We start from the raw sequence: 72,089 nt of genomic DNA, 5'->3' as shown, positions 1-72,089 counted from the left end.
TGCGAGCGAGGAGACTGGGCAGCTGACATGTCTTTTCAGTGTGTCGCATTGAAGCCGAAGCGATCCCTCATCGCAGATACCACTCTGCCTTGGGATTCAATGAACACATCGCTGACCATGGCAAAAGAGGCGTGTTGTTTGCCTCTGACACTAGACCATACAGAGTTTACCGATTGCCACAGCGAAGCAGATATACCCCACATCGGAATCTTACCGGAAAAGCTCTTGCAGAGGGATTCCTTGCCTTGGGACAATCGCAATGGTCTGAGCCTCCTTGTCAAGCTGCGGGACATAACCCAACTGCACCAGCTTGTTCTGGGACCCCGATTCTCACTATGTGTGAGTCAGTTTGTCGCCTCTGGAGTGGGCTGAGGAAATACTGTTGATCCTTGGGTACTATCTCAGCCATGCAATCTTTTACAAGCTCAAACGCAGTGACAGATCCAATGGCTATGAGACCATCAATAGTACTTGTTAACTTATGCTCCATAGTTTGATATATCTGGACATCCTCCCTCTTTTTCCCCATGTTTACAATAGTTTGCTATAACACTACAGATCTCCCATAAGGACTAACGGTTCTTTGTCACTGTTGTGCAATTCTGAAATCTTAACCAGTGTTCTGTTATACTATGCTGTTTTGTTGTTTTCCGTTTGTATTAGTTGACTTCTCTAATAGGCCGAGCTATTGCTTATAGTTATGACAGGTATGTTCTGTATACTTTATTAATACCCTTATATTATATGCTCATTCCCCTGTACTCACAAGGTAATATCATAGGGTAGAGATGTCTTTCTTACATTATAAGTACACGTAGACTTAACCCTATTGTCACTCTGGCGCCTAGAATCAATAAGCACAATCTTTAAGCCTCTGACCATGAGACTGTTTGCTATACATTTTGCCTGACCTAGAGGATCAGTGATCCACAAACCCTCTTTGTCAAAGATTTTTCTGTATGCCCTCTTTAATCTTGAGACTGCCTTCTGATTGGTTGGGTATCTGAAAGGATTTTATTCTGTTAATTAAGTTATGTATTTATTCTATGTTCCACACATTACATGGTTACGTGTGCTTATGCTGAGCAGAGGGTAAATACCCAAACTGCTAATCTTTATTGCAGCGCACAACACCCGCATGCAAGTCATTCACCCTAGAGGGCCTATATTAGTGTATGTGAATTTTATTATTAGACATACTATACAACAGAGGTAACTGGGGTATTGGTAATTTTCACTTGGGACCCTATGCTGGGAATATATAGGTCACAATCAGTACTTCTCCCCCCTCTCACCTATATGTTAATATAGACTTTATAATGTAACCTAGTATTGTGGTGTACCGGTCCTCCATACTGCCTACACATCTATATCAGCTAGTGTGAACTACTTCCAGCACATATCTATGTGGTCCATGCATGTTTTGAATGTCAGTGGTACACTTTTAGTCAAGGGGTAATTAGAGTTTGGTTTGATAGTCTCATTTTATATAAGTAGGTCCTAGTTATGTAATCTTTATAATCAGTGGGGGAAAATATCTGGCTATCATACAGGAATATACCCTTACTACATTTGGATTAGCAGGATTTACACAACTTAAATCAAACAGTAACGGCTCCGTTTTCAGTACTATTGTCCAATATACAGTGTTATTACAAGGTAAATAGTTCTCATTATATACTACCATATGTGATACTTATCAGCTTACACAACAAGCGGTCAGACATTCCAATGGTTTTAATATATGAATAATTTAGAGACATTTAATAAGATATTACTTTTGCTAAACTCCTCCCCACATAACTCCACTATCTAGGTCATATTATTGCCACCAAGTTTTGTAAGGCTATTCTATGCACATAGCTTGGTTCTATTGCCTGCGGCCGAGGCGATGGGACTTATAGCAGAAGCCAACACTATCATACGTTCTATATTTACAGACCTATTAATTAGGAGGTATGGAGAGTTTTCACTTACATGAGCCCTGCCATAGGAAGTCTTAATACCATAGGGTATTCGCTAATTTACCGAGCCCCCTGAGTATGATCCTGGATAGTTTGTTGTACCTTATTCACCTATGCCACTCATATTATTTGCCCTCATATAGCTCCTCCTTAGTTTCCTATTAATTTACTGACATACCTTAGTTGGCTCCGCCCCTCCTTCCCTTCCCCTTCCCCCCTTTCTAATACCAGTGGCTCTTGCCCGCTGCATTCCCTCCCCCATATACTATGGTCCAAGAGTGACCAAAACATAAGCCATATCCCCTTGTTATGCTACGATTAACTTAGACTGTAGAGAGGTCTTCTTCTGTCGCTTTGGGATACATATATTATATATTAAATTATAAAAGTGAAGTTCAATTCTGATTCGTCCATGTTTTCTCTTATGCTATATTGGAATATGATATGATTCTGTAACCTGTACTTAAAGGGACAGTCTAGGCCAAAATAAACTTTCATGATTCAGATAGAGCATGTAATTTTAAACCATTTTCCAATTTACTTTTATCACCAATTTTGCTTTGTTCTCTTGGTATTCTTAGTTGAAAGCTTAACCTAGGAGGTTCATATGCTAATTTCTTAGACCTTGAAGCCCACCTCTTTCAGTTTGCATTTTAACAGTTTTTCACCACTAGAGGGTGTTAGTTCATGTATTTCATATAGATAACACTGTGCTCGTGCACGAGAAGATATCTGGGAGCAGGCGCTGATTGGCTAGACTGCAAGTCTGTCAAAAGACCTGAAAAAAGGGGCAGTTTGCAGAGGCTTAGATACAAGATAATCACAGAGGTGAAAAGTATATTATTATAACTGTGTTGGTTATGCAAAACTGGGGAATGGGTAATAAAGGGATTATCTATCTTTTAAAACAATAACAAATTCTGGTGTAGACTGTCCCTTTAACTTGGATGTAATTACTTGCCTCTAGACAAATTATGTTTGTTTCTTTCCTGTTTGTTAATCTCACAACTTCAATAAAAAAACTTTTGAAAAAAAAACCAAAAAAAAAAAAAAAAAAAAAAACTTATTTGTAAGGCATACTTCACCCCTGAAAAAGGATCCAGGTGTGGGAATTTGGAATTTAATAAGTGTCCAAAATGCTTGTTGTCTGCAGCTGACCTTTTACATATGATCTGGAATTGTCCTAAAATAAGACATTTTTTGGTTGAAACTAAAATAAGTCATTAAAGGGCTCCCCTCTGGCACGATCATTGGTCCATATTGTTTTTTTAGATAAGGATAGAGAAGTACCTCAGTTTAATGATAAATTAATTATTATGACTGTTCTTGCAGCTAGATACTTAATTTTCAAAAAATGTAAAGTGAATGCAATCCCCAGTATCTTAGAAGTCAAAAACTGTCTGAAGAAACAATCATCTCGATTACGGTTTTGCGGTGAGCTGAAAAAGCAGCGTTAACAGGTCCTAACTCTGCTTTTTCACTACCGCTGCTATTACAAGTCTTGCAAGTTTAGGGGCACCGCACACTTTTTTGGCCTTACCGCAAACCGACTTACGTAAACTTCGTAAAGTCTTTTTTCTATGGGACTTCCATAGCGCCGGTATTACGTGTCTGTCCTGGGAGGCCAAAAAGGTACACCCTCTACCGCCAAGATTCCTAACGCATTCTAAAGTCAGTAGTTAAGAGTTTTATGGTACAACGCCGTAGCATAAAACTCATAACTAAAGTGCTAAAAAGTACACTAACACCCATAAACTACCTATTAACCCCTAAACTGAGGCCCTCCCACATCGCAAACACTATAATAAAATTTTTAACACCTAATCTGCCGCTCTGGACATCGCCGCCACTAGAATAAACATATTAACCCCTAAACCGCCGCACTCCCGCCTCGCAAACACTAGTTAAATATTATGAACCCCTAATCTGCCACCCCTAACATCGCCGCCACCTCCCCTAATTTTCCGCACCCAACGTCGCCACCACTATATTACATTTATTAACCCCTAAACCTAAGTCTAACCCTAACACCCCCTAATTTAAATATAATTTAAATAAATCTAAAAAAATTACTATCATTAAAGGGACCTTTAACACTTGCCATCAATGAACTAAACATACGTTTGCTATCATATATCTTTGACAATACTGAGCAATACAGCATAGACCATTTTGCATTAAATAATGTCTACCTTAATATTTTTTAATCTCAAGGCGATCTTCCCCCTCCTATGGTGATCGCTTTCAGATAGTGACAAGGGGGCTGGTCACATTCTTGGTTCTCACGTCACCCCCCTGTGAGCGCGCACGCAATTGTACATAATCCCTTTTTCCCTCACCGGCACTATAATATTGACTCTGTTCACTATCGAGAGAAAGGAAAAAATATATATGTTTTTGTAGTTTGTGGCTATATGTAGACAGGAATGCACTGACCCTAATTTAGTTACCTATAAAATATATTAGATAATATATAGCGCTGATCCCTTGCTGAGCTGTACACTAGAGGTGCTGCGTGTACCAGTCGCTCATCTCTCTAAGCTGTACTATGTGTCTGCTGCTTAGTCGGAGAGAGAGCGCTTCAAAGAAAAAAAACCTCCTATGCACAGGCTCTTCCAGCAACACGGACGAGCGCATCACGTGACCGGCATATCTCCTTGTAACGTGCGTTACAACATGGCGGCTCCCTGTCTAACACATAGACTACAGTTTAGAGGAAAAGTCAAAAGGGTAAAATAGTACAATAACAGGTCAGATGCACATAATATTGTGAGTATGGAGGTTGTTGCTGCACACACTTTATATTTATTGTGATGATTTCTTGAATGACAAGGTGTTTAGGGTCCCTTTAACTACATTATTCCTATTTAAAACTAAATACTTACCTATAACATAAACCCTAAGCTAGCTACAATATAACTAATAGTTACATTGTAGCTAGCTTATGGTTTATTTTTATTTTACAGGCAAGTTTGTATTTATTTTAACTAGGTAGAATAGTTATTAAATAGTTATTAACTATTTAATAACTACCTAGCTAAAATAAATACAAATTTACCTGTAAAATAAAACCTAATCTAAGTTACACTAACACCTAACACTACACTACAATTAAATAAATTACCTACATTAAATACAATTAAATAAATTAAATTAGCTAAATCACAACCCCCCCCCCACTAAATTACAGAAAATAAAAAACAAATTACAGATATTTAAACTAATTACACCTAATCTAATAGCCCTATCAAAATAAAAAAGCCCCCCAAAATAAAAAAAACCTAGCCTAAAATAAACTACCAATAGCCCTTAAAAGGGCCTTTTGCGGGGCATTGCCCCAAAGAAATCAGCTCTTTTTCCTGTAAAAAAAATTACAAACAACCCCCCAACAGTAAAATCTACCACCCACACAACCAACCCCCCATATAAAATACTAACTAAAAAAACCTAAGCTCCCCATTGCCCTGAAAAGGGCATTTGGATGGGCATTGCCCTTAAAATGGCATTTAGCTCTATTGCAGGCCCAAAGCCCTAACCTAAAAAAAACCCCCACCCAATACACCCTTAAAAATTCCTAACACTAACCCCTTAAGATTCACTTACCGGGAGAAGTCTTCATCCAAGCAGCAAGATGTCCTCAACAAAGCCGGCAGAAAAGGTCCTCCAGATGGGCAGAAGTAGTCCTACAGTCGGGCAAAAGTCTTCACCCAGACGGCATCTTCTATCTTCATCCTTCCGACGTGGAGCGGGTCCATCTTCAAGACATACGACGCGGAGCATCCTCTTCAAACGACGTCTTCTTGCTGAATATCTCTTTAAGTGACATCATCCAAGATGGCGTCCCTTAGATTCCGATTGGCTGATAGAATTCTATCAGCCAATTGAAATTAAGGTAGAAAAAATCCTATCAGCCAATCGAAATTAAGGTAGAAAAAATCGAACTGTTACAATTGGCTGTTACAATCAGCCAATGGAATGCAAGCTCAATCCTATTAGCTGATCCATTCAGCCAATAGGATTTTTTCTACCCTAATGCCGATTGGCAGCCAATCGGAATCTAAGGGACGCCATCTTTATTTTGGGGGGGCTCTTTTTATTTTGATAGGGCTATTAGATTAGGTGTAATTAGTTTAAAGATCTGTAGTTGTTTTTTATTTTCTGTAATTTAGTGGGGGTTTTTTGCGATTTAGCTAATTTAATTAAATTTATTTAATTGTATTTAATGTAGGTAATTTATTTAATTGTAGTGTACTGTTAGTGTAACTTAGGTTAGGTTTTATTTTACAGGTAAATTTGTTAATAACTATTTAATAACTATTCTACCTAGTTAAAATAAATACAAACTTGCCTGTAAAATAAAAATAAACCCTAAGCTAGCTACAATGTAACTGTTAGTTATATTGTAGCTAGCTTAGGGTTTATTTTACAGGTCAGTATTTAGTTTTAAATAGGAATAATTTAGTTAATGACAGTAATTTTATTTATATTTATTTAAATTATATTTCAATTAGGGGGTGTTAGGGTTAAGGTTAGACTTAGGTTTAGGGGTTAATACATTTAATATAGTGGTGGCGACGTTGGGGGCGGCAGATTAGGGGTTAATAAATGTAGTTATGTTTCAGCGACATTGGGGGCATCAGATTAGGGGTTAATAAAAAATAATGTAGGTGTCGGCAATGTTGGGGGCAGCAGATTAGGGGTTCATAAGTATAATGTAGATGGCGGTGATGTCCGGAGCGGCAGATTAGGGGTTATTAAGTATAATGCAGGTGTCGGCGATGTCGGGGGTGGCAGATTAGGGGTTAATAAGTGTAAGATTAGGGGTGTTTAGACTCGGGGGTTCATGTTAGGGTGTTAAGTGTAAACATAAATGTGTTTCCCCATAGGAATCAATGGGGCTGCGTTACTGAGTTTTACGCTGCTTTTTTGCAGGTGTTAGTCTTTCTCAGCCGGCTCTCCCCATTGATGTCTATGGGGAAATCGTGCACAAGCACGTACGACCAGCTCACCGCTGACTTAAGCAGCGCTGGTATTGGAGTGCGGTATGGAACACAATTTTGCTCTACGCTCACTTCTTGCCTAATAACGCCGGGTTTGTGAAAACCTGTAATACTAGAAAAAACTGCTCGTTAGCACCGCATTGCTCCTAACGCAAAACTCGTAATATGGCCGAATGTATTTAGGAACAGATAGACTGAATGATGAAGCTGACTTAAAGGGATATTTCAAAATTGAAAAATTGAAAACCACATGGATGCATTTCGGTATTGAACATAAGCAATTTTGTATTATACATGCATTAGCAAAAATGCTTCTAATAAAAGCTATAGCTGTTTCAAAAGTGTATTTAAGTATGCACCGTGCACCAGCATTTTAAGCACAGCACTAGCTCAGAGAGCCTAAGGTGCTTGTACCATCTGGTAATGACTCAATTTGTTAATTGCAAACATGATACAACATGTGGGCGCAGTGAAAATATCTAGCTATGCTTCACATGCACGTGCAGAGAAAAATGTTAACACTAAAACAGTGATAACTCTTAATAGAAGCATTTTTGCCAATACAGGTATATTGAAAATATGTTTCTATTCAAAAATGCAATAAATCTATGTGCATTTATATTTTGACTGGAATGTCCCTTTAAGGCAGTTTTTTAAAAAGTGGTCAGTTTTTATTAAAACTCTTTCCCCTGCTGAGATAGATCACCTGATTTTTCCATTTAGGAATTCAGAGCTAGTGCTGCTGGGACTGTGGTAGGAATTCACGCTATCTTGCCCATTTACCCCTATTTTTTTATTTATTTTTTATCCTCTCTTTCTATCCCTTTTTTTTCTCTCTTCCTTTTTTCTCAAAAAAGATAAACTAACCAATAGATTATGAGGTACTAATTAAAATATATTTATATTCATCTTTTGTTTTTGTGGGGTTTTTTTGAGTTATATTGGATACTGATGAAACAGAAAATCAGGTTATCTGCGATTTAGCTTTACGCCCTGCAAGGTGTGAAACTCTGTGATTTCTTTTTTATTTATTATTGAGCCCTGCGTGGCGGAAAAATTTGTATGATTTGCTGTTATTATCTTTTATGTTGTACCCCCTATGATTACAGCAAACTGCCGAAACGCGTAAGCCTGTGTGCTGCGCTTTCCTCTCTACAAATGTGGCAGGCTGTCACAATATTTTCAAGTTTATTTTTAAAGATTGTGCAAATAAAAGTTGTTTTTATACACGGAGTGTGGAACTGTAACTTTTTCCTTCCTGGTACCCCCTATTGGACATAAATAAAAGATTTAAAAAAAAAGAAAAAACAGTTACAATCCTTTGGCCCACTGATTTTTGTGTGGTTATATTGGGCGTGAGCCCCTTTATACAATCCAAGTGTTTTCAGACTGCCCCAAAGATTTACATCGCAAAAAAAAAACCTTTCAAAATAGCAGTAACTTATTTAGAAAAGGTAAAATATGTAATTTGACAAGGTTGGCACTAGTTTGTTTGTCATAAAAAGTGTTGGGCTATGCTGAGAACATGTCTGTGCTATAAAGGGGCTCACGCCCTGTATATATCCACACAGAAATAAATGGCCCAAAGGATTTTAACACTTTCAAATTACCAGTTACTTATTCAGAAAAGGTAAAATATATGAGATGGTAAGTTTGGCTGCTATAAAAAGCATTGGGCCATGCTAAAAACATTCTTTTCTTTCATGTAATTAGCAAGAGTCTATGAGCTAGTGACGTATGGGATATACATTCCTACCAGGAGGGGCAAAGTTTCCCAAACCTCAAAATGCCTATAAATACACCCCTCACCACACCCACAAATCAGTTTTACAAACTTTGCCTCCGATGGAGGTGGTGAAGTAAGTTTGTGCTAGATTCTACGTTGATATGCGCTCCGCAGCAGGTTGGAGCCCGGTTTTCCTCTCAGCGTGCAGTGAATGTCAGAGGGATGTGTGGAGAGTATTGCCTATTTGAATTCAATGATCTCCTTCTACGGGGTCTATTTCATAGGTTCTCTGTTATCGGTCGTAGAGATTCATCTCTTACCTCCCTTTTCAGATCGACGATATACTCTTATATATACCATTAACTCTACTGATTCTCGTTTCAGTACTGGTTTGGCTTTCTACTACATGTAGATGAGTGTCCTGGGGTAAGTAAGTCTTATTTTCTGTGACACTCTAAGCTATGGTTGGGCACTTTTATATAAAGTTCTAAATATATTTATTCAATCATTTATTTGCCTTGACTCAGGATGTTCAACGTTCCTTATTTCAGACAGTCAGTTTCATATTTGGGATAATGCATATGAATAATTAAAAAATTTTCTTACCTTAAAATTTGACTTTTTTTCCTGTGGGCTGTTAGGCTCACGGGGGCTGAAAATGCTTCATTTTATTGCGTCATTTTTGGCGCTGAATTTTTTGGCGCAAAATTTTTTTTTTCTGTTTCCGGCGTCATACGTGTCGCCGGAAGTTGCGTCATTTTTGACGTTTTTTTGCGCCAAAAATGTCGGTGTTCCGGATATGGCGTCATTTTTGGCGCCAAAAGCATTTAGGCGCCAAATAATGTGGGCGTCTTTTTTGGGGCTAAAAAATATGGGCGTCACTATTGTCTCCACATTATTTAAGTCTCATTATTTATTGCTTCTGGTTGCTAGAAGCTTGTTCACTGGCACTTTTTCCCATTCCTGAAACTGTCATTTAAGGAATTTGATCAATTTTGCTTTATATGTTGTTTTTTCTATTACATATTGCAAGATGTCCCAGATTGACACTGAGTCAGAAGATACTTCTGGAAAAACGCTGCCTGGTGCTGGATCTACCAAAGTTAAGTGTATCTGTTTTAAACTTGTGGTATCTGTTCCTCCAGCTGTTGTTTGTAATGAATGTCATGACAAACTTATTAATGCAGATAATATTTCCTTTAGTAATGTTACATTACCTGTTGTGGTTCCGTCAACATCTAATGCTCAGAGTGTTCCTGTTAACATAAGAGATTTTGTTTCTAAATCCATTAAGAAGGCTATGTCTGTTATTCCTCCTTCTAGTAAACGTAAAAAGTCTTTTAAAACTTCTCATTTTTCAGATGAATTTTTAAATGAACATCATCATTCTGATTCTGATAGTGGTTCCTCTGGCTCAGAGGATTCTATCTCAGAGGTTGATGCTGATAAATCTTCATATTTATTCAAAATGGAATTTATTCGTTCTTTACTTAAAGAGGTCTTAATTGCATTAGAAATAGAGGATTCTGGTCCTCCTGATACTAAATCTAAACGTTTAAATAAGGTTTTTAAATCTCCTGTAGTTATTCCAGAAGTTTTTCCTGTCCCTGATGCTATTTCTGAAGTAATCTCCAGGGAATGGAATAATTTGGGTAATTCATTTACTCCTAAACGTTTTAAGCAATTATATCCTGTGCCATCTGACAGATTAGAATATTGGGACAAAATCCCTAAGGTTGATGGGGCTGTCTCTACTCTGGCTAAACGTACTACTATTTCTACGGCAGATAGTACTTCCTTTAAGGATCCTTTAGATAGGAAGATTGAATCCTTTCTAAGAAAAGCTTACTTATGTTCAGGTAATCTTCTTAGACCTGCTATATCTTTAGCGGATGTTGCTGCAGCTTCAACTTTTTGGTTAGAAGCTTTAGCGCAACAAGTAACAGATCATAATTCTCATAGCATTGTTATTCTTCTTCAACATGCTAATAACTTTATTTGTGATGCTATCTTTGATATCATTAGAGTTGATGTCAGGTATATGGGGCCCATTTATCAAAGGGCTTGCGGACCTGATCCGACACTGCGGATCAGGTCCGCAAGACCTCGCTAAATGCGGAGAGCAATACGCTCTCCGCATTTAACATTGCACTAGCAGCTCACAAGAGCTGCTGGTGCAACGCCGCCCCCTGCTGTCAATCAACCCGATCGTATTCGATCGGGTTGATTTCCGCCGATTCCTGTCCGCCTGCTCAGAGCAGGCGGACAGGGTTATGAAGCAGCGGTCTTTAGACCGCTGCTTCATAACTTGTGTTTCTGGCGAGTCTGAAGACTCGCCAGAAACATGGCCCTTCAAGCTCCATACGGAGCTTGATAAATGGGCCTGCAAGTCTCTAGCTATTTTAGCTAGAAGAGCTTTATGGCTTAAAACTTGGACTGCTGATATGTCTTCTAAGTCAACTTTGCTTTCCCTTTCTTTCCAGGGTAATAAATTATTTGGTTCTCAGTTGGATTCTATTATCTCAACTGTTACTGGAGGGAAAGGAACTTTTTTTACCACAGGATAAAAAATCTAAAGGTAAATTTAGGTCTAATAATCGTTTTCGTTCCTTTCGTCACAATAAGGAACAAAAGCCTGATTCTTCACCCACAGGAGCGGTATCAGTTTGGAAACCATCTCCAGTCTGGAATAAATCCAAGCCTTTTAGAAAACCAAAGCCAGCTCCCAAGTCCACATGAAGGTGCGGCCCTCATTCCAGCCCAGCTGGTAGGGGGCAGATTACGATTTTTTAAAGAAAATTGGATCAATTCAATTCACAATCTTTGGATTCAAAACATTGTTTCAGAAGGTACAGAATTGGCTTCAAGATAAGGCCTCCTGCAAAGAGATTTTTTCTTTCCCGTGTCCCAGTAAATCCAGCGAAGGCTCAAGCATTTCTGAAATGTGTTTCAGATCTAGAGTTGGCTGGAGTAATTATGCCAGTTCCAGTTCTGGAACAGGGGCGGGGGTTTTATTCAAATCTCTTCATTGTACCAAAGAAGGAGAATTCCTTCAGACCAGTTCTGGATCTAAAAATATTGAATCGTTATGTAAGGATACCAACATTCAAAATGGTAACTATAAGGACTATCCTGCCTTTTGTTCAGCAAGGGCATTATATGTCCTCAATAGATTTACAGGATGCATATCTGCATATTCCGATTCATCCAGATCACTATCAGTTTCTGAGATTCTCTTTCCTAGACAAGCATTACCAGTTTGTGGCTCTGCCGTTTGGCCTAGCAACAGCTCCAAGAATTTTTACAAAGGTTCTCAGTGTCCTTCTGTCTGTAATCAGAGAACAGGGTATTGTGGTATGTCCTTATTTGGACGATATCTTGGTACTTGCTCAGTCTTCACATTTAGCAGAATCTCATACGAATCGACTTGTGTTGTTTCTTCAAGATCATGGTTGGAGGATCAATTTACCGAAAAGTTCATTGATTCCTCAAACAAGAGTAACCTTTTTAGGTTTCCAGATAGATTCAGTGTCCATGACTCTGTCTCTGACAGACAAGAGACGTCTAAAATTGATCTCAGCTTGTCGAAACCTTCAATCACAATCATTCCCTTCGGTAGCCTTATGCATGGAAATTCTAGGTCTTATGACTGCTGCATCGGACGCGATCCCCTTTGCTCGTTTTCACATGCGATCTCTTCAGCTCTGTATGCTGAACCAGTGGTGCAGGGATTACACAAAGATATCTCAATTAATATCTTTAAAACCGATTGTACGACACTCTCTGACGTGGTGGACAGATCACCATTGTTTAGTTCAGGGGGCTTCTTTTGTTCTTCCGACCTGGACTGTAATTTCAACAGATGCAAGTCTGACAGGTTGGGGAGCTGTTTGGGGGTCTCTGACAGCACAAGGGGTTTGGGAATCTCAGGAGGTAAGATTACCAATCAATATTTTGGAACTCCGTGCAATTTTCAGAGCTCTTCAGTCATGGCCTCTTCTAAAGAGAGAATCGTTCATTTGTTTTTAGACAGACAATGTCACAACTGTGGCATACATCAATCATCAAGGAGGGACTCACAGTCCTCTGGCTATGAAAGAAGTATCTCGAATACTGGTATGGGCGTAATCCAGCTCCTGTCTAGTTTTTGCGGTTCATATCCCAGGTATAGACAATTGGGAAGCGGATTATCTCAGTCGCCAAACGTTACATCCGGGCGAATGGTCTCTTCACCCAGAGGTATTTCTTCAGATTGTTCAAATGTGGGGACTTCCAGAAATAGATCTGATGGCTTCTCATCTAAACAAGAAACTTCCCAGGTATCTGTCCAGATCCAGGGATCCTCAAGCGGAAGCAGTAGATGCATTGTCACTTCCTTGGAAGTATCATCCTGCCTATATCTTTCCGCCTCTAGTTCTTCTTCCAAGAGTAATCTCCAAGATTCTGAAGGAATGCTCGTTTGTTCTGCTGGTGGCTCCAGCATGGCCTCACAGGTTTTGGTATGCGGATCTTGTCCGGATGGCCTCTTGCCAACCGTGGACTCTTCCTTTAAGACCAGACCTTCTGTCGCAAGGTCCTTTTTTTCCATCAGGATCTCAAATCCTTAAATTTAAAGGTATGGAGATTGAACGCTTGATTCTTAGTCAAAGAGGTTTCTCTGACTCTGTGATTAATACTATGTTACAGGCTCGTAAATCTGTATCTAGGAAGATATACTATAGAGTCTGGAAGACTTACATTTCTTGGTGTCTTTCTCATCACTTTTCATGGCATTCTTTTAGAATTCAGAGAATTTTACAGTTTCTTCAGGATGGTTTGGATAAGGGTTTGTCTGCAAGTTCCTTGAAAGGACAAATCTCTGCTCTTTCTGTTCTTTTTCATAGAAAGATTGCTAATCTTCCTGATATTCATTGTTTTGTACAAGCTTTGGTTCGTATAAAACCTGTCATTAAGTCAATTTCTCCTCCTTGGAGTTTGAATTTGGTTCTGGGGGCTCTTCAAGCTCCTCCGTTTGAACCTATGCATTCATTAGACATTAAATTACTTTCTTGGAAAGTTTTGTATCTTTTGGCCATCTCTTCTGCTAGAAGAGTTTCTGAATTATCTGCTGTTTCTTGTGAGTCTCCTTTTCTGATTTTTCATCAGGATAAGGCGGTGTTGCGAACTTCTTTTAAATTTTTACCTAAGGTTGTGAATTCTAACAACATTAGTAGAGAAATTGTGGTTCCTTCATTATGTCCTAATCCTAAGAATTCTAAGGAGAAATCGTTGCATTCTTTGGATGTAGTTAGAGCTTTGAAATATTATGTTGAAGCTACTAAGAATTTCCGAAAGACTTCTAGTCTATTTGTTATCTTTTCCGGTTCTAGGAAAGGTCAGAAGGCCTCTGCCATTTCTCTGGCATCTTGGTTGAAATCTTTAATTCTTCATGCTTATGTTGAGTCGGGTAAAACTCCGCCTCAAAGGATTACAGCTCATTCTACTAGGTCAGTTTCTACTTCCTGGGCGTTTAGGAATGAAGCTTCGGTTGATCAGATTTGCAAAGCAGCAACTTGGTCTTCTTTGCATACTTTTACTAAATTCTATCATTTTGATGTGTTTTCTTCTTCTGACGCAGTGTTTGGTAGAAAAGTACTTCAGGCAGCTGTTTCAGTTTGATTCTTCTGCTTATAATTTCAGTTTTTTTCATTATAAGATTTAAACTTTATTTTGGGTGTGGATTATTTTCAGCGGAATTGGCTGTCTTTATTTTATCCCTCCCTCTCTAGTGACTCTTGCGTGGAAGATCCACATCTTGGGTAGTCATTATCCCATAAGTCACTAGCTCATGGACTCTTGCTAATTACATGAAAGAAAACATAATTTATGTAAGAACTTACCTGATAAATTCATTTCTTTCATATTAGCAAGAGTCCATGAGGCCCACCCTTTTTTGTGGTGGTTTTGATTTTTTTGTATAAAGCACAATTATTCCAATTCCTTATTTTTTATGCTTTCGCACTTTTTTTCTTATCACCCCACTTCTTGGCTATACGTTAAAATGATTTGTGGGTGTGGTGAGGGGTGTATTTATAGGCATTTTGAGGTTTGGGAAACTTTGCCCCTCCTGGTAGGAATGTATATCTCATACGTCACTAGCTCATGGACTCTTGCTAATATGAAAGAAATTAATTTATCAGGTAAGTTCTTACATAAATTATGTTATCCTATGAAGTGTTTCACGCTGTGTATGTATCCACACAAAAATTAGTGGCCCAAAGGTTTTTATCTCTTTTATTTTATTTATTCAGAAAAGGTAAAATATATGAAGTGGCAAGGTTGGTCATGCTGATAACATGTTTATCCTATGATGGGTTGATCATGCCTTGTATATATACACACATAAATGAGTGTCCCAAATGATTTTATCCTTTTTTAAATACAAATGACTTATTTTGAAAAGGTAAAATATATAAAGTGGCAAGGTTGGCACCAATTTGTTGGCCACAAAGAGCATTTGACAAGGCTGATAACATGTCTGTCCCATGAAGAGGCTCACACCTTGTATATATCCACACATAAATGAGTGTCGCAAAAGATTTTAACCCTTTTTATAATATCAGTTTCTTATTCAAAACAATCAAAATTATGCCATGTTTGCTATCTGTTTTTTGCAATATAAGATGATTTTTTTTTAATATAAAATGTAAGTTTGTTTAGGTTTTTGGAAAGTGTATTTTATTTAAAATAAAAATATTTATATATTTTGTTTATAAATCTTTATTTTGCAAATTACAATCAGGGGCGCGTTCCGATATACGGCACAGGTTTTGGCGCAAGCGTGAAACCTGCGCCACCCGTAGTTTCAGCTCGCAACTCGAGCTATCTCATATACGGCGCCGTCAGATGCTAAAGTGCCGTAAGTCTGACAAACCAGCGATGTCCAGAAATCTGCGTAAGTACAAATTTCTGGAGTCGCCAGTGACTTACGGCACTTTAGAAACTGCCGCCGCATAAAAAAACTGACTAAGTTATAAAATAACCTGTAACTAACTGTCTAACACGCCTCCCAAACATAGCCCAACACGTATACCCCTCTATCCGCAATCCCCCCTCTCACTCCTAACAATAAATATATTAACCCCTAAACCGCCGCTCCCGGACCCCACCGCCAGCTACATTATCTATATTACCCCATAATCTGACCCCCCTACACCGCCGCTTGCTACATTAAATGCTTTACCCCCTAATGTGAGCCCCCTACCCCGCCGCCACCTACATTAACTATGTTACCCCCTAATATGATCCCCCTACACCGCCGCTACCTATTTAAACTATATTACCCCCTAATATGATCCTCCTACACCGCCGCCACCTATTTAAACTATATTAACTGCTAATGTGATCCCCCAACACCGCTGCCACCTATTTAAACGATATTAACCCCTAATGTGAGCCCCCTACACCGCCGCCACCTATTTAAACGATATTAACCCCTAATGTGATCCCCGTACACCGCCGCCATCTATTTAAACTATATTAACCCCTAATGTGAGCCCCCTACACCGCCGCCACCTATTTAAACTATATTACCCCCTAATATGATCCCCCTACACCGCCGCCACCTATATTAAAATTATTAACCCCTAATCTAATCCCCCTATACCGCCGCCACCTATATTAAAATTATTAACCCCTAATCTAATCCCCCTATACCGCCGCCACCTACATTAAATTTATTAACCCCTAAAATACTAAAATTTCCCTACCACTAAACCTAAGTCTAACCCTACAAATAGCCTTGAAAAGGGCTTTTTGCGTGGCATTGCCCCAAAGTAACCAGCTCTATTACCAGCCCTTAAAAGGGCCTTTTGCGGGGCATAGTCACAAAGTAATCAGCTCTTTTGCCTGTAATCGAAACCCCCCTACAACGCCACCACCTATAATAAATGTATTACCCCCTAATCTAATCCCCCTACACCGCCGCCACATATAATAAATATATTACCCCCTAATCTAATCCCCCTACACCGCCGCAACCTATATTAAATATATTAACCCCTAATCTAATCCCCCTACACCGCCGCCACCTATATTAACTATATTAACCCTAATTATATTAGGGTTAATATAGTTATTATATTATATATATTAGCTATATTAACCCTATCTAACTCTAACACCCCTAACTTAATTATTATTAAAATAAATCTAAATAATATTAATAATATTAACTAAATTATTCCTATTTAAAACTAAATACTTACCTATAAAATAAACCTTAAGATAGCTACAATATAATGAATAATTACATTGTAGCTATTTTAAGGTTTATATTTATTTTACAGGTAACTTGGTATTTATTTTAACTAGGTACAATAGCTATTAAATAGTTAATAACTATTTAATAGCTACCTTGTTAAAATAATTACCAATTTACCTGTAAAATAAATCCTAACCTAAGTTACAAATACACCTACACTATCAATAAATTAATTAAATAAACTACAAATATTGAAACTAAAATACAATTAAATACACTAAACTAAATTACAAAAAACAAACAAACACTAAATTACAAAAAAAAAATTACAAGATTTTTAAGCTAATTACACCTATTCAAAGCCCCCCAAAATAAAAAAAATGTCCCTACCCTAATCTAAATTACAAAAGTAATCAGCTCTATTACCAGCCCTTAAAAGGGCCTTTTGTGGGGCACTGCCCCAAGTAATCAGCTCTTTTACCTGTAAAAAAACCAACAACCCCCCCATTACAACCCACCACCCACATACCCCTACTCTAACCCACCCAATCCCCCCTTAAAAAACCTAAGTCTAACCCCCAAGTGCTCCTTACCTGTCCCTGAAGACCGGCGGAGAAGGTCCTGTTCCAGGCGGAGAAGTCTTCTTCCAGGCAGCGACCTGTTCTTCTTCCAGGATCCAGCCGGCGCGGAGCGGAGGAGTTGACGACCGATGACCGCGGAGCTGAAGACCATCCATCTGGAACTGAAGACCGGCGATGCTGGAACTGAAGACCGCTGGAACTGAAGACCAGAGCCGGAGCGTGGAGGATCCTCTTCATACGATCGCCGCCGTACACTGAATAGGAATTCAAGGTACGCGATTAAAAATGGCGTCCCTTGAATTCCTATTGGCTGATTTGAGCCTTCAAATTCAAATCAGCCAATCGGATGCGAGCTACTTTAATTCTATTGGCTGATTTGAATAGCCAATAGAATAAGAGCTACTGTAATTCTATTGGCTATTCTAATCAGCCAATAGAATTACAGTAGCTCTTATTCTATTGGCTATTCAAATTAGTTAGGATTTATTTTACAGGTAAATTGGTAATTATTTTAACTAGGTAGCTATTAAATAGTTATTAACTATTTAATAGCTATTGTACCTAGTTAAAATAAATACCAAGTTACCTGTAAAATAAATATTAACCCTAAAATAGCTACAATGTAATTATGAATTATATTGTAGCAATCTTAGGGTTTATTTTATAGGTAAGTATTTCGTTTTAAATAGGAATAATTTAGTTAATATTATTAATATTATTTAGATTTATTTTAATAATAATTAAGTTAGGGGTGTTAGAGTTAGATAGGGTTAATATAGTTGATATATATAATATAATAACTATATTAACTATATTAACCCTAATATAATTAGGGTTAATATAGGTGGCGGCGGTGTAGGGGGATTAGATTAGGGGGTTAATATATTTAATATAGGTGGCGGCGGTGTATGGGGATTCAGATTACAGGCAAAAGAGCTGATTACTTTGTGACAATGCCCCGCAAAAAGCCATTTTAAGGACTGGTAAAAGAGCTGGTTACTTTGGGGCAATGCCCCGCAAAAGGCCCTTTTAAGGGCTGGTAATAGAGCTGGTTACTTTGGGGCAATGCCACGCAAAAGGCCCTTTTCAGGGCTATTTGTAGGGTCAGACTTAGGTTTAGTGGTAGGGAAATTTTAGTATTTTAGGGGTTAATAAATTTAATATAGGTGGCAGCGGTATAGGGGGATTAGATTAGGGGTTAATAAATTTAATATAGGTGGCGGCGGTATAGGGGGATTAGATTAGGGGTTAATAATTTTAATATAGGTAATAGAGCTGGTTACTTTGGGGCAATGCCACGCAAAAAGCCCTTTTCAGGGCTATTTTTAATTTAGTTTAGGGTAGGGACATTTTAGTATTTTAGGGGGTAATAAATTTATTATAGGTGGCGGCGGGGTAGGGGGATTAGATTAGGGGTTAATACATTTAATATAGGTGGCGGTGGTGTAGGGGGATTAGATTAGGGGTTAATACGTTTAATATAGGTGGCGGCGGTGTAGGGGGATTAGATTAGGGGGTAATATAGTTAAAATAGGTGGCAGCGGGGTAGGGGGCAATAATTTTGATATAGATGGCGGCGGTGTAGGGGGATTACATTAGGGGTTAATTTTAATGTAGATGGCGGCGGTGTAGGGGGCTCACATTAGGGGGTTAGACATTAAATGTAGGTGGCAGCGGGGTCCGGGAGCGGCGGTTTAGGGGTTAAACACTTTATTAGGGATTGTGGCGGGGGATCACGGTTGACAGGTAGATAGACATTGCGCATGCGTTAGGTGCTAGGTTTTATTTAGCAGTTCGCGGTTGACAGGTAGATAGACATTGCGCATGCATTAGGTGTTTTATTTTGCAGCTAGTTTAGGGAGTTACGGGGCTCCAATACACAGCGTAAGGCTTACTACGCCTGCAATTTGTGGCGAGGTGAAAATGGAGTAAGATTTCTCCATTTTTGCCACGTAAGTCCTTACGCTGTATATTGGATACCAAACTGCGCTGGTTTGGTATACCTGTCTATGGGCTAAAAAACTAGGCCGAAGGTAGAAATATACGAGCGTAACCTCTATGTTACGCCGTATATGTGATACCAAACCAGCGCAAAATTTGGCGTCGCCGGCTTTTGCGGGCGACGATTTATATCGGATCGGGCCCCAGTTGCAGAATAAGATGCTGACTGAATAAGAATCCAACTTCAGCCTTGTACATTTTGCCGCTTACTTGTTCTTAATGTTCATTCACAGTTAGGGTTGCCACCTGTCCCTTAAAATACAGAACACTTATAAGTTACACATGCTGCAGGGTGTGCAGGCAGGAACATGAATAGTGCTGTCCAGAAACACAATACATGTTCCTCCCTGCACACCCTGCAGCATGTGTAACTCATAAGTGTCCAGGAAAACATGGCTGAGGTGGAAACCCTATTCACAAAGGTTATCTTATAAATGAGAATCAGCATAAACCAAACAAGAAAGCTGCAAAATGTTTAGTTTTCAGAATGATTGTCTATAGATTGTTTGTTACATTAAAGTTGATTTAAAAAAAAAACTTTAAGTGGAGGTCACGTTTCCTGTCTAGAGTGGAGCTCCAGTCTACAGCCAGACCTCCTTTGGCAAGATCCGACAACTTCCTTGTCAGAATCTGCTCCCTCTGAGTGCGCATGCTGCTGATTGACATAATCGCATGCCACACATTCCTAATTAACATATGTGGAGTGCAATTAAGTCATACAGAGCATGCACAGAGCAGATTCTGACAAAGGACCAGAAACACTGGTTCAGTCTGTAAGTGCCTGCAGGCTATAGCACTGTGCTGCACACCCCGTGCAGGCTTTAGAATTAAGATTAACCCCTTAAGGACCAGCATTTCAGACAAAAACATTTTGGTATATTTTATGCCACCATTTCACCGCCAAATGCGATCAAATTTAAAAAATCGTTAACTTTTTCACAATTTTAGGTTTCTCACTGAAATTATTTACAAACAGCTTGTGCAATCATGGCACAAATGGTTGTAAATGCTTCTCTGGGATCCCCTTTGTTCAGAAATAGCAGACATATATGGCTTTGGCATTACTTTTTGGTAATTAGAAGGCCGCTAAATGCTGCTCCGCACCACTCTTGTATTATGCCAAGCAGTGAAGGGTTAATTAGGTAGCTTGTAGGGTTCATTTTGGCTTTAGTGTAGAGATCAGCCTCTAACCTGACACATCCCACCCCCTGATCCCTCCCTGACCCCCCTCAAACAGCTCTCTTCCCTCCCCCACCTTACAATTTTCACCGCCATCTTAAGTACTGGCAGAAAATAAAAGCCTTTTATTTATTTTTTATTATTTATTTTTTATATCTTTGCTGCAGTGTAGGTTCCCCCATAACCCCCCAACCTCCCTGAACCCCCCAAAAAAGCAAATTTATGCTTACCTGATAAATTTATTTCTTTTACGATATGATGAGTCCACGGATTTCATCCTTACTTGTGGGATTTAACCTCCTGCTAGCAGGAAGTGGCAAAGAGCACCACAGCAGAGCTCTATATATATAGCTCCTCCCTTCCCCTCCCCCTCCAGTCATTCGACCGAAGTTAGGAAGAGAAAGGAAAAGCCAAAGGTGCAGAGGTGACTGAAGTTTAACAAAAAATAAATACCTGTCTTAGAAATTACAGGGTGGGCCGTGGACTCATATCGTAAAAGAAATACATTTATCAGATAAGCATAAATTTCCTTTTCTTTTACAAGATATGACGAGTCCACGGATTTCATCCTTACTTGTGAGATACAATACCAAAGCTACAGGACATGGATGAAAGGGAGGGACAAGACAGGAACCTAAACGGAAGGCACCACTGCTTGAAGAACCTTTCTCCCAAAAACAGCTTCAGAAGAAGCAAAAGTATCAAATTTGGAAAATTTGGAAAAAGTGTGAAGAGACGACCAAGTTGCAGCCTTGCAAATCTGTTCAACAGAAGCATCGTTTTTAAATGCCCATGAGGAAGCCACAGCCCTATTGGAATGAGCCGTAATTCTTTCAGGAGGCTGCTGTCCAGCAGTCTCATACGCCAGATGGATGATACTCTTCAGCCAAGAAGAAAGAGAGGTAGCCGTAGCTTTCTGGCCCCTACGCTTTCCAGAAAAAACAACAAATAATGAAGATGATTGACGAAATTCTTTAGTCGCCTGCAAGTAAAACTTCAGGGCACGGACCACGTCCAAGTTATGCAACAGACGCTCCTTCTTAGAAGAAGGATTAGGACATAATGAAGGAACAATAATTTCCTGATTGATATTCTTATTAGAAACAACCTTAGGAAGGAAACCAGGTTTGGTACGTAAAACCACCTTATCAGAATGGAAGATAAGATAAGGCGAGTCACATTGTAACGCTGAAAGCTCAGAAACTCTACGAGCAGAAGAAATAGCAACCAAAAATAAAACTTTCCAAGATAACAACTTCATATCTATGGAATGCATGGGTTCAAACAGAACCCCTTGAAGAACATTAAGAACTAAATTCAAACTCCAGGATGGAGCAATTGGTCTAAACACAGGCTTGATTCTGGTCAGAGCCTGACAAAAAGACTGAACGTCTGGAACATCTGCCAAACGTTTGTGTAGTAATATCGACAAAGCAGAAATTTGTCCCTTTAAGGAACTTGCTGATAACCCCTTCTCCAATCCCTCTTGGAGAAAAGATAAAATCCTGGGAATCCTAACTCTACTCCATGAGTAGCCCTTGGATTCGCACCAATAAAGATATTTACTCCATATCTTATGGTAGATCTTTCTAGTAACAGGCTTACGTGCCTGAATCAAAGTATCAATGACCGAATCGGAGAACCCCCGCTTAGATAAAATCAAGCTTTCAATCTCCAAGCAGTCAGTTGCAGAGAAACTAGATTTGGGTGTTGGAAGGGTCCCTGAATGAGAAGGTCCTGCCTCAATGGAAGCTTCCACGGCGGCAAAGAAGACATGTCCACTAGATCGGCATACCAAGTCCTGCGAGGCCACGCAGGCACAATTAGAATTACTGAAGCCCTCTCCTGTTTGATCCGAGCAATCACCCGGGGCAGGAGAGCAAACGGTGGAAACACATAAGCTAGGTTGAACGACCAAGGCACTGCCAAGGCATCTATCAGTTCGGCCTGAGGATCCCTTGACCTGGATCCGTATCTTGGAAGCTTGGCATTCTGACGAGATGCCATCAGATACAACTCCGGTCTGCCCCATCTGAGGATCAGAGTAGCAAAGACCTCCGGATGGAGTTCCCACTCCCCTGGATGAAACGTCTGTCTGCTTAAAAAGTCCGCTTCCCAGTTGTCCACTCGTGGGATGTAGATTGCTGACAGATAACAAGAGTGGGCCTCCGCCCACCAAATTATCTTGGATACTTCTGTCATCGCTAAGGAACTCCTTGTTCCTCCCTGATGATTGATGTAAGCCACAGTCGTGATGTTGTCCGACTGAAAGCGAATGAACTTGGCCGACGCCAACTGAGGCCACGCCTGAAGCGCATTGAATATTGCTCTCAATTCCAGAATATTGATTGGAAGAAGTGACTCCGACTGAGTCCACACACCCTGAGCCTTCAGGGAATTCCAGACTGCACCCCAACCTAGAAGGCTGGCATCCGTCGTCACTATCACCCATGAGGGTCTGCGGAAGCACGTCCCTTGGGACAGATGATCCTGTGACAACCACCAAAGAAGAGAGTCTCTTGTCTCCTGATCCAGATCTATCTGAGGAGACAAATTTGCATAATCTCCATTCCACTGCCTGAGCATGCTCAACTGTAGTGGTCTGAGATGAAAACAAGCAAACGGAATGATGTCCATTGCCGCCACCATCAATCCAATTACCTCCATGCATTGGGCCACTGATGGCCGAAGATTGGATTGAAGGGCTCAGCATGTATTTAGAATCTTTAACTTTCTGACCTCCGTCAAGAAAATTTTCATAGATATGGAGTCTATTAGAGTTCCCAAGAAGGGAACCCTTGTCTGTGGAATTAATTAACTCTTTTCTAGATTCACCTTCCACCCGTGAGTCCTCAGAAAGTACAGAACCATGTCTGTATGAGACTTTGTCAGATGGTAAGATGATGCCTGGATCAGAATATCGTCCAGATAGGGCGCCACTGCAATGCCCCGCGGCCTGAGAACCGCCAGAAGAGACCCTAGAACCTTTGTGAAGATCCTGGGTGCTGTAAACAACCCTAAGGGAAGAGCCACAAACTGAAAATGTTTGTCCAGAAAGGCAAACCTTAGGAACTGATGATGATCCTTGTGGATAGGAATATGAAGGTATGCATCCTTCAAGTCCACGGTAGTCATATATTGACCCTCCTGGATCAATGGCAGAATTGTTTCGAATAGTCTCCATCTTGAAGGATGGGACTCTGAGAAACTTGTTTAGACTTTTTAGATCTAAAATAGGTCAAAACGTGCCCTCTTTTTTGTGGACCACGAAAAGATTTGAGTAAAACCCTGCCCCTGTTCCAGTATTGGAACGGGACAAATTACTCCCATAGTAGATAGGTCTTTTACACAACGTAAGAACGCCTCTCTTTTTATCTGGTCTACAGACAATCCTGAAAGAAGAAACCTCCCCCTTGGGAGAGAATTTTCTAATTCCAGTTGATACCCGTGGGCCACGATTTCCAGTGGTTGGGTTGTTTACCCTTGTTCCAAGCCTGGTTGGGTCTCCAGACGGGCTTGGCCTGAGCAAAAGTCCCTTCCTGTTTAGCGGAAGAAGAGGAAGAAGAGCTGACTCCTTTGAAGTTCCGAAAGGAACAAAAATTATTTTGTTTACCCCTCAGTTTAGCCGTCTTATCCTGAGGCGGGAGATGACCTTTACCTCCCGTGATGTCAGAAATTATTTCTTTCAAGTCAGGCCCGAATAGTGTTTTTCCTTTGAAAGGAATAGCCAAAATATTTGACTTAGATGACACATCAGCAGACCAAGATTTTAACCATAACGCTCTACGTGCTAAAATGCAAATCCAGCATTCTTAGCCGCCAATTTGGAAATCTGAAAGGCGGCATCTGTAATAAAAGAATTAGCCAGCTTAAGAGCCTTAATTCTATCAAAAATATCCTCTAAAGGAGTCTCAGTCTTAAGAGACTCTTCTAATGCATCAAACCAGAAGGCCGCCACAGTGGTAACTGGTACAATGCAGGCCGTCGGTTGTAAAAGAAAACCCTGATGAATAAACAGTTTCTTTAGAAGACCCTCCAATTTCTTATCCATAGGGTCTTTGAAAGCACAACTGTCCTCAATAGGAATAGTTGTACGCTTAGCCAGGGTAGAAATAGCTCCCTCCACCTTAGGGACTGTTTGCCAAGAGTCCTGAACAGTGTCAGATATGGGATGCATTTTCTTAAAATTGGGAGAAGGGGAGAATGGGATACCCGGTCTCTGAAATTCTCTTAGGAACCGGAAAAACATCCGTGTAAGCAGGTACCTCTAAGTATTTGTCCATCTTACACAATTTCTCTGGTGGCACCACAATAGAGTCACAGTCATCCAGAGTCGCTAATTCCTCCCAAAGTAACAGGCGGAGGTGTTCAAGCCTAAATCTAAAGGACATAACGTCCGAGTATGTCTGAGGCAACACACTTCCCGAATCGGAAAGTTCCCCCTCAGACAGAAGCTCCCTGACCCCCAAATCAGATCCCTGTGAGGGTACATCGGAAAAAGCTAACAAAGCATCAGAGGACTCAGTATTCACACTGACTGCTGTCTTGCTACGTTTGCCCTGTAACACTGGCAACTTAGATAATACCTCTGTAAGGGTAGTTGACATAACTGCAGCCATATCCTGCAGAGTAAATGAATTAGACGCGTTGCTTGTGTGGGCGTTAAAGGTTGTGGCGCTTGGGGAGAATTCGGCAGCATACCCTGATTCTCCTCAGACTGAGAATCATCCTTAGCCTTAAATAAAATTAGATTTTTACATTGTAAGGCCCTTTCAGTACATGAGGGACAAAAAGTAAGTGGGGGTTCCACAATGGCATCTAAACACATAGAACAAGGGATTTCCTCAAGTTCAGACATGTTAAACAGACTAGCAATAGCAATAATTGTAAGGGTTCTGGTCTGTATTTGACTTCAGACTGTTTTTATGGATCTGCAACTGCGGATAAGATAGTGTTTTTGTATCACTTAGCGCTTGATTAGCATATGTGAAATGGTAATCTCAAAGACTCAAAGTGAGTTAATAAAGAAGTGACTCAAGCTAGAAATTGTTGTTTCTGAATTATATATACAATAACAACTATTCAGTATGTAACGTGGAAGAATAGAATAGTATTGTGAAGAATAATTCTGCAATTACTTGATTAGTGCTACAAAGTACAGATTATTAATCAAGTCCCAGTATGAGTAGGGGTTCAGTTTACTGTAATCTGTCAAACTCGTAATACATGAAGGAGAGTCCTGTAAGTAAGCTGAGCGGAGATGCGTTAGCTTGAGGGATTCTGAAATGACTCTGGGAAACAGCTGATGTCGGTGATTGATAGTTATGCTGCACGGAACAGCGGAGAGCGTCTGACGTCACCGAAAGACGCAGCCCGACTTGCTGAACTCACCGAAAGACTGAACGGGTATGATTACAGTGATCTCTCCCTGAGGGACTGATGAGTGGGCACTTGTAATAATCCTCAGAGAGCGGATAAGAAATCCGATGTAGGATAAACTTATGTCAAGCAATCTGACTTGAAGAGTTCCCTTGACGGTCTGAGTGTTTGAACTCGAGTATTAGTCCAGAATATTTGAATATAACTAGGATTATCTTAGGTTTCTTCGAATGAGGAACTATAGCTCAGCTAGGTAGAAAACTCAATCACTAAGCACCTGGCTGATGTCAGAAGCCAGCTTAAATAGGTTAGGGGGTAGGACTGATATTAAGGAGGTATTGTTAGTTAAGGTACTTGAAGTATAAAGATGGAATAGCAATTCCTGACAATAATAGTCGTTCTTAGCTTTAAAAAAACATACACAAAAAACTTTACATAAAAAGTGTACTGCGCGTTTGGACTTCCGGTAGGCGGGCTTACTAGGCAGCCGCAAGTGTTCTGAGCTCCGTGTCTGGGAGCGAAAAATATACCCTTAAACTTTAATTGGCAAGCCTACCCCCACACTCAAAGTTATTGTCGGGTTGTATGATACTCCGCCGACCAACATATAGCAGTGTGTGGATCTTAACAGCGGATCCAGTGACCGGGAGCCCAGAAGAAAAAAAAAGAGCCGCATTTCAGCACCGCGCCATCTTGGCTCACATACCATCTGCGTACAGCGCGGAGTGGCGGCCCTCCTCGGATATACCCCCAAGAATCACCGATCAGGTAAAAGAAAAAGTCTATGGTGGAGGGATACCGGAGGGGGATTGACATATCGGAGGGTGCGGTTGCTCAGGACCGCAGAGACTTTAACCCTCAAGGTAGAGAAGGGGAAGGGCAGACAGCCTACAACACATAAGAACACGCACTAAATATAGGCAATCTAGTACAGACTGGCGGGACAACTAGAGCTTCTGGGAGGACCGGGTCCGTACTACAAGTGACAGATCGGCTTGGAGGGACGAGCCGCAGACTTTAAAAACAATAAAAATACATAGTGTCACCCACATGGCAGAGGCCTAACGAAAGTCATCATTTAGGTAGGGCAAGCTGCCCTCTGGTGATTCTTACATGACAGGAGCGGACACTAAGACAAGACAGAAATCTTTCACCTACTGAAACTAGGGCAGCAATTGTAACTCATAGAGAACTGTCACAGTCCCCGGCCTACAGAACTGGAGATTTACTCTAGAGTTGCGCAGCTCCCCTCTGGTTGGATTACGCTTTGTCTGATTGGGGCCTGTCAAATGGGATGTTTTTCTCCTTTTTCTTGCACCAACCTCAGATGGTGAATCATTCCAGTGTATTTGATATTTACTGATGTGGGAATAATTATGTGGTATGGTGTTTGAATCAGTAAAGTGGGCTTATCATTGTATGTCACTATAATACTCCAATCTCCAGGGCCCACTCTGAGCTGCAAATACTTCTGTCTGTGTGGCTGGGGCGCATGGACAGTAACGGATAAATTTTAACCCACAGTAATTTGTGCTGTAGGCAAACCACCATATCGCAGGAATCCCTGAACCTGCACTCTGGCGAAAATTGTAAATTAGCACGGTCTCTGACCCGAATAGTGTTCCTAACCATTGGAATCTCTGTCCAAGCAGCAGATATACCCTGTACTGTTTGCTGACTGGAAGGTTGGTTAATAACAACATCACAGAAACACACACAAAGAGACATTTATGCCGCGGCTCCTGAAGCCCCAATGAAAGTAGATAAATATTTCCACAAAATCTCACCTAAGACACCTGAAAACATGTCACACAGGGCAAAGAACACTGAGAATAAAAAGCAGCATAAATTTGCAGCAGAAATCCACACAGAAGAATCAGCCTTAATAAGCCAAGAGACTCCCTCTAGATTAGACCACAACGCCTTGTTACAAGAATTAAAATCTTTCTTCCTCCCAAAGATGGACTCATTACAAACGGGGGTAGACACCCTTACATGTGAGGTGCGCCAATTTGCCGCTAGAATAACTGCAGCTGAAACCCGCATCTCGGATGTGGAGGACAGACAGGTAACAGCTGAAACAACTATTAAGCAACTAGTGAAGAAAACGTAAGTACTACAGGAACGAGTGGACGACCTAGAAAATAGGAGTCGTCGCAACAACCTCCGGATAGTGGGAGTCCCAGAATCCATCAAGGGCAAAGACCTGCTAGAGTTTGTGGCGCTGACCTTTCCTAAGCTACTGGGACTTCACCCTGACATCTTACCAATTGATGTAGAGAGAGCACATCGCATAGGACCAGAGAGGGGCCTGGATCAGTCCCAGAACAGACCGCGACAGGTCATATTCAAATGCCTAAATTTCCAAGAGAAACTTAAAATCCTAAGGGCCTACCGAGCCCGCAAAGAGACACTATATGAAGACTCGAAACTTCTCCTCTTTCAGGACTACTCCATAGAAGTGACTAAACAAAGAAAAGAGTTTGCACCATTGTGCTCCATGTTGCATGAACAAGGGAGGCAGGTAGCCTTGATGTTCCCAGCGAAACTTCGGCTGTAAACCCCACATGGAATTAAATTTTTTCATCCACCACAAGCCTTGAAAAGTTTCCTAGCTACGGAGCAGCACCACCCAGATTGAGGACACTAGCACAGTTTCTCCAAACTTCCTCTATCCTGAGGGCAGATGTCCTCTTTGATGGACACAAATGGGACATTGAATGTTTATGCAAATCCTTGTGATCCATAATATTGGAAAAAGTTGTGGCTCAAGGGCTGCGAAGGTGGACTGGTACAGAGGGGGGTTACTCCAACCCCCCAGGGTAATGTTACACCATTTCAAAGTGTACTACGTTTACTTGTTATTGCTGTTTTTTTGTTTAAATAGTTGTAAAGGTTTAGGAAACTGTTCTTTATTAATATATCTGCTATACATTACAAAAGATGTGAAGAGAAAAATGAATCCCATAGGTAGGTTGAGTTTGTTTCAATTGTTAATGCTTAGGTTAAAAAGAATTGAAGTTTTCTCATTAATGGTTTTTAAATACATATTCAGAATATACTATATTCTCAGGGGTCGACTGGGTGGAGGTGAAGGGGGAATAGACCAACACATAACTCAAGCACCCATAGGAGATAACAAAAGGCACCACACAGGAAGAAAAGGGAATCCTCAGTATTTGGTATTAAAGGGAAACCTCTTCCCGCATAGTAGATTAGTCCGCAAACACACGCGCAATATGTGCCAGGGATATATCAGGGCTTACAAATCACGGGGTACCCCCCGCACAAATGATAGTCTCATGCTACTATTAAACACCAGTGTAGGAGAGGGAGTGGAGGAGCGTGGGCCAGGACTTGGGGGAGTTCTAGAGAGAATACACAGCGGCCCAGACAACCCTCCAAAGGTAGGGGAAGTTATAGTTAATCATATACAAAAGAGTGAATTTCCCACAACACAACTGGGAACTCAGGTTTCAGATAATGATATACAGACCCCCCATAGATCCAAGCAGGGAGGCAAACAGAGGAGAGGGCAGCTCACTGAAAACCACATTAGAAATCTGTTTAAGAAAATTGTGTCTGACAGGGGGCTGATCTGTAAATTGTATTGCATAATGTTTAAATGGTCATGTTGTCTGGTACTTTCTCCCAACTCACAAAGCAATGAACTTAGCCTTGGTAATGTCTGTGCCCCCTTCCTCTGTACCTCGTCAGTTCTCTTTACTCGACACCCCTCCCCACCCCCTTTTTTTTTCTTTTTTTTTTTCTTTTCGCTAGTTAGCTTTAACTCACAGAGATGCCACTTAGAGTTACAACTTGGAATGTAGGAGGTCTTAATACCCCTATCAAACGTAGAGCAGTTCTTAACCATCTTAAAAAACTAGGTACTGACATTGCAATGCTACAGGAGACACACCTCACTGACATGGAACACCAAAAACTGCGTAGAGAGTGGGTGGGCCAGGTTGTCTTCTTGTCGCACACCCGGGCCAGCAGAGGGTTGGCCGTGGTGTTTGGGAAGAAACTGACGGTTAACATAAAACATACATATCTAGACTTTGACTTCAGATACATGATTGTGGAAGCGACAGTGGATTCGGTAGACTATGTATTCTGCAACATATATGCCCCTAATCATAGAGAACCCAAATTCTGGGAAGATTTGATAAAACGCCTAGCGACCCATTGGGGGACCAAGTTGATAATTGGGGGGGATTTTAATATCTCCCCCACTCATACTCTAGACAGACAATGGCTAGAACCTCTTAAAATCAGAGACCCCAAAAAAAACTATAACGCGAGATATGAAACTAGAATATTTAGAATGTTCGATACAGACATCAACACCAGTGATATATGGAGGCTGCGTAACCCAGAGGGTAAGGAATATACATGCCTATCAAAAGCTAAACACACATTATCTAGGATAGACATTTTCCTAATAGACAACAAATTGATTGACAGTGTACTCGACTGCAAGATTCACGACATACTGATATCTGACCATGCACCAGTAGCATTGACGTTGAAAACTAATGGACAACTCACTAATAGAAATACCCTCCGCTTCCCTACCTACTTGATGAAATCGGAATCCTTCATCAAATTCCTGCAACATTCATGGACAGATTATGCAACAGATAATGCTATCCACACAGATAATATTACACTCTTTTGGGAGGCAGCCAAAACAGTGCTGGCAGGCAACATTATCTCATATGCAGCTAAAGTGAAATACAAGACTCAACACAGACATAGATTACTACAAAAACAATTGGGGCAGGCCTATCACCTTTATCTCCAGACTAACTCAAAAACGACATACCAGAGTTATATAACAGCCAAGGCAGATTTAGATGCCTTTACAGCTCAACAGGCTGCGTCAGGCTTATTAAAAACGGCGGGCAGACTTTATAGATTCGGGGGACGCGCGGGTAAGTTACTGGCCAAGCTAACTAAAGCACAGACGGCAAAGGTCAATGTTGCAGCTCTGCGCTGGAATGGTAGGTCATACACCACCTCTGAAGATATAGTGAGATGTTTCGAGCAATATTACTCTCAGCTCTATATGAAACAGGCTCCAGCGCCCAGAGAACTAATAAGTCAATTTTGGGATTCGGTCGCATTACCGAAAATCTCCTCAGATCAATTAGACAATCTGAATGCCCCGATCACACATGAAGAGCTAGCTAACACTTTGAAAGGCTTACCATTAGGCAAGACACCAGGCCCTTTCTATAGGGCTCTGCAGCACACAGCTAACTAACACCCTTGCTAGATTGTTCAATTCCCTCCTGCAAACAGATACGTGTCCCTCTAGGGAATTCTTGGCGGCAAATATTACACTTATACCCAAACCAGGCAAAGACCATTCCTTGCCGGAATCTTATAGACCCATCTCTCTCTTAAACGTGGACTATAAGCTGTTCGCGAAATTATTGGCTAATAGACTCAAGACCATATTGCCAGATCTGATCCACCCGGACCAGACTGGCTTTATATTCAAACGCACATCAGTGGTAAACCTCCGTAGGGTGATGCATGTTGTAGACCACTACTGGAGACAGGGGAGGGACGGTTCGGCAAGACGCAACCCGGAGGCCTTCCTGCTGTCCTTGGACGCAGAGAAGGCCTTCGATAGGGTGGAGTGGCCCCATCTGATGGAATCGTTGCACAGATTTGGATTCGAGGGTCCCTTTCTAAACATCTTGGGCAAAATTTACAACTCGCCAGTGGTGAGGATTCTCTTGAATGGACTGTTTTCGGGGGACTTTCATCTCCAAAGGGGCACCAGACAAGGGTGTCCCCTCTCCCCACTATTGTTCAACCTCGCTCTTGAACCTCTGGCCTCAAGACTCAGGGGGGTCTTCCCAGGTATTAGCATAAAAAATATCCCGCTCCACCTGGCCCTTTATGCAGACGACATGTTGTTATTTGTAGAGTCCTCACGAACACATAATCCAACCATACTTCAGACGATAGAAGAATTTGGCAGCTTTTCGGGGTATAAAATAAATACCTCCAAATCCGAAGTGCTGTGGCTCAGAAGACATCAGCACTCTATTCACGACTTCCCATTTGTGGAAGCAACGGAAAGCCTAATTTATTTAGGAATACACCTACATAGGGATCCAGAAAAAATTTATAAATTAAATTTATCCAATAAATGTGGGCAGCTGTCTTCCCAGTTGTCGAATTGGCTGGACCTCCCCCTGGGGATGTCTGGTAGAGTCCACCATGTCAAGATGACGATTTTACCTAAAATATTATACCCAATGCACATGTTACCGTTTCTCCTGACTAATGCAGACATACGTCTACTCTCTAGGGCAGTGTCACAATTCATCTGGAAAAAGGGGAAACCGCGGGTGGCAATGGAAAAGTTACAACTTCCTTACGCCGCAGGGGGTCTAGCCCTTCCGAATTTGAAGCTATACAATTGGGCAGCGTTGGCGAGGATGGTATTAGACTGGCAGCTAGGCACGGCCCACTTTGGAGATGATAAGCTGGAGAGGGTGGTGGTAGCCCCCATCTCACTGGCATATCTACCCTATGGAACTGGAAAAACGCTCCCCACTGAAATTCTTAACAATGTGATGTATAGAGACCCACTAAGGGCCTGGCACAAAATTCATAAATACTTAAAGATAGACTCTCTCCCGCCCAGATTCATCCCGGTTTTAGGGAATCCAGACTTCCCTGCGGGAATGGATCAAGAACCTTTCCGAATTTGGGGGGGATGGGACTGAGGGTGCTTGGAGACATACTGGACCCACTCCAGCACACAGTTCGGTCATTTCAGGATTTAAAAAACAGATTCCAAATCCCAAATGGACATTTTTATGCCTATTTGCAGCTTAGACACTATGTGGGATCGCTGCAATCTTCCAATGAGAAGTTCTGGGAGGCGTCGCCTTTTGCGATAACACAAACCCTGTTCCGCGCGGGGTCATTCTCACTGTCTCATATTTATAAGCGTCTGCTACAGCAGAATGAGTCTATGATCCTGACAAACTTGCTGTCAAAACATGTCCTCACCTCCTCAGTAGAATTTACCATACAAGATGTTAAAGAAAGTCTAGAAAGAACTAGACAGGCAACACTGGCGGTGTCACAAAGGGAAACACAAATCAGAATCCTACACATGGACTACATCACACCACATAGACTTTCTAAATGGAATAAAGAAGTACCGGACCAATGCATTAAATGCAGGTTAGCAGCTCCATCACTACATCATTATTTCTATGCATGTCCAAAGATCAGGAAGTTCTGGGGTCAGTGTCAATACTCGTTAAAACTTACACTTAAGATAGAAATTGAATTTACAGAGGCAGAAATTTTCTTGTTTAAATGACGAACATAGAAATCTACATAAATTTCTTACATTGTACACAATACTTGCCAGACAATGTATTCTCAAAAGGTGGATTGTTAGACAAACGCCGACAATAGCACAACTGAAACATTTTTTTTTTTTTTTTTTTTATTGAGGTATAAAACAAGGCGTACAATCCAAGCGTGTCCGTAAACAATTGTACAGTGAAACAGTTTCAAAACATCATATGTATACACGTTAAACCTGACACACAGATTAAGTTCACCTGACAATGGAATATATTGTGACATACAGCTTGCCAATTGTACCGGGAACTCTCTAAGTGGCACATGAGGCCGCTTGTGGACCTCTTATTTAAATATGGAGCTAGGGAGAGTTATCATGCACACTAGGAGACTACTCTTGAGTCTCAAAGAAAAACCTCTATTTTCTCTTTTGATATATATATATAACACAAATAAAAGTATAACTGATTAAGTAAATAACACTTTAGTAAGGTATGGGGGACTTATCATGTATATGTTGTCAGTAAAATGCAGTCTATAGCATTTTGTGTGAAATTATGGCATAACTTGATAAAAGAACCGCAGACAATATTAGGAAGTATTAAGCACCTTTAGGTTCTGCAGGTGAAAATATACATTGAAGTAAACATTAGTGGGCTTAAAAAGCTTTGGTGGTACAGAGGTAACATAAGAAACCAGCTATATTACTGGAATAGTATAATATGGGGCTTGTCTTACAGATTATGGTAACATTATCTGCTACTTGTCGCATATACTTAACAGGACTCAAATAGTAGCCAAAATGGTCATATCCCAGAGTCACCTCAATCCAAATACAACCTAGGATAACAGGCAAATAAGTCTTCATGAATGGTTGAGCCTCTGAGGATAGTCACAAATGAGTCACGTATACTATATGAGGGTTCTAACAATAAAAGTCAATTTTAAAGCAAGCAAATATTGTGGAAGGATTATACTAGCAAACCTCTATATGTATTACTATCTAAAATATAAAAGGGATCTCATAGACAGAGTATATGAAGTTGCGCCAGATCAAACAACTTAAATAAAGTTCAAATAAAGTCCCCACATGTACAGTAGCATAGCGGTATAATAAAGAAAAAAAAGAAAAAGACAAAAAAAGAAAAGGAAAAGTGTTGAAAGTTTTTGTTTTGAGCAACACCATTGAGAACATAAACACATATATGATAAACTAGGGAACCACTCTTAAAACTAATAGATTAATGACTATGGGTTGACTCCTTACTGACAAAAGTTCCTTATGGAGATGTTTGTAGGGCTCGCAGCTCACCCTCATCCTCTAAGAAACACTGTCCCTTGCAGAGTGGACTGTCCCCATTATCCGATACCTGTTTTAGGGTCACGCCATGTTAAGGAGCGGTCATTTTCCTGCTTCGGGCTATTAATTAAGTTGATGAACCACTGCATCCACTTTATGACCGGGGTACATGTTTTCGAGAGAGTCTCATGAGGCATACTAAGAAACACTGTGGTCTGGGGATTGCGGATAGTAGCGCTATGTCGGTTCCCGGCTTCAACCAGAATGTAGTTAAAGGGGTCCTGCTCCGTCGGGTGTCGATGTCGGTCTCCAAATAACAAGAGGGGGGTCACGGTCGGGACCATCTTGTGTACATCTGCTGCATCAATCTGGTTGCCGATCGTTCCGTGGACAGCGCTGCAGAGAGTGGCCAAACACCCTGGCTCTTCTAGTGTCTCTCTCTCCATAGGAAATGCCTGAACTGTAACTTCCACATGTAAGCCAGTGTCCTCTCTATCCTCCAAGCTGGTCGCCCCTCTCATCGTCGACTGCAAGGCCGCACAGGGTGTTGAGGGTAAGTCTCCATTATCCTTTCTCTGGGAAACCGACTCTAAATGGAAACAGGTTGCGATGCGCCTGCAGAGATTCTGGAAATGATTTTCTAGGAGCTGAATAGTTGGGGCTTCTAGATCTTGCACATATGACGCCATGTTAGTTTATCTTGCGAAACTGATGGCAGAACTTTGTAAGGAATTTGGGTGTAAAAGTGGCTCTTTTGTGTAGGAAGCTCTTGTCAGGGACAAGGTGTTTGTACAACACAACGAGCTGTTTCACCTGGAAGAGCGGGGGTTACAAAGGTCCTGCAGTGTCTTGCGGGTTATTCACTGCACCGTAACGACAGACATATGGCTTATCTGCCGGGGGTTATGTAGAGGGCCGCAACCCTTAAGCTGCTCCGGTAGGCTGGATCTGGCTCCAATTCCAAAAATAGGTGTATCATTCGAAAGAGCTTTCTTTGTTATAGAATTTCTATCAGAAAGTGATACTTGATGAAGTGTTTCAGTAAAGATTATATTCAAAACTATGATGAGACTTGGAGTAGCAGACAGTCTTGCGACCTGTCATGGCCGCCGCCCGGAAGTTCCCCCACAACTGAAACATTTACTACTTAGACAACTTTTTGTGCAACAGTACGACGCCAGACTTGACACAAAGTATAGGTTGCGCCCATTTCTAAAAAAATTGAAGATATACATAGATACTCTGGACCCATCTATACAGAACCGGGTATTCAAACCATTTGCACATCTAGAAGTAATGTTGCAACTTAATATGGGGGAGGGGAGGCAGTCTCCAATAGAGGTGGGACAGGATAGTGACTTCTCAGAGGTAATGCTGTTTTGAGCCGGTAATTGCAACACACCAACTGGTTACATAGATACATAGGTTTTTTTTTTGTTTTTTTTCCTTTTCTCTCTTCCTCCCCTGCCTTTGTACTTTCTTTTTTCTTATTACTTTCTTTTTTCTTTTCCCTCCCCCCCTCTACTTCACTCTGAATCTACAATTAAGAACAGAGACACCAAGGAGATAAAGCTTAAAGACCTATGGTTATAATGTAAATAGTTGTTAAAAGGTTTTAATATTGGAAAAAAATGTTTTTTAAAGGAACGAAGCGTATATCCAGCAAGAAATATTAGAGAGATGGACATTAATCTCAAGGAATGCTATGTCTAAACATTGTTACTATATTTCCATGTAATGTAAAAACATCTGCAAAACAAACATGCTGTATTTTGAAGAATGGAAAGGAAAGAGATTATTGTAACTGCTTTGTTTCCTTTTTAATAAAGAGAATTTAAAAAAAAAAAGAAGTGTACTGCGCCTTTAAATAATAAAAGCGCAACAATTTTTCTGTTGTTATCTTTAAAACAGCATTTGTGGCAATAAAAATTGTTTTAATGTGCCCAAAATATTCTAATAATATAGCACCGGCTTGCTTAGGTGTGTAAAAAGCAATATAGAATAATATAACAGTTATGGCGCCTACCTGCCCCCGGAATACACTGCTGCTACTTGAGAAGCTTTGAAGACCCTTCGAATGGCCAAACAAGTTAGGCCCCACCGGAGCCCAGGACTTTGCTGTCTATGCAATCCGGGTGAAACTGCGCGTCTGAGCGTGCAAAAATAGGCCCCGCCCCCCATGGGCATAACACTAGCCGTTACAGAGACCTGCATGGGTTGCAAACCCTAAACATGTCGATATTAATAAAACATAAAGCCATGTGCCCCTCCTACACAAGCATGTCCCAATATCAAGCCTCACTGCCTGACAACAACAACAAAAAAAACTATACACCCTTAGGTCAGAAAAAATGTATGACGTTTTTAGCCAGCAACTGCATCTCCGCATTCAGCCCATACTAAACATTATCATAAGTGATATTAAACACATTTAGTAGTTATTATAAAGGGAATTCCAGGTACACCATTACTATACATGTAGTGCATACTGATTTACCCTTCCCAGATAGGGAATAATGTCAGCCTGTTCTGATGTATCAAGTCTCCCCAGAAACAAATGGTTGAACATAACTCAATGCTGCTTGTAGCATGACAGGGTTCTCCACACTGAAGATGTTTCTTTACACTACCTTCAACTGCTCTGTGGGAACCAGCATGGATCTTAGATAACATTTGCTAAGATCATCAACATTAGGGCAGAAAAATAAGATGTCTTCACTCCTCTTGGGAAGTAATAGACTGACGATTTCTCCCTGAGTAAAATAGTACTCACTGGCACCATTTTAAAATAAAAAACTTCTTGATTGAAGAACCTAAAACTAACACCTCACTTTACCTCTTCCTATCACTAACACAGGCAAAGAGAATGACTGGAGGGGGAGGGGAAGGGAGGAGCTATATATACAGCTCTGCTGTGGTGCTCTTTGCCACTTCCTGCTAGCAGGAGGTTAAATCCCACAAGGATGAAATCCATGGACTCATCATATCTTGTAAAAGAAAGCTCTCTAACCCTCCCCCTCTACCTATTCACCACCATATTAGGTACTGGCAGCTGTCTGCCAGTACCCAGTTGCTGCAAATTTGGCTAATTTAAAAAAAAAAAAAAATATATATATATTTTTTCTGTAGTGTAGCTTTTAGCTTTTGTTTATTCAGTTGCTAAAACTTGCCTTGCACTTGCCACTGAAACTGTTCTATCTGATGGGACCCATTACCTGCCAAATTTGTACCCAGTTGCTGCAAATCTGGCTAATTTTCATAAAAAATACCTATTTTTTCTGTAGTGTAGCTGCCCCTCCTCAATACCCTCCCCCCTCCCTTTCCGTTTTACAGATCCCACATGGAATCCCCCTCATTGCCCCTGCTCCCTTCTTCCCACTCAATGACACACTTTTTTTTTTATCCCTGTAGCGTGACTTTGCGGTCCCGCCCTCCTCCCACCTCCTCCAGCTATGGGCCGGCCACCTGCCTCCCTCCTTAACCTCAGACCCACCAACGATCAGCACCACCCCTGTCCGATGCAGAGAGGGCCACAGAGTAGCCCTCTCTGCATCAGTAACTCTGCAAATCTATTTCTGCAGTGCCCAACTTGTGGGGCATGCAGAAATAGCGTGATCTTGCTATTTTGAGCGAGATCGCGGCACAGAGAAGCCCAGGATTGCAGCGACGTACAGGGTACTTCGCTGGTCCTTAAGGGCATAACGAACAGCGTCGTACAGGGTACGGCGTTGGTTGTTAAGGGGTTAAGTAAAAAAAAAACAGACATTTAACTTTCAGCACGAGACCGAGTGTGCTGCACCACATAGAACCAGCCCTGCCTCTAAAAACCTGTGTGCGCTATACCCCATGCATCCTCCTTAGCTTGCACGTGCCAGCACATAACATATGAAAAACAAGTTACTACAACCACCTAAAAAATACATTAATACAGTGTCATGGATAATCTTCTGCTTTACAAGGCGGAAGTTCTTCCTTCATTGTGGAGATTCAGTCTGGGTTGCTGCCGGCTACTACTGCTGGTGTAACGCCTGGATCAGGTGGTCCCCGGTTATATCTGAGAGCGCAAACACTGTGTATAATCCCTACCCCCCATGCTGTCAGCCAATGGGAGGTTAGAATCAGTTGTTTTTTTTTAGGACATCTTTGCAGGGCAAACATTAAAAACGCCCTTAGATCTTAAGAAAATTTAATCAACCCCCCTCCTCCTGGAAAAAAAATAGTATCCTGAGAAAAAAAATTGTAATCCCACATTACAATAACATTTTATTATTTTTATTTATTTTAAACTCTGGGGCATTGCCCCACTTGCCCCTATAGAGGAGCCTCCACTGCACATACCTTTGTTAACTTAAAGGGATAGTCTAGTCAAAATTAAACTTTCATGATTCAGATAGAGCATGCAATTTTAAGCAACTTTTTAATGTACTCATTATTATCGTTTTTTCTTCGTTATCTTGGTATCTTTATTTGAAAAAGCAAGAATGTAAGCTTAGGAGCCGGCCCATTTTTGGTTCAGAACCTGGGTAGCGCTTGCTGATTGGTGGCTACATTTAGACAAAGAACAAAAAATTGATAATAGGAGTAAATTAGAAAGTTGCTTAAAATTGCATGCTCTATCTGAATCATGAAAGTTAAATTTTGACTAGACTATCCCATCATGTTATGCTTGGTCTGAAAATTTCTGAAGTAACATACAACAAAATAGCTGCAGTTTTTGGCAACGTGACTAAAATGTGTATGTACTTTATTCTTGAGTGTAGTCAAGCTTGAAAATATTGTATAGGTAATGACTCTCTCATTCATACTTTCTCTCACACACACACACAAACTTTCTCACACACAATCTTTTTCTCACACACACACACATTCTCTTTCACACACATAAACACACACAAATACAAACACAGAAACAAAGACACACTCACACACCTACACAGAAACACTCACACACCCAAAAACATACTCTCTGATACACAAACACTTACAGGTGCAGAAACACACTCTCTCGCACACAAACATTCACACACAGAAACATACTTACACATACACAGACAGAAACACACTCTCACACACAGAAACACACTTTCTCTCATACACTGAAACACACCCTCTCTCACACACAGAAACACAAACACACAGAAACACTATCATCAAGCCCTTATCCAACCACAAGGATGGAGGACAGGTAACGGGTCACATCAGATAGAACAGTTTCAGTGGCAAGTGCAAGGCAAGGTTTAGCAACTGAAGAAAGAAAAGCTAAAAGCTGCCTCAATGATGATGCAAGCTCAAATCTGTGAAATGGCATGTGTCAAGAATCATACACCCAATTAAAGGTACAGTCAACACCAGATTTTTTGTTGTTTAAAAAGAAAGATAATCCCTTTATTACCCATTCCTCAGTTTTGCATAACTAACACGGTTATAATAATACATGTTTTACCTCTGTAATTACCTTGTATCTAATCTTCTGCTGACTGCCCTCTTATTTCAGTTCTTTTGACAGACTTGCATTTTAGCCAATCAGTGCTCACTCCTAGGTCACTTCACGTGCATGAGCTCAATGTTATCTATATGAAACACATGAACTAATGCCCTCTAGTGGTCAAAATGCATTCAGATTGGGGGGGCGTGTCCAGCCGCGGCCATGATAAGCTGCAAAATATGGGGCTCTACATAATATTTTACTAATCTGCCAAATAATTTCGCCCACACTTGCCATCCACAAGGACAGATATCAGATTCTACAAAAGGAGAACTTACTGTAGCGAGCGATAACAATATTGAGCATTTTATTGTGCCAGACAAGCTTGAATCTAGACCGTTGTCGATTTTTGGGCCTCTCAAGAAACTGCATAATGTCCCTACATTCCCTCTGGAGATCCGGGGCCAGCAGGACCGCCTAACTCTAAGTCTACACCTTAACAGAGACCCTAGGGATTTTAAGAGTAACTCTCTGCAGATCGAGCTAGTACTAGGGGTGTGGAAGTCTGAAGGAGAGCAGCATGGAGGCTGTAGACAAATGGGAGCGCACAATGTTGGCGGCAATTTCGCAGCACTTCGAACAGCTCGAACACGATATTAGAGCTCTGTTTTTCACAATTACGGCTCACCTTTCTGCTCCCACTAAGAGGAGCGTGGAACAGCCCAAGACCTCAGTTATCAAGCAGCATTATGTGGAACAGCTGACAGGGCCAAAGTCTGACACCACACCTCCTAACCCAAATCTAACCGCAATGCAGTTTCCACCGTCTGGTGGTAATGATACCGGGGCCCGGATGTCTGTGCTACTGGCCACTCGAGAACAACAAACCTCAGGCATCGAGAAAATGAGTGAAGCGCTACCTACCTGGTCTGTAACTCTGCCTGCCTGTCATGAGGTCCCGCAATCTAGGAGCTCAGTTTTTATATCACCGCTGAAGACCGAAAGATCTCTCAATCTCTCTGCGAACCTGGACAGTACCACCTTGAAGGTCTGTTGTGCTGCCGGAGATCTTACACAGGGAAATGTTGTCGGATCTACAGTACCCTTATCACGACAGAATGATGTTAAGCCAGCAGGCAATAGGTTAGGGATCGGGTAAGCCCTGGCCTGAGGTATGCTTCCTATCCTCCCCGGCTTGACGCAGGATAACATTATGGACATTAACTATATGGGCATTAACTAGAAACTAGATATTACACAGGACCTTTATTTTACTGGCCAAAGTAATATTACTTGATAAAATAATATGTACTATGTGGTCTATAATGTCACTCTATGTTTTGGAATTACAATTACTATTGTTTAATATTTGACAAATGTCCTTAGTATGCCTACGCCGGAAGAGAAGAGAGATTTTCTATACTTATTGAAGCCAGGGATATTCTTATATTATGACATTGTACTATGGAGAAGTTCATACTTGGGGACTTGTTGGGGTTTACCATGATGTATTTACACCTACAATGTCGAATAGTTATTCTTCTCTAAGTGCTTTTTGTTTATTGGCTGTTTACAGTGTTTGATAGTTATACAGTTTGGGATGTATCTTATTTAAAGATTTACACTATATTTCAGGGTAGACGTTTAATTAAACTGATTGCCTTTTAGATAATTCAGTTCTTGATGTTCCAGGCATAGACCTACACTGTTGTCTGTTTGCTCTTATTTAATACCATGACCTGTAATGCCATTTATTTAAAATGTTACCCTATTCTGCAGCACAGAAGAACAGATTTAATGTTGTCCTTAGGTTAATGTATTTAATATCCTCCTGGGATACGCTGCGCTGTCTGCGGCCGGGACAGCGTGGTGTGACAGCCTTAACCTTTAGTATTTCATCTTTGAGGATGAGAGGATCAAACAGATGACTTTTCTGTATATGCGCACTTCCCATGGAGATGGCTTACATAGGTAATATCTATCCTTAGTAGAGATCCTGTAACCTGTTTTATACATATGACTCCCTACATAATAATTTAATCTGCTAAGGAGGAGCAGACTTTATATAGTGTCTCAGCACATGGTCTCTTCTTATTCCTAGTTCTAGTCTGCCCTCACCTTTTAGGACTAAGTGGACACAGTATGTTAGGTGAAATTTTGTAGCTCATACAATTTCTGACTGCTTATTACTAGTTTACTTAGCTCTAGCCTTATGCACCTGAACATTTCAATGTATACATCAACGCACCCAAAACATATTTATAAAGATTGCCCTAAATTAAGATAAGCCCACTTTGTGCATGTTAAAGTTTTAATATTCATTTGCCACCAGCCCGGGCTGAATTACATCATATTATTGTAATGTTACCTATAAGAGATCAAGTGTACCTCATGTTGCTTATCATAGATTAATCTCTAAAATTTTATGATGTACTACTTAATCTAACTGTCACGCTATTCTAGATGTGTGCAATCCCTAGCCTGTACCAAGGCCCAAGAGCGGCCGCCACACATAGGAAACTCCCCTCTTTATATCCCAAATGCTTACTGAGTGGTGGCTCTGTATATTTTCTATACTCATAGTTCCATGCAAGGCGAGTTCACTAAATTATTTTTAGTTCTTTTATTGTATTTCACCTCTCATTTGCCTTATAATAGACCCATAAGGGACCCTTCTACTGAGGAGCCGCTTAATACCAATGTCGTTATTTACTTAATTTCCTGGATACGTCCCCCCCTCCCTTTACAGTTCAAGGTCCAAGAGTGACAGTATTATGCAACTAAGCTCCTCCACTAAACCATACAAATTACATAGGTCCATGAGTGGCCTTCTGAAGTTTTAGAGGGGCATTCATTTTGTGGGGGGAAAAATGAGGTTACCTTCATATAGTTCAATAGTGATGTAATTGTATCAATCATCTGTATTTCTATGGTTTTACATGCTGTACTCAACTGCTCCATATTATTGATGCACATGTTGTAATTATTATTGAACTTCTGTTTAATGTTGTATATTTGATTAACCTCAATAAAAAAAAAAAAAAAAAAAAATGCATTCAGATTAGAGGCAGTCTTCAAGGTCTAAGAAATTAGCATATGAACCTCCTAGGTTTAGCTTTCAACTAAGAATACCAAGAGAACAAAGCAAAATTGGTGATAAAAGTAAATTGGGAAGTTGTTTAAAATTATATGCCCTATTTAAATCATGAAAGTTTTTTTGGGACTTGACTGTCCCTTTAAGAGCTAGATTAAGAATAGATCGTTATTTTGTGCTCCCACTCGCACGTTAACTTTGCGAGACAGAGGCTTTTTTGTGCACTGGTATTACAAGTTGAAAGTAAAAAGTTAGCACGCAAAAAAGCTGAACTTCGAATATTATAACCACTTTAACGTATTCTCCCATATAAGTCAATGGAGTGTGCAAACTGCAAAAAAATAAATAAAAAAAACATAATTTATGCTTACCTGATAAATTTATTTCTCTTGTAGTGTATCCAGTCCACGGATCATCCATTACTTATGGAATATATTCTCCTTCCCAACAGGAAGTTGCAAGAGTCCACCCACAGCAAAGCTGCTATATAGCTCCTCCCCTAACTGCCATATTCAGTCATTCGACCGAAAACATGCAGAGAAAGGAAAAAACCATAGGGTGCAGTGGTGACTGTAGTTCAAATGAAAAAAATTACCTGCCTTAAAGTGACAGGGCCGGCCGTGGACTGGATACACTACAAGAGAAATAAATTTATCAGGTAAGCATAAATTATGTTTTCTCTTGTTAAGTGTATCCAGTCCACGGATCATCCATTACTTATGGAATACCAATACCAAAGCTAAAGTACACGGATGATGGGAGGGACAAGGCAGGTACTTAAACGGAAGTTACCACTGCCTGTAAGAAACCCTTTCTCCCAAAAATAGCCTCCGAAGAAGCAAGGTATCAAATTTGTTGAATTTGAAAAAGTATGAAGCGCAGACCAAGACTCCGTCTTGTAAATCTGTTCAACAGAAGCCACATTTAAAAAAGGCCCAAGTGAAAACCACAGCTCTAGTAGAATGAGCTGTAATCCCTTCAGGAGGCTGCTGTCCAGCAGTCTCATAAGATAAATGAATTATGCTTTTTAACCAAAAAGACAGAGAGGCTGCCGAAGTCTTTTGACCTCTCCTCTGTCCAGAATAGACAACAAACAAGGTGAACGTTTGATGAAAACTGTAGTAGCTTGTAAGTAAAACTTTAAAGCACAAACCACGTCCAATATTGTGTAATAGACGTTCCTTCTTTGAGGAAGGAGTAGGATACAAGCATGGAACAACTATCTCTTGAGTGATGTTCTTGATAGATACCACCTTAGGAAAAACCCCAGGTTGGTACGCAGGACTACCTTATCTGTACGAAGGACCAGATAAGGAGAATCACATTGTAACACAGATAACTTGGAGACTCTACGAGTCGAGGAAATAGCTACCCAAAAGGAACTTTCCAAGATAAAGATTGATATCTATGGAACAAAAAAGGTTCAAACGGAACTTCTTGAAGAACCTTAAGAACCAGGTTTAAGCTCCATGGTGGAGCAACAGTTTTAAACACAGGCTTGGATCTAACCAAAGCCTGACCAAATACCTGAACGTCTAGAATACCTGCCAGACGCTTGTGCAAAAAAATAGACAGAGTAAAAATCTGTCCCTTTTAAGGAATTAGCTGACAACCCTTTTCTCCAAAACATCTTGGAGAAAAGATAATATCCTGGGAATCCAGACTTTACTCCATGAGTAACCCTTGGATTCATAACAATCAGATATTTACACCATATCTATGTTCAATTTTCCTAGAGACAGGCTTTCATGTCTGTATTAAGGTATCAATGGCTGACTCAGAGAAGCCATGCTTTGATAACATCAAGCGTTCAGTCTCCAGGCAGTCCATCTCAGATTGATTCTATTTAGAAGGTTGAAAGGACCCTGAGGTAGAGGGACCTGTCTCAGAAGCAGAGACCGTGATGGAAAGGATGACATGTCCACCAGATCTGCATACCAGGTCCTGCGTGGCTACGCAGGCGCTGTCAAAAACACCAAAGCCCTCTCCTGCTTGGTCTTGACCTCCGGAGGAAATCCCACTCCCCCGGAAGAAAAGTCTGACGACTTAGAAGATCCACCTCCCAGTCCTGGGATATGGATAGCTGATAGACAAGAGTGAGTCTCTGTCCAGTGAATTATTGTAAGACTTCTAACATCGCTAGAGAACTTCTGTTCCCCATTGATGGCTGATGTAAGCCACAGTCGTGTATATTGTCCGACTGAGTATGAGGTACCTCAGAGTTGCTAACTGAGGCCAAGTCTGAAGAGCATGGAATATCACTCCCAGTTCCAGAATATTTATTAGAAGGAGGGTCTCCTCCTAAGTCCACTATCCCTGAGCCTTCAGGGAGTTCCAGACTGCATCCCAACCTAAAAGGCTGGCATCTATTGTAACAATTGTCCTATCTGACCTGCGGAAGGTCATACCCTTGGACAGATGGACCTGATATAGTCACCAGAGAAGAGAATCTCTGGTCTCTTGGTCCAGGTTAAACAGGGGAACAAATCTGTGTAATCCCCGTTCCTCTGACTGAGCATGCATAGTTGCAGTGGTCTGAAATGTAGACGTGCAAACGGTGCTATGTCCCTTGCCGCTACCATTAAGCCGATTTCATTCATGTACTGAGCCACCGAAGGGCGCGGATGGGGTGAAAAACACGGCAGAAATTTAGAAACTTTGACAACTTGAACTCCGTCAGGTAAATTTTCATTTCTACAGAATCTATCAGAGTCCCTAGGAGGGAAACCCTTGAGATTGGGGATAGAGAACTCTATCCTTGTTCACTTTCCACCCATGTGATCTCAGAAATGCCAGTACTACGTCCGTATGAGACTTGGCAATTTGGATGTTTGACGCCTGTATCAGGATGTCGCCTAAATAAGGGGCCACTTCTATGCCCCGCGGCCTAAGGACCACCAAAGCGACCCCAGAACCTCCATAAAGATTCTTGGGGCTGTAGATATCCCAAAGGAAAGAGCTACAAACTGGTAATGCCTGTCTAGAAAGGCAAACCTGAAAAAAAAAAAAACGAAGGTGATCTTTATGCATCCCAATGTGAGGATAAGCATCCTTCAAATCCATTGTAGTCCTCTATTGACTCTCCTGGATCATAGTTAAGATGGTACGAATAGTTTCCATCTGAAATGACGGAATTCTGAGGAATTTGTTTAAGATCTTTAGATCCAAAATAGGTCTGAAGGTTCCCTCACCTTGGGAACCACAAACAGATTTGAGTAAAAACTCTGTCCCTGTTCCTCTCTTGGAACTGGATGGATCTCGTACACAATGTAAGAATGCCTCCTTCTTTATCTGGTTTGCAGATAATTGTGAAAGGCAAAATCTCCCCTTTTTTTGGGGGGAAATCTTTGAAATCCAGAAGATATCTCTGGGATATAAATTCCAATGCCTAGGGATCCTGGGCATCTCTTGCCCACGCCTGGGCGAAGAATGAAAGTCTGCCCCCTATAGGATCCGTTACCGGATAGGGGTCCGTTCCTTCATGCTGCCTTAGAGGTAGCAGCAGGCTCCTTGGCCTGCTTATCTTTGTTCCAGGTCCGATTGTCTCCAGACCGCCTTGGACTGAGCAAAAATTAGACCTTTTTTGGCCCTTGATTTGGACCTATCCTGAGGAAGGGCATGACCTTTTCCTCCAGTGATATAAGCAATAATCTTCTTCAAACCAGGCCCGATAGGGTCTGCCCCTTGAAGGGAAGTTAAATAGCTTATTTATTAAAGTCACGACAGCTGACCATGATATAAGCCATAGCGCTCTGCGCGCCAGTATAGTAAAAAACAGAATTCTTAGCCGTTAGTCTAGTCAAATGAACAAAGGCATCAGAAAACAAAGGAATTGGCTAGCATAAGCTTGTCAAATATATTCATCCAATGGAGTCGCTAACTGTAAAGCCTCATCAAGAGACTCAACCCAGAACGCCGCAGCAGCAGTGACAGAAGCAATGTATGCAAGGGGCTGCAGGATAAAAACCCTGTTGAATAAACATTTTTTATCCATTGGATCTAAAAAGCACAACTGTCCTCGCCAGAGGTAGTGGTACGCTTAGCTAGAGTAGAAACTCTTCTCTCCACCTTAGGAACTGTCTGCCAGAAGTCCTGTGTGGCGGTAACTATTAGAAAACATTCTTCTAAAAAATAGGAGGGGAAGAGAACGGCACACCTGGTCTATCCCATTCCTTATTAAAAAAAAATTTAGTAAACCTCTTTAGGTATTGGAGAAACATCAGTACACACCGGCACTGCATATTATTTATCCAATCTACACAATTTCTCTGGCCCTGCGATTGTACACATTCATTCAGAGCAGCCAAAGCCTCCCTGAGCGACAAGTGGAGGTTCTCAAGCATAAATTTTAAATGTAGAAATATCAGAATCAGGTTAAATCATCTTCCCTGAGTCAAAAAAATCACCCACAGACTAAGCATATTGTGAGGTAGTATCATACATGGTTCTTAAAGCGTCTGTATGCTCTGTATCTACCCCCAGAGCTATCTGCTTTCCTTTAATTTCAGGTAGTCTGACTAATACTGCTGCCAGAGTATTATTCACCACCTTTGCCATGTCTTGTAAAATAAACGCTATGGGCGCCCTTGATGTACTTGGCGCCATTTGAGCGTGCGTCCCTGAAGCGGGAGTCGAAGGGTCTGACACGTGGGGAGAGTTAGTCGGCATAACTTTCCCCTCGACAGAATCCCCTGGTAAAATAAACGCTATGGGTGCCCTTGATGTACTTGGCGCCATTTGAGCGTGAGTCCCTAAAGCGGGAGTCGAAAGGTCTGACATGTGGGGAGAGTTAGTCGGCATAACTACCCCCACGACAGAATCCACTGGTGATAAAGTTTTTTAAAAACAAAAAATGATCTTTATTGTTTAACATGAAATCAGTACATCTGGTACACATTCTAAGATGGGGTTCCACCATGGCTTTAAAACATAATGAACACAGAGCTTCCTCTATGTCAGACATGTTAGAACAGACTAATAATGAGACTAGTAAGCTTGGAAAACACTTTAAATCAAGTTAACAAGCAAATATATAAAACGTTACTGTGCCTTTAAGAGAAACAAATTTTGTCAAAATTTGAAAAACAGTGAAAAAAGGCAGTAAAACAAACGAAATTTTTACAGTACATGTAATAAGGTAACAGAGCATTGCACCCACTTGCAAATGGATGATTAACCCCTTAATGCAAAAAACAGATAAAAAAAAACGACATAGACGTTTTTTAAAAACAGACACAACAAACTGCCACAGCAGAGCTGTGGATTACCTTCCCTATAAACGATTTTGGAAGTCTTTTTAGCCCTTTAGAAATGTCCTGTAGTATTCATGGGACTGCTGAGGGAATCTGGATGATTTATTTTGTAATTTTAACTGCGCAAAAAAGCGCTAAATTAGGCCCTTCCCACTCATATTACAACAGTGGGAAGCTTCAGTTAACTGTTTCTATGCAAAATTTAAGCCAGCCATGTGGAAAAAACTTAGGCCCCAATAAGTTTTATCACCAAACATATGTTAAAAAACGATTAAACATGCCAGCAAACGTTTTAAAACACATTTTTACAAGAGTATGTATCTCTATTAATAATCCTGATACCAGTCGCTTTTACTGCATTTAAGGCTATACCAACATTACAGTGTTATCACCAATGTACGTTAAAAAACGATTAAACATGCCAGCAAACGTTTTAAAACACATTTTTATAAGAGTATGTATCTCTATTAATAAGCCTGATACCAGTCGCTATAGCTGCATTTAAGGCTTTACTTACATTACTTCGGTATCAGCAGTATTTTCTTAGTCAATTCCATTCCTAGAAAAATATCTTACTGCACATACCTTTTCTGCAGGAAAACCTGCACGCCATTCCCCCTCTGAAGTACCTCACTCCTCAGAATGTGTGAGAACAGCAAATGGATCTTAGTTACGTCTGCTAAGATCATAGAAAAACGAAGGCAGATTCTTCTTCCAAATACTGCCTGAGAAAAACAGCACACTCCGGTGCCATTTAAAAATAACAAACTTTTGATTGAAGAATAAACTAAGTATAAATCACCACAGACTCTCACAACCTCCTATCTATGTTGAGGCTTGCAAGAGAATGACTGAATATGGCAGTTAGGGGAGGAGCTATATAGCAGCTTTGCTGTGGGTGGACTCTTGCAACTTCCTGTTGGGAAGGAGAATATATTCCATAAGTAATGGATGATCCATGGACTGGATACACTTAACAAGAGAAATAACACCAATACTCTTGCACTAACCTGATCATGTTTATTCAAGTGCACTAAACCCAACATGAATTATGAATATTTCCCATTCCAATGTTCTTTACATAGAAGAATATGTTCTATTTATTCTTAAATAAATATTTCTATATATATATGATTTTTTTGTAAAATATCTATTTATCTTATATATATATATATATATATATATATATATATATACACACGCGTAATTATGTATATATATATATATATATATATATATATATATATATATATATATATATAATCTTCAACAAAGCAGGAACCAGCCAGGATTTTTTCAAAAACAGGGGTCAAATTTATTGACGTTTCGGGGAGTAAACCTCCCCTTACTCAGAACATGTTCTGAGGAAGGGGAGGTTTACTCCCCGAAACGTCAATAAATTTGACCACTGCTTTTGAAAAAATCCTGGCTGGTTCCTGCTTTGTTGAAGAGTATTTATTACACAGAACCTTCAGGTGGTTGTCTCATGGAGGGCGGATTCACATCATGTGGCATGTGTATGTATATATATATATATATCTATATATATATTAATATAGGAATATCTATTTAAAAATACTTAGAATGTATTCCTCTATCTGAAGAACATTGGGATGTGAAATATTTACAGTAAACACACAGTTAAACACCTTATTAAATACTAGCCCTAAAGCCCGTGTACACGGGCTATTTTTTGCAGTACAGCGGTCCCAACCCTTGCTCTCTCTCTATCCCCCCTCTCTTTTGCTCTCTCTCTTCCCCCTCTCTTTTGCTCTCTCTCCCCTCTCTTTTGCTCTCTCTCTCTCTCCCCCTCTCTTTTGCTCTCTCTCTCCTCCTCTCTTTTGCTCTCTCTTCCCCCTCTCTTTTGCTCTCTATTTTGCTCTCTTCCCCCTCTCTTTTGCTCTCTCTCTATTTTGATCTCTTCCCCCTCTCTTTTGCTCTCTCTCTCTCTTCCCCCTCTCTTTTGCTCTCTCCCCTCTCTTTTGCTCTCTCTCTCTCCTCTCTTTTGCTCTCTCCCTCTCTATTTTGCTCTCTCTCTTGCTCTCTCCCCTCTCTTTTGCTCTCTCCCATCTCTTTTGCTCTCTCCCCTCTCTTTTGCTCTCTCCCCTCTCTTTTGCTCTCTCCCTCTCTCTTTTGCGCTCTCTCCCCCTCTCTTTTGCTCTCTCTTCCCCTCTTTTGCTCTCTCTCCCCCTCTCTTTTGCTCTCTCTTCCCCTCTCTTTTGCTGTCACTCTCCCTCTTTGCGGTCACTCTCCCGCTCTTTTGCTCTCTCTATCCCCTCTCTTTTGCGCGCTCTCTCCCCCCTCTGTTTTGCGCTCTCCTCCTCTCTTTTGCTCTCTCTCTCCCCCTCTCTTTTGCTATCTCTATCCCCGCTCTTTTGCACTCTCTCTCCCCCCTCTCTTTTGCGCTCTCCCCCTCTATTGCTCTCTCTACCCTCTCGTTTGCTCTCTCTCTCTCTCCCCCACTCTTTTGCTGTCTCTCTCCCTTTTTTTTCTGTCTCTCTCCCTCTCTTTTGCCCTCTCTATCCCCCTTTTGCTATCTGTCCCCCTCTTTTGCTCTCTCTCTCCCCCTCTCTTTTGCTGTCTCTATCCCTCTTTTTTGCTCCCTCTTTCTCCCCCTCTCTTTTGCTCCCTCTCCCCCTCTCTTTTGCTCTCTCTCTTTCCCCTCTCTTTTGCTTTCTCCCCTCTCTTTTGCTCTCTCTCTCTCCCTTCTCTTTTGCTCTCTCCCTCTCTCTTTTGCTCTCTCTATCCCGCTCTCTTTTGCTGTCTCTATCCCTCTTTTTTGCTCCCTCTCCCCCCCCGCTCTTTTGCTCCCTCTCCCTCTCTTTTGCACTCTCTCTTTCCCCTCTCTCCCCTCTCTTTTGCTCTCTCTCTCTCCCCTCTCTTTTGCTCCCTCCCTCTCTCTTTTGCTCTCTCTTCCCCTCTATTTTGTTCTCTCTTCCCCTCTTTTGCTGTCTCTCTCCCTCTCTTTTGCTGTCACTCTCCCTCTCTTTTGCTCTCTCTATCCCCCCTCTTTTGCACTCTCTCTCCCCCCTCTTTTGCACTCTCCTCCTCTCTTTTGCTCTCTCTCTCTCCCCCCTCTGTTGCTATCTCTATCCCCCCTCTTTTGCTCGCTCTCTCCCCCCTCTCTTTTGCGCTCTCCCCCTCTTTTGCTCTCTCTACCCTCTCTTTTGCTCTCTCTCCCCCTCTCTGTTGCTGTCTCTCTCCCTTTCTTTTGCTCTCTCTATCCCCCTTCTTTTGCTCTCTGTCCCCCTCTTTTGCTCTCTTTCTCCCCCTCTCTTTTGCTGTCTCTATCCCTCTTTTTTGCTCTCTCTCTCCCCCTCTCTTTTGCTCTCTCTCCCCCTCTCTTTTGCTCTCTCTCTCTCCCCCTCTCTTTTGCTGTCTCTCTCCCTCTCTTTGCTCTCTCTCCCCCGTCTCTTTTGCGCTCTCCTCCTCTCTTTTGCTCTCTATCCCCCCTCTTTTGCACTCTCCCCTTCTCTTTTGCGCTCTCCCCCTCTTTTGCTCTCTCTACCCTCTCTTTTGCTCTCCCTCTCCCTCTCTTTTGCTGTCTCACTCCCTCTCTTTTGCCGTCTCACTCCCCCTCTCTTGCTGTCTCACTCCCCCTCTCTTTTGCTCTCTCTCCCCCTCTCTTTTGCTCTCTCTCTCCCCCTCTCTTTTGCTCTCTCTCTCCTCTTTTTTCTTATGTTCTCTCTTTCCCCCCTCTCTTTTGCTCTATATCCCCTCTCTTTTGCTCTATATCCCCCCTCTTTTGCTCTCTCTCTCTTCCCCTCTCTCTTGCTGTTTGTCTCCCTCTTTTTTGCTGTCTCTCTCCCTCTCTTTTGCTATCTCTCTCTCCCCCTCTCTTTTGCTCTCTCTCACCCTCATTTTTGCTGTATCTCTCCCCCTCTCTTTTGCTCTCTTTCTCTCCCCCTTTCTTTTGCTCTCTTTCTCTCCCCCTCTCTTTTGCTCTCTTTCTCTCCCCCTCTCTTTTGCTCTTTTTTCCCTCTCCCTCTCTTTTGCGCTTTTTTCCCTCTCCCTCTCTTTTGCGCTCTTTCTCTCTCCCTCTCTTTTGCTCTCTGTCTCCCCCCTCTCTTTTGCTGTCTCTCTCCCTCTCTTTGCTGTCTCTCCCTCTCTTTTGCTCTCTCTCTCCCCACCCCCTCTCTTTTGCGCTCTCCCCCCTCTTTTGTTGTCTCTCTCCCTCTCTTTTGCTCTCTCTCTCTGCCTCCCTCTCTTTTGCTCTCTCCCCCTTTTCTTTTGCTCACTCTCCCCCTCTCTTTTGCTGTCTCTCTCGCTTTCTTTTGCTCTCTCTATCCCACCTCTTTTAAACTTTCTCACTGCCTCGGGACCTGGCCCGCCCACGCCACATCTGCCCCGCCAGCGCCCCCATCTGTGTCACGGCTGGCCAACGCCCCATCACACCCGGCTTGCCCTGACCCTGTCATGCCGGTTGGCCCCGCCCATCACGCCTACTATTCTTGGAGGATCAGAAGCCAGGAGGTCTGTCTGTTGTGTTTGTCCTCATGCTGTCTCTACTGCGCATGACAGCTTCGGACAAACACACTTGGCCTTTTATATTATAGTATAAATATTGCATAAATGTGATTTTTCACGTTTTTTTTCTACTTGACTTCAAAGGGCTCCAATGCACTTATATATTTGTCTATATGCATGTACATATGCATTTATGTGTTTATTATATGTGTATATATGTCTATAAATACATATGTAAATGCATATGTACACACATATAAAATATATATATACACATAGATAAATATACATACACATGTATAAATATGTATGTTAAAGCCCTTTGCAACCTTTTTTGTCTCACGTAACAGTTAACCAGAGCTCTGAAGTCGCACTAACCCAATGCACGTTAAATTCCATTGCACTCAAGCAAACGTGTTTACTTTCAACGCTACTTCTGATGTGCAAAGAACCAAGAAATACCCCATATTGCTTGCACGCTACAGTTAGCGCATGACTCAAAATCTTGCCAAAAGCAAGTAAGATAACATACAATTTTAAACACCTTTCCAATTTACTTTTATTATCACATTTTCTTTGTTTTCTTGCTATCCTTTGTTGAAAAGCTGGAAAGTAAGTTCAGGAGTGTGCACGTGTCTGAAGTACTATATGGCAGCAGTTTTGTATTGTCTATCTGAAGCATGAAGTGGGAGTGTGGTAGTTGGCTTTAAATAGTTTTTCTTTTAGGCAGCCACCTCTTCCCACTCTAAATTTTGAGTATTGTTTTGGTGCATCACAAAATAACGTGCCATTAGAAAATCCTGTTCTCTCAGTCTTACATAATTCCCGCCTCCTCCTAGACAATCCGCACTAATTATTGAACCGAGGTTAGCGCATCAAAAAAATTTTTTTTAAATATATTACCCTCCGAAAACTATCATAAGCAGCCTCACCTACATTCACTGCCCCCTCCTCCAGACTATCCACTCTAAATATTGACAGCAGTTAGTGCACAAAAAACAAAACTAACAAACATAATATATATACAGCTGGTTCTTCCTTCTTGAGCGCACTTTTAAAATCCGTTTGTGCCATCTTGGAGAGAGGTGTGCGCACATGCGCACACCTTGGGAATGGTGCTTGTGACCCAGTAAACATGGTGTTACGACCCAGTAATGGGTAGTGATTTTTGGTTTGAAGAACCTTTATCTAGAGCAGTGCTTCTTTCAATTTTGATATTTCAATCATTTTAATATTGTCACAATTGTAAAATTAGAAATATATTATGTATTGATGTTTAATGAAGCATTATATGATATTGTGTATTACAGAACCATAGTTCACAGTCCCTTTCCTCCTCCCCATTTTAAACAAATATATTTAAGCAATAAGCCACTCGAGTTTTATTTTTAAATAAGCTAAAAGAGCAACAAAATAGACCAAATACATGAATATGAAACTTTTTAATAGAGTGCTGTGTACTATTGTTTACACTGGAATGCACTGTATAAAACCTACAAGAAATATACAAACATTTTGCCAATAAAACAATGAAATCAATACTGCAAAATAGTTCAGTTACAAAATTAGAAGCTAGGGATGTTGTACGTGACACAACTGTACAAAAGGGCTCATATATCTGATGCTAGCGTGACCTGAAACAGGGAAATTGCTTGGAAGCAAAAAAGTATGGAAGAAAATAATGTAGTTTTTGTAAACATTTGCAGCTGCACAGACTGTGCTTAATCTATTTGGCAGCATCTGTCATCAGCACACAGAGCCAGAGATGTTTGCTTGTTCGATTACTTAGGTGGGAGTTATAGTCTCTTTTTTTGGAGTGAAGCATTGATAAACTTTTTTTTTTAGCATCTTTTGGAATACAGTATATGTTACAATATTTACAGTTCTATGATACATCATAATTAGAAGAAATCATTACAAGGCAATTTTAATGTCAACAATACATTTGTCAGAATGTTTAGCTCTGGTTGCCAATATTAAATAGTATTTACCTGACATCTACAGCTAAGAAGGGAGAGTTTGCTGTCAGCAGGTTGAAATCAATGGAAAATGTCCACACAGATGTGTTAATAGGATCCTGTAAGCATTCCATAAAATTATCCAGGACTGTACAAGTGGTCGCCTGCAGGACACATTGTGCTCTCATACTATATGTTCATTCGATTTCTTTTTCTTGGACTGTTTTTAATTCAGAGTCAGACAGGCAGCAAATACCTCCCCACCCCCCCCACACACACAAAAAAAAAAACACGTGATACGTTGATGTGCTACACCACTGTATGATGTTCCATAGAACAGGAAGGAGACATATTTTGTACTACCTATATATATTGAAAATATCCATCCAACAAGCAAGTCTACAAAAGGTCACCTACCAAAAATTTGGATAATACTGATATTACCCCCAAATCCCTTTCTAGACCTGTTTTGCACCTTTTGCATTAAAAGGCTGGCACCTTCTGCTCAGTAGGCTTGGACCTGATGTGGAAGAAGTTGGCAACCACTACTGACATGACTCATTACCTTCTGCTTAAGCTGTGCCACCTGCTCTCTCAACAAGCTGGCAGTAGATGCAAGGTCTGTATTTTGAGTTTTGAGGCTTTTTACTTTTTCTTCCAGCCTTGAAATCCTCTCTAGTTTCCTTTTTCTGCACTTTGAAGCAGCTATCCTGTTCCTCAACTTTTTCCTTTCTGCCTTGATTTTCTCCTGAGTGCCCATATCAATGGGAGAAAGTGAAGGGCTCTCTCCAAAACTGGATACCTCTGGTACTATTTGCGACTCATCTTTTAGTGTCTGCATTCTGTGTGTTATGAGGGAAGGAGGCTGCTGTCCCATAACTGATAAAGGGGGGTAAGTGGTGTCATTGGTGTAGTTCATTGAAGTTTCAATGCCCCCATTTGAGTAACTATTGAGGTTAGCGTAAACTGGGTTATCAGAGAGTAAAGAGGGTTGAACAGTGAGAGCACTAGACACTGATGTCATCTTCACTCCACTGCCCAGCTGATTCTGCTTGTGAAGGTCCTCAAGTGCCTTAACAAATCCATCTGCAAACTCCTGCTCCTCACTTGCAATCTTAGGATAGAGGAACTGGCTACTGGTTGGGGTAGTGGTAACCATGCCATTGGACTGGATGATCAGTCTTTCCAATTCAGGGGATGCAAGCTTCAGTAGGCCCATATCAGATGAGTTGAAAAGTTCATCATCATTATGGTGATGCTTTAAACGTGATACCACATGATCACTAAGGTTGATATTCCGATCTTTCTTCATCATTGTGTTGAGAGTGGAAGGACAAAAGTTTGGAGTCAGGTGAAGATATAGCATATCATCATGATAGAAGGGTATTTCCATCAGTCTCCTGGATAAAACAATAGAGGTTTAAAACAGTCCCATCCCTCACATAATGCTCCTTTACAGCAGAGGCTCCAGCTCATGATGCCAATACGTCATCTGGAAATCCAGGCAATAAAATAGTATCTACTTCTTTTACGTAGGATAACTTGTTAAAATGGTATGTGCTGGTATTTTAATGGCAGCAAAAAGAGTGTATATAGTCCACCAACATAAGCTGTTATGGGTCAATGCTCTTTATTGTACAGTTGCTTTGAAATTCCCACACAATGATGCTAATTCTTCCTTTTCTTTCTGTATGCTTTTTTTCCTTTTCAGTCTTGTTATTTAGTTCTGTGTGACTGCTTGCTGTTTACTGTAGAGTCCCCACCCACTTCTCGAGCACTCTTATGCTGTACTGAGCCACGCCATCCTGCTCACTCCCTTATATAGCCTTCCTATCCAATGATGGCATTTTTCTACTTGATCATTGGTTAAATGTGACGTCCTGACATTCACTCATTTGCATGGTTGTCTGGACAACGATCTATAAACTGCAAACAGTGCAGTGCAGTCTGGGTTGATGTAATAGATTAACCCCTCTCATACTGAAAAGGTTTAACCAAGTCACATGATAGTTTATTTTTGTGTTAAAGCAATCACCTCAGCAGCGTACATAAAAGATATTTATAGACAAAGAACTATAAAAGTCATATGCTGCTTACTTGCTGATGTCTTAGCATTCTGTACTGCAGGTTTTCAGAATTGTGTCAGTCTTAAGTACAGAAATATTCTACCATTTCAAATGTAAGCTTTGATAAAGAAAACTTTTACAACAGAATAAAATAACAAACCTAATGTTATAATAGTCATTTGAAATGTTTTTCTGTTACTCAGAAGCTTTTGTTTTAGTTAGAGTGCATTTTGTGCATTCTGCACACACCTAATGCAAGGTTACCAAGCATTCTGATATCCAAAGAGGGACTTTCACTTATTTTCTTGAAACTTTATTTCTTGGTGTTTGCAAGATACAACGAGCAATTATGTGAGCAAGCATCATCAGTGTAACAGTTGTGTACATTTCTCTCTCTCTACAGCAGCTGTCATTCCATAAGAGATTCTGCGACCGTTCGGAATTTGCGATCACACCATTTACGCCTGCTCACAGATGAAGTCATCGCATACCTAACATTTTTTTGGCATGACAAGTGAGCCCAAATCCGACACAACACTGACGATGATTAGTCTTTTATTTTAATATGTGATTGACCCTTCCCCACTATACCCAGGATGACAGCCGAGTTATACTGCCACTGACTGGGCATTTACTGTACACTGCTCCTACCTGAGTTCATACACATTGGGTGATGACATTAGGAGGCTACAGTAGGAACAGGTAAGAACATCATCGGAGCTACCCAGCCTACAGACATGGCAACCAACTGATCTGCTAGAGGATAATATGAAAAGGCAGACTGTGTATAGCTGTGTGCTCTGAAGCAGGGCAAACACACCAGTTAATGATACGCACACACGTTACAAGGCCAAAATACATATGTATAAATAATTGCAAAATCGGAAAAAACACCACCTGTCAGACTTTGCAACTACAAACTGCGTATGCGACTGCATATATCATAGCTTTTGGTCTTCAGAATTTGCTACCGCGCATGCATGTATGTTGCACTCGTATTTTTGCACAAATAAGTGTGCTACATATGTATTTTAGGCTTGTAACATGTGTGAGTATTATTAACTGTTGTGTTTGCCCTACTTCAGAGCATACATCAGCCATACACAGTCTGCCTTTTCAAATTATCCTCTAGCACAGGGGTCAGCAACCATGGGCCCCCAGATGTTTTGGAACTACTTTTCCTATGATGCTGAGACAATCTTTAGGCTTTCTGAGCATCATGGGAAATGGGCCCCCAGATGTTTTGGAACTACATTTCCCATGATTCTGAGGCACTCTTTAGGCTGTCTGAGCATCATGGGAAATGTAGTTCCCAATCATCTGGGGCCCAAGGTTGCTGACCCCAGCATCTAGCAGATCAGTTGTTTTGGTTGCCATGTCTGTAGGCTGGGTAGCTCTGATGATGTTCTCACCTGTTTCTACTATAGCCTCCTAATGTCACCACCCATTGTGTGTGAACTCAGGTAGGAGAGGTGTAAATGCCCAGTCACTGACAGTATAACGCGGCTGTCACCCTGGGTATATTGGGGAAGGGCCAGTCACATATTAAAATAAAAGACTAAAACAGTAAAACTAGCAACCTTTAGAACACCAGTAGACATGTTACTGATTTAAAAAGGCATAACACTCAAATAGTTCAGCAGGTTGACTTTTATGTATTTTGATGCAAAAATAGCATGCTCTAATTTATAAGAGCAGATAATTATTTTGCATAACTAACGCCCGAGCAGGAAACTGCCAATCAACATTAAGTAAGTGCAACTGCTCCTGATTAGTTTACAGGTGGTTTTATGCACATTGTACTGTAAAAGTGTCTCCCTTTTAATGTGTTCCTAGTGACTTGACCTGCTGGAGTGTATTACATTGTTTGCAAATGTACCTTTATTTTGTCATATGAAATAGCTTTTTTTTGCCTGTTGAAACCACCACACACACTGGAAACTATAAATACTGGAGTAATCTCTATAGAAAAGTTAGGTAAACAAGAGGCAGCAGAAATCAATCTCCCAGTGAAGGTCATTTAATAAATCCCCCCCCCCCTAAAGGATTGTGATCAAGCCCATAGTAACTGAGTGTCAGTAATGCAAAAATTAAAAGGAAGTGCATGTTTGTGTACAACAGATTCTTGGAATAACGCCTGGCTAAGTACAGCTTACATACAGGCTACCACAACTATAAACAAAAAATGTTTTGTTTTTATATTTAGCACAAAGTCATCCATTTTTAAACCCCCCCCCATCCAAAAAAACCCCTGCAAAATATTAAAAAATGCCCACTTAATAAAAGAAACGTTTACTTTAGTGTACCTTTACATTATAATGGTTTGTTTTCCATTGTGAACTTTGGTTTTTAATTATTTAAAAAAATCAAAATTAAGAGCTTGTTCTCTGTTATAAAGTTAAAAACTGATAGTAACAAAAAAAATTGGCTTGATAAAACAATAGAATTGTTTATCTAGATCAGGATATTTGAAATCAGATACAAACTTAACTACTAACATCCAAAACCCTCAGGACGAAATATTATATAAATTTAAAAAAAGCTAAAGATCTACAGAAAAAAGTAATAGTTATACGCTCATACAGAAAATACAACATACACTTAAAATATAATGAACTCCATGTATTATAAAATATATAAATTCAAAGTTCTGCAAATATACTTAGAATATCCTCAAAGTGATCACTGTAACCTCCTAGGAGGTTTAACCCCTTAAGGACTGGGGGTTTCAAAGAAAAACTTGCCCAAAAGGCCAGAGAATTTTTTAGAATTTTTTATATCACTCCATTTAAACAGAAATAGAGCCTTGTTTTTTGATTTACCTATCAAAACTACAACCCAATATATTGATCTAGGCTCATTTGGTTATATTTTATGCCACCATTTTGCCGCCAAATGCAATCATATTAAAAAAATCATTAACTTTTCCACAAACTTTGGGTTTCTTACTGAAATTACTTATATACCGCTTGTGCAATCATGACAGGTAGCTTGTAAGGTTAATTTTAGCTGTAGTGTAGAGATTACCCTTCCACCTGACACCTCCCACCCCTAATAATTGATCCCTCCCTAACAGCTTTTTTCCCTTCCTCAGCCCCCCACTGGTCACCACCATCTTAGGTACTGGCAGACAGTTTAGGGATTTTATTTAAAGGGACACTGAACCCATATTTTTTCTTTCCTGATTCAGATAGAGCATGCAATGTTAAACAACTTTCTAATATACTCCTACTATCAATTTTTCTTCGTTCTCTTGCTTTCTTTATTTAAAAAAGAAGGCATTTAAGCAATTTTTTTGGATCAGCACCATGGAAAGCACTTGTTTATTGGTAGGTGAATTTACCCACCAATCAGCAAGAACAACACATTGTGTTCACCAAAAATGGGCCAGCATCTAAACTTACATTCTTGCATTTTAAATAAAGATACCAAGAGAATGAAAAGAATTTGATCATAGGAGTAATTTAGAATGTTGCTTAAAATTGCATGCTTTATCTAAATCACGATTGAAAAAATTTGAGTTCAGTGTCAATTTAAATATATATATTTTTATTCTTTGTAGTGTAGTGTGAATTCTCCTCACCCACCCACTTCCCTGATCCCCCTCACAGCTTTCTAACCCTCCCTTCTCTTACTTGGTACCACCATCTTAAGTACTGTCAGCTGTCTGCCAGTACCTAGTTTATAGAGTTTTTAAAACATTTTTTTTTAAGAATTACTCTTTTTGTTATTTTTCTGCAGTGCAGCGTCCCATCCCTCCCTCTACATTTTCTGTAGTGTAAGGTCACGTCCACCCCCATCTCCACCTGCCTTCCCTCCCACACCTTCCATCAGCACCGATGGAGATTATATACAGTGACACAGACCGTGTCACTGTCTGTAAAAATCGGACAATCTACCTTCATATGGTAATGGAAGCATGATCAGTGCTCCCTTACCATATGAAGGGAGATGCCTTCTGCCTCTCCCCACGGTCTTAGCCGTCACAGCCGACAGCTGGGACTGCAGCATGAGTCAGAAGGTAGGATGTAGCATGAAGAAGCGTTAAGTGAAATGCACATAAGGGGTGTCCTTAAGGGAGCGTTGTCTCCTTCACTTTTTACACATGCTTGCTTCAGCGTTTAATAGAGAATGATTTCTTAGTAGCATTCGACTATTAGTATATACAGTATAAGTATATGTGGTATGAGAATCACTGAGTTTGGGGGTTTGTATACTGTTAGGAGGTGTTTTTCTTTTGTAGAAAAAGAGCTGATTTCTTTAGGGCAATGCCCTACAAAATGCCCTTTTAAGGGCCTACCTGTTAAAAATAAAACCTAAGCTAGCTACAATTAGTTATAGTGTAGCTAGCTTAGGTTTTATTTTTATTTCACAGGTAAGTTTGTTTTTAGTTTTAAATAGGTATTATTTAGTTAATAATTGTAACTTTAATTTAGGTATATTTTAATTATGTTAAAGATAGGGCGTGTTAGGTTTAGGGTTATTGGTTAATATAGTTTAATTTAGGTTGTTGCGATGTGGGGGGGCTGGCGGTTTAGGGGTTAATAGGTTTATTTAGTGACAGTGATGTGGAAGACCAGAGGTTTAGGAGTTAATAACTTTATTTAGTGGCGGAGATGTTGGGGAGCGGGGAAATAAGGGTTAATAACTTTATTACAGTTACAGCGGCAGCAGAAGATTAGGGGTTAATAGATTTATTTTGGTGGCGGCGATATCGGGGGCGGCAGATTAGGGGTTAATAACATTATGTAAGTGTCAGCAATGTTGGGCGCAGCGGATTAGGGGTGTTTAGACTAGGGGTTTATGTTAGGGTGTTAGGTTTAAACGTAACTTTTTTTTCCCCATAGACATCAATGGGGTTGCGTTACGGAGCTTTTCATTCTGCGATCACAGGTGTTAGGTTTTTTTCTAACACTCTCTCCCCATTGATGCCTATGGGGAAAGCGTGCACGAGCACATCAAAGCAGCGCTTGTATTTTGTGCGGTATGGAACTCAGCGCAACCATATCGCACGCACAAGAAGGCTTTTCAAAAACTTGTAATGGCAGCTCTATGGAGGGTGAAATAACGCAACTTTTGTTGCGTTCGTTTTGCACCCTCTATAGCGCAAAACTTATAATCTCGGTGAATATGATGAGTGGGATCTCTAGGTTTGCCAATTCTGAAAAAATATTTATCAGCCTTCTAGTGTTATCGGATCACTGGCATTTCGGGGTGAAGCCCACCAGGTGACTGTGTATAACTTATAACTCCATCATTACCCCTACCCCGATGTCTTGGGGTCACACTTGACTCAGATCTTTCTTTCACTCCTCACATTCAGTCCTTGGCTAAAGCCTGCGCTTCTACCTTAAAACATCTCTAAAATGAGACATTTCCTTACACGAGACACAACTATGATTTTAATCCACTCTCTCATCCTTTTCAGCCTCAGCTACTGCAACTCCAACATCTCTGGTCTCCCTAGCTGCCTCGTAGCTCCTTTACAATCCATAATGAATGCCTCTGCCAGGCTCATCTTCCTTACACGTCGTTCTTCATCTGCTGCACCCCTCTGCCAATCCCTACACTGGCTTTCCTCTTGCCTCCAAAATTAAACACAAAATTATCAATCTGATATACAAAGCCCTCAACTGCACTGCTCCCCCCCCCCCTATATCTCAAACCTTGTCTCCAGATACTCTCCCTCCCGCCCCTTTCGCTCTGCTCACAATCTCCTGTCTTCCTCCTCTCTTGTTACCTCCTCACATTCCTGTGGACTTCCCCAGACTGGCTTCCATCTTATGGAACTCTCTGCCTCGCTCCACAAGACTCTCCCCTAGTTTTGAAAGCTTTAACCCCTTAAAGATCAGCGACGTACCCTGAACGTCGTTAAGGGTTTAAAGCAGCTAGAAGCGATCCTGATCACTTCCAGCCACTTTCAAGGCATTGCCGTGATGCCTCGATATTGTGGCATCACTGCAATACCTTTTTTTAAACACTGATGCAGAGAGAGCCACTCTGTGTGGGTGGGAGCAGCTGCAGGGAGGCGGGTGAAAGGCCCATCGCTGGCAATCTTCTGGCCAGCAGTCGGAAACGAGTGTCGGGTGCGCGCAGGTGCATGAGCGGGGGGTGGGGGGGTGTCTGCACGCCCGCGATCCATAGTTCATAATGTTGAAGTGGTGGGTGGCGGTTGTGAGTGGGAGAGGAGGCGGCAAATCATTTTCAAAATTGGTCTGGGAGGGGTATGGAGGGGGGGAAGCTACACTACAGAAAAACAGTGGTTTATTTGGGAAAAAATACGTTTAAATGCAAAGTGGGTGCCAGTACTTAAGATGGCGGGTCAATTGTGGGGTGGGGGAAGGCTGTTTGGGAGGGATCGGGGGGTGGGATGTGTCAGGTGGGAGGCTGATCTCTACACTAAAGCTAAAATTAACCCTTCAAGCTTCCTACAAGCTACCTAATTAACCCCGTCACTGCTGGGCATAATACAAGTGTGGTGCGCAGCAGCATTTAGCGGCCTTCTAATTACCAAAAAAGCAATTCTAAAGCCATATATGTCTGCTATTTCTGAACAAATGAGATCCTAGAGAAGCATTTAAAACCATTTGTGCCATAATTGCACAAGCTGTTTGTAAATGATTTCAGTGAGAAACCTAAAGTTAGTGAAAAAGTTAACAATTTTTTTATTTGATCGCATTTAGTGGTGAAATAGTGGCATGAAATATACCAAAATGGGCCTAGATCAAAACTTTGGGTTGTCTACTACACTACACTAAAGCTAATATCAACCCTACAAGCTCCCTAATTAACCCCTTCACTGCTGGGCATAATACAAGTGTGGTGCGCAGCTGCATTTAGTGGCCTTCTAATTACCAAAAAGTAATGCCAAAGCCATATATGTCTGCTATTTCTGACATCCCCCCCTCAAGCTCTACGCTGACCTGTAACTTCTCTATCCCTGTTGACGGCATCACCATTTCCCCATCGCCCCATGTCCGCTGCCTCGGAGTTACACTTGACTCAAATCTATCCTTCACCCCCCATATCCAATCTCTTTCTACATCCTGCCGCAACCATCTACGCAACATTTCCAAGATTCAACCTTTTCTGTGCGCTAACACCACAAAGCAAATAATCCACTCCCTTGTTATTTCTCGACTTGACTACTGCAACAACCTACTTACTGGCCTTCCTCTTTCCCGCCTCTCCCCTCTTCAATCCATCCTAAATGCCTCTGCCAGGCTGATCCACCTTTCTATCGCTCTGTATCTGCTGCACCTCTCTGTGAGTCCCTTCATTGGCTCCCCATACACAGCAGAATTAAATTCAAAATTCTCACCCTTGCATACAAAGCGCTCACCAACTCCGCTCCCCTCTACCTATCCTCTCTAATCAACAAGTATACTCCAGCTCGCCCACTAAGATCCAACAATGACCTGCTCCTTGCATCTGTGACTATCACCTCTTCCCATGCTAGAATGCAGGACTTCTGTCGTGCAGCACCTACACTCTGGAACACTCTCCCTCGTGCTGTCAGGCTTTGCCCAAAATCTTTCTTCCTTTAAATGCTCTCTGAAGACATTTTTGTTCAGAGAAGCCTACCACCCAACTCAATAATATTCTTTTTACCTAATAACATTTCCCTCCTCTAACTCTGCATTAACATCTTTCTCAATCTTGCAGCCCTGGTCTCCTGCTTCTCAACCTCCTACCCTTCTAGATTGTAAGTTCCCACGGGAATAGGGCCCTCGATTCCTCCTGTATGTGTTTGTAAATTTTGTCCTGTCTCTTAGTCTTAGAAGTTTTATATTATTTTTTTATTTAAAATGATCTATATCCATGGACAGCGCTGTGGAATATGATGGTGCTTCATAAATAAAATATAATAATAATAATAATAATAATAACAAAGGGGATCCCAGAGAAGCATTTACAACCATTTGTGCCATAATTGCACAAGTTGTTTGTAAATAATTTCAGTGAGAAATCTAAAGTTGAGAAAAAGTGAACGATTTTTTTTTTTTGATCGCATTTGGCGGTGAAATGGTGGCATGAAATATACCAAAATGGGCCTAGATCAATATTTTGGTTGTCTACTAAAAAAAAAATATATACGTCAAGGGATATTCAGGTATTCCTGACAGATATCAGTGTCCCAATGTAACTAGCGCTAATTTTGAAAACAAAATAGCAAAGTGCTACTTGTATTTATGGCCCTATAACTTGCAAAAAAAAAAAGCAAAGAACATATTAACATTGGGTATTTCTAAACTCAGGACAAAATTTAGAAACTATTTAGCATGGTTGTTTTTTGGTGGTTGTAGATGTGTAACAGATTTTGGGGGTCAAATTTAGAAAAAGTGTGTGTTTTTTCATTTTTTCATCATATTTAAAAAAAAAAAAAAAAAATTATAGTAAATTATAAGATATGATGAAAATAATGGTATCTTTAAAACCAGTATATAATATGTGTGAATACAGTAAATGAGTAAGAGGAAAATTACAGCTAAACACAAACACCACAGAAATGTAAAAATAGCCCTGGTCCTTAAAGGGAAACTCAGGTTAAATTAAATTTTCATGATTCAGATACAGCATGTAATTTTAAACAACTTTCCAATTTACTTCCATTAAAAAAAATGTGCACAGTCTTTTATATTTACACTTTTTGAGTCACCAGATCCTACTGAGCATGTGCAAGAATTCAAAGACTATACGTATATGCATTTGTGATTGGCTGATTGCTATCACATGGTACAAGGGGAGTGGAAATATACATAACTTTGAAATTTGTTATAAAAAAATCTACTACTCATTTGAAATTCAGACTAAGTGCTATTGCATTGTCTTGTTATCTTGCATTTGTTTATTATGCAAATCTAATGTGTTGACTGGTCCTTTAAGGGAAAGAAATTGAAAAATGGCCTTGTCCTTAAAGGGACACTAAACCCATTTTTTTTATTTCATGATTCAGGTAGACAATACAATTTTAAACAACATTCAAATTCACTTCTATTATCTAATTTGCTTAATTTTTTAGATATCCTTTGTTGAAGAAATAGAAATCTACATGGGTGAGCCAATCACACAAAGCATCTATGTGCGCCCACCAATCAGCAGCTACTGAGCCTATCTAGATATGCTTTTCAGCAAAGAATATCATGAGTATGAAGCAAATTAGATAATAGAAGTAAATTAGAAAGTTCTTTAAAATTGCATGCTCTTTCTTTTGTTATTATTATTATTTATTTATAAACCAACAGTATATCCATTACATAAAGGAAAATAACACAAAATTATTTTAGAAACACCAAATCGTTTCACCATGCAGGGCAGTTAACACAGTATAAATAATACAATCTTTTGGTTTTGTATAAACTTCAGTATAATATTTCAAAACATAAATACATTATACACCACATTCGACCTATCGCTACCCCGCTGGTTATCCAAGTCTATCTAATAACCTCATTTAAATTTCCGCTGAGGTTTTAACTACTGTTAGTAAGTTTTTATTTTAATGTCGGGACCCATCCAGAAAAGGAGAAAAAGAAAGAGAGAAGAAAAAAAAAAAAAAGCGGCACCACACCCCTCGTCCAATCTCTAGTACCATCATATCCCAGCCCTTTCTCAGTTACCAAGGAGATATTCAACTACTTAAAACATACCTATGCCCATTCAGCGGGTAATCTACCCGTCTGTATCCAGGTATCAAAAAAACTTGTTTTTTTTAAAAAAATAGTTATGAATTGTTGTTGCAATGGCATGGGAAAAGTTTTCATTATACCAGCCATTTTTGCAGATACTTCTCCATTTTCCCCTCTACATAGATATCGCTATTGTTCCATTATAATTGTATTGGATAGCTTTATAGGTTTGAAAAGGAGAGTTACTATTTCTCCAATTTAACAAAATTAAATTACGTCCAGCTTGGATCAATGTATTGATTGTCTTATATTGTTTCTTTTTGGAATAGTTGCATAAGAAGAAAATATCTTGCGGGCTGATAATATATTGATCATCTAAACTTAGGGACAGCCAAAAATTTACCTTATTCCAAAATTGTTTGATTTTTGGACATCTCCAGAAACAATGTATAAGGTCTGCATTCACATTACTACATTTCACACAGATATTATCAGCTGCTCGATACCATTTATTAAGTTGTACAGGGGTTACATACACCCTATTTAAGAGCTTGCAGTGCGATTCTCTCCACGAGATTATAGTGGTTGCTTTCTGAGCTAGTCTAAAACTATCCTGAATCTCTTTAGTATTGATAACAGGGAAGTTTATTTTCCATTTCTTTAATAATTCATCTGTACGATTCTGTCCAGCCTTATTAAGTAACAAATTGTATAAAAAAAAGAGATGGATAAGTTGCCTTGTTTATAGACATTAATTGCTGAATTAATATCTCCTAGTTTCCAATCTGATTTGTTATTCTCCAATAATTTCCAGTACAGAGGTCTAAATTGTAGATAAGCAAAAAAGCTATGTTTATGAATCATATACTCTCTTTGCAGGTCCGCAAAGGACTTAACCATATCTAGCGTCTCATCCCTAATTTGTATCACATCTTTCAGGCCTTTATTAGACCATTCCCTGAACGTTCTAGAAGAAATCCCACTGGGGAAATTTGGGTTTCCACTTATTGGTAAATACTTGGATGATTTCCAGTTAATATTTAATTCCTCACATAGTTTATGCCAAGCCAAAATGGGATTCACATCCGGGCCATCCGTTTGGGTAATTCTGCTAGATGCATCAGGGCCTTCAACGAAAATGGAGTTACCATTTCCATCTCTAAATGCAGGTTCGTTGAATACTCTGTTTCTGTAATCCAATCTAAGATGTGTTTACTTAATATAGCTAGGTTATAATATCTAAGATTTGGGAGCGCTAGACCACCTACATATGTATGTAAACTAAGATTGTATGTGGAGATACGTTTATGTTTTTGCTTTCATACAAATCCTGCTGAAATATCATTAAACAAAGTGATATCTCTGGCCTTAATCATGATTGGAAGATATTGTAATAGATATAATAATTGTGGAAAAAAGATAGTCTTAATCATAGAGACCCGTGCTGAAAGTGAAATTGGAAGCGACATCCACTTATCTATATCTCTTTTATATTTACAAAAGTAAGATGTATAATTTAAATTATACCAGGCAGTAGGGTCCCTATGAATTGTAATCCCTAAATAGTTTATTGATTCAACCGACTTAAATGGGTAACTATTTTTTTCAGGATTGATTTTGTAACCTGAAAAGGACCCAAATTGGGTTGCCAAAGTTAAGAAATGTTGTATTGAGTGGTCTTAATCATTCAAAAATAAAAGTAAGTCATCCGCATACAAAGTAAGGACTAATTTGACCGTACCCACCTTAATACCAGATAGTTCTTGTCGTAATTTAAATGCAAATGGCTCTAAGGCCATATTGAACAATAAGGGTGAAAGGGGACAGCCCTGACGGGTACCTTTTTCTAGAATAATATCTTGAGTGAGTTCAGAATTAATTAGTACGTTAGAGATTGGATTTTGATAAATTGCATGAATTATATTTAAGAAATTCCCCTTAAACCCAAAATACGCAAGCAATGTATATAAGTGATCACAGTTAATAAGGTCAAATGCCTTTTCAGCATCAATCGCCAATAACGCCAAATTTGCTCTACTCCGAATATCTTTACCCTTATTTTCAGTCCAGAAAAGCTCCAGCACTGTTAGGACCCTACGAATAATTTTAGATACATTTCTACCTGGCATGAACCCCACTTGATCTGGGTGAATTAAATTCCCAATATAGATTTTTAACCTGTTGGCTATGATGGACATAAAGATCTTGTAATCGCTATTTAATAGAGATATTGGTCTGTATGCAGACATATTTTCTGGGTCTTTATTTTTTTTATATATCAAAGTAATAATTGACGCCGAGAAGTACCTTGATGGAGTTTTATTTTCAATAAAATATGAATTAAAAAGATTTGTTAAAGTCTCTGAAATATGGTCTTGTAGAATTTTGTATAATTCAGCTGAGAGTTGGTCTGGCCCTGGAGCTTTATATGATTTAGATAATTTAATCTGTTCTATCACTTCTTCCACTGTATTCAGTAGATTTAGTGATTCTAAATCTTGATTAGAAATCTTGGGGATTTTGAGATTATTCCAAAAACTCTGTTTATTCTGCATATTGATTTCCTCACTTTTATAAATCCTCTTATAGAATGTATAAAAAGCTTCTTTTATTTCCTTAGGGTTAGTGAGAGTCCTACCTTCAACTCTGATTTTATGAATTATTTTGCTGCTTTGTCTATTTTTGATCAGAATTGAGAGAGATCTAGCCGACCTTCCGTAATTTCCACGATATTTTGCTCTTATTTTTAGATCTTCTTGTATGGTCTTATGTTTAAAGAATAAGTCCCTTTCATTTTTTTCAGAATATTTATCCCAAGCTAGTTTAACAGGATTATTTATGTATGTTTCATAAGCATTTCTGACCTGATTTGTTAATTGGGTTTCTCTGGCCTTGCTTTTCTTTTCCCATTTACATAAATAAGCTCTTATCTCACCCCTGATGAATGCCTTAAAGGCTTCCCAAAAAACTCAGGTTTTACCATGTACGTATTATTATTGTACTTGTACTCATTCCACTTATCAGTCAGCCAGTTAGTGAAATGTAAAAGATTAATTAGATAAGAAGGGAAGGAGAGCCTAGAAAAATTTGGGGCAAGGTCTGAACCCACCTCTTTATCTGGAGTGAAATGACCGCATGATCTGAGATAACAATATCCTTTATATCTGCGCTAATAACTTGATTTAATACATATTCCGAAACCAGAAAAAAATCTATACGTGACAATGTATTAAATGATTTAAATTCGCATGTATATGCTTTTACATCAGGGGATTGTCTACGCCAAATATCTATTAGCTTTAGGTCTGTCAGAAGATTTGAAAGGATCCTGTTCCTCCCTTGCTCACACTTATTTAAACATTTAAGCCTATCTAATCGCGGCCTAGGAGCGATATTAAAATCTCCACCCATAATGATTTTCTGATTACTATAATACAACAACTTTGCCTTCAAGTCATCCCAAAATTCTTCATCGGGTTTATTTGGGCCATATACATTACACAAGACCAACTTTACCTCATGAATTAATACTTCCAAAATAATATATCTCCCTTGCTGATCTATAATTTGGGACAGAATATCGAACTGCAAGCTCTTATTGAATAGAATCGCTACGCCCCTTTTCTGGCCACAATATGGAGAATATACTACATTTCCCACCCATTTAACTTTTAATTTTAACGCTTCCTCTGGTTTTAGATGTGTCTCTTGCAAAAAAACAATTTATTGGTTAAAGGAATTGAAGTGTTTTATTATTGTCTTTCTTTTAATAAGAGATGTTATCCCACCCACATTCCAAGATAAGAAATTAACTTTATTCATATTCTTTTACTAGAAAGGAAAAAGATTTAACAAATAAAACCTTTCATCAGGAAGGAGGATGGGAGATGGAGGGGTGTGGGGAAAAAAAAAAAGGAAAATAACCCGTTTATACCAAATATAACTTTCATACAAACCAGACACCATTCAAATTTTTTATCAGCACAACACCAGGGTACCCTTCTATTTCCCCATCTATTCCTGCAGACTTTTTTAAGTTCTTTACATAGGGTTTGTGCAGTCTCAGCTTCAGTAATTATTTGTGTAATGCCATTTACATTAATTATAATTTTAGCCAGATAGAGTAATCTCGCTTGAAACTTAGCATTTATAAATCTTGTACAAAATGGGGCCATTATTCTCCTCTTCGCTGAGGTTTCTGCTGAAAAATCCTGGAATAATAATATTTTATGTTGGTTCATTTTACACTCCTGCATTTTACAATAATTTTTTATTATGTTTATTTTGTCTTGGAAGTTGAGAAATTTTTTTATGACTGTTCTAGGTCTAGGATATCTACTCGTATTTTCCTTAATAGGTCCTATTCTGTGCACCCTTTCTATTAAGATTGGGGGTTGATTGGCTAAGCCCAAACACTGTGTGAGTAGAACTGATGCAAAGAGCATAAGAGCATAAGATCACTATACTCTACGGCAGGGGTTTCCAAACTTCGCTCTCCAGAGGTTTTGGAACTACATTTCCCATGATGCTCAGCTAGATAAAATGCTGGCTGAGCATCATGGGAAATGTAGTTCCAAAACCTCTGAAGGACCAAGTTTGGAAACCCCTGCTCTACGGTTTCAGGAAGACCCACTACTTTAACATTATTGCGTCTGGACCTATCTTCAAGTTCTTCAATCCTAGCATGTAGTATAGCCATTTACCATTACCTCTTGATTATTTGTTTGATCTTCTAAACTAGAAATTCTTGACTCTGCTTCATCAAGGCGATTAGAGAACTGTCTAACTTATGTCACAAGATTAGCTAACTCAGCTTTAATCTCTGTAAATTGAGGTGTAAATAGATCATACATTTGTTGTAATAATTGTTTACTCTCTGCAGAAATGGGAGGGGTCTCCACCTGAGAATTTAAACTAGTATCAATATTCCTGGGCCTTTTTTTGTCCTTAGATTTAGGTGGCATATTTAGTGGAGTATAAGGAGTGGATGACAAAAATGTATCCATTGAGTGAAAAAGTGTGAAAATAGTGTTAAAATAGACAAGAGAGAAAGAAAAGTGAGAGGTGAAGTGAAGATAAAAATCTCTTAGGCTATGCAGACAATCTCTTTACTTTATCTACCTGTATTTAAGGGCCCGCAACGATAAATAGGGGGACCTCTACCCACTTCTGAGCTATTCTCAAAACTATTAATCTGACTATAGAGAGTTCTATGCAATATCTGAACTTATTGTCAGTGTTTATCTCTATTAAAAATACAATAAGCTTATCCCTTTTCCCATAGATCACTATACACAACTAGATAACATGTATATTAAACTCTATAAACATTTTAGCAAAGAGCATATTCCAGTATCTCCCAAACAGGGCTATACAAATTCAAGCAGACAATACAATACATATAAATATATATAGAGGAATAAACCTAACCCTACACCTGTGTGCAAAGTGAGGATCTAAATATATATGTTAATCCATC

General features: G+C 40.2%; 1 protein-coding gene across 1 annotated transcript; it reads right to left on the bottom strand.

Moving 5' to 3' along the window:
• Positions 1-54,380: 54,380 nt before the first annotated feature.
• On the bottom strand, positions 54,381-56,727 carry LOC128649488 (transcription factor JunD). Its single transcript, XM_053702796.1, has one exon. It carries the CDS (start codon positions 56,306-56,308, stop codon positions 55,421-55,423), a length of 888 nt encoding a protein of 295 aa, XP_053558771.1. The 5' UTR covers positions 56,309-56,727; the 3' UTR covers positions 54,381-55,420.
• Positions 56,728-72,089: the final 15,362 nt, after the last annotated feature.

Source organism: Bombina bombina, chromosome 2 (genome assembly GCF_027579735.1).
Source record: "Bombina bombina isolate aBomBom1 chromosome 2, aBomBom1.pri, whole genome shotgun sequence".
NCBI lineage: Eukaryota > Metazoa > Chordata > Amphibia > Anura > Bombinatoridae > Bombina > Bombina bombina.
The sequence above is the reverse complement of the archived record's forward strand: the minus strand, read 5'-3'. Positions and strand labels throughout refer to the sequence as shown.

What these genes read in the sequence shown, in the direction of transcription:
- LOC128649488 (XM_053702796.1), bottom strand. Translation starts at nt 56,308, where the DNA reads ATGGAAATACCCTTCTATCATGATGATATGCTATATCTTCACCTGACT.